The 72,089-nt window shown below is 47.9% G+C and overlaps 1 protein-coding gene across 2 annotated transcripts; it reads right to left on the reverse strand.

Annotated features, from left to right (window-relative positions):
* Positions 1–8,410: 8,410 nt before the first annotated feature.
* On the reverse strand, positions 8,411–30,983 carry PHETA1 (PH domain containing endocytic trafficking adaptor 1). 2 transcript variants are annotated; one of them, XM_086943030.1, is made up of 2 exons: positions 30,796–30,983; positions 8,411–10,567 (listed from the first exon to the last, which is right to left on the reverse strand). In XM_086943030.1, exons 1-2 carry the CDS (start codon positions 30,973–30,975, stop codon positions 9,707–9,709), a joined length of 1,041 nt encoding a protein of 346 aa, XP_086799156.1. In that variant the 5' UTR covers positions 30,976–30,983; the 3' UTR covers positions 8,411–9,706. The 2 variants fall into 2 exon arrangements, with proteins under 2 accessions (XP_086799156.1, XP_086799157.1); XM_086943031.1 differs by having other exon boundaries at positions 30,785–30,931.
* Positions 30,984–72,089: the final 41,106 nt, after the last annotated feature.

Here is a 72,089-nt window from a genome sequence, read left to right on the forward strand (position 1 = left end):
ACATCCCCAGCAAAACAACTACAAATCCCCCCCGTAACCTAGGGTGGGAGGGAGGGAAAAAACTTGTGCCCCAACTGACTGCCCAAACCGGCTGCTCTGTCACTGCACACCAACATGGTGGGCAGTGACACAAAATGTCCGGTGTTATAGACCCCCCCCCCCCCCTCCCCCGGCCCAAAACAAGCCCAAAAATCACCCAACTGCCCTCCCCCAGCCTAACTACCTTTTTCTGTTGCCAGGGGTCCCCCCTTCCCCCTACTGCCTCAAAATACCCCAGGGGGGGCACGTCTCCCGGTGGTCGCCCCCCCCCCAAATCCCCATTGGGACCCACCAATAGGGGGGCAGGGGGGAGGGAGCACTGACCACAGACACAGGAATAGTGTGATAAAGGCTGCTTTATTGGAATCAGGTGCACCCTGCGGATTCCCCACCTTGGCCTGTGCCAAACAAAACTATGGCTCACTAAATAAACGACTGCCTGACAGCCCCCCACCCCCACCCCTAATTGGATCCCCAACTTTGCAACATCATACAACATCCCCTCTGCAACCTACCCCCCTACCCACAAACTGTAATGACCTCAGTGTCCCCCACCACCTACCGAAACAGCCCAGGCCTCCTGCAAATAGCCCCCTTTCTCAACTAGGAAAAGCGCCACTCGAAAGCCGCCTAGCGACTTTCGACCCCACCATAGGACTCCTGCCCCCTGGGATACCTGTGCACCCCCAACACCACATCCAACGCCTCCTTCAACTGCACGATGTACAACTCCATCCCATACCTAGATAGGTGCACCCCATCCTCCTTAAAAAAGTACACCACCCCGTACCTCAGCTCAGGGTGTTCCATCCGACCTATCCCTTCCCTGGCACAGAAATCCCTCATCTCCCTGTTAATCTTCCGCCTTCGACCTGTCAATAGCCCCTGGGCGCTCTGCTCCCCTCCATACCCGCCTGGGGATAAACTCAGACCAAATCACGTAACAGCCTGCCCATTGCCTCCTTATTTCCAACAAGTCCCTCTTCATCTGTTTGACCAGCGCTAGGCCCTTACACTGCACCAGGTCATTTTCGCCCAAATGTATCACCACCACATCCGGGCACACAGCCCCCTGCCCACATTATTCAACAAAGGCATTAACTCATGCCAACGCATGCCCCCTTTGCCCCGCCAATGACAACGAAACAATCCGTCATCCAATTCAAAGTTGAGTTTCCGATGTCTGTCCCACTCAGCCCTTTCTGCCCGTTTGACAAAGGAGTGTCCCACAATGTAAATATCCAAAACTGCTACCTCCGGCTCGCCACAGCACCTGTAAAGACACATGTCAGAAAGCGAACAGCAGAACTCAAAGCACCCCATCTACCCCCGCATCCTGAAGTATGTCCGGTACCAGTCCGACTTCCATCTCCCCAGCCGTTTTAGCTCTTCCTTCCCCCACCCATTCTGCGCTGCCTCAGTCGCCGCCCTGATCCGAAAGGAATGCGTCCCGAAAGCCATTGGGTCCTCACCCATATACCACAGGGCGTGCCGCAGAACCCACAAAGCCTGAGCCGCCGTCACCCTGCCGCTACGTCGCCGACCAAAAACCTCATTCACAGCACACCGACCCGCCGCCAACTGTCGTCCGCACGCTGCGGGACACACCCCCTCCCGACCCAAACACCACCCATGTTCCCACCCCCCGGTGATCCGTCTTGGAGCGTCTCAAGCGCACCGCCACCTCTAGGGTCCGTATCTCCACTTCCTCCCACAGTATCCCCCGCCCCCATTTCGTGCCCGCCAACTCCGACACCCGGAACTCTCCAAAAACCAGCCAAGACATTAGGCTGGAAAACAAAACCGTCTCGCTCCCATCTCTAAACACCGAGGGCAACGCGCACAGTAGCCTCTCGAGTAATGCCACCGTGATTGGTCGGCACTGACGCACTCTCGCACCCCTCTCTCTCGCCCACCCTTCCAGCAATCGAGCCCCAACTCCCCCGCCGGACGGTACCCCCACCACAGCTTCTCCATGAACGCCACAGCGACAGCTTGCCTGCAATTGTCATCCGCAACAGACCTTTATCCATCAACGTCAACATGAACCGCACCACCTGCTCTTCGCGCGGCCACCTATACCCCTGCCTTACCGCGCCACACTGTCGAAATACCTCCCAGGCCTGCGCATACTCCTTCCAGGTAGATTCCGCTACTGACGCCTTCACCAGCTGAACGACAGCCTCTCCCACCGACCAGAGCTCCCTCGGGACCGGTGTCTTGACCTTCTGCGCCGCCGTGGCTAGTCCATAGAACCTCTGCCACTGTGAACGAGACAAAGCATCCGCAATGTCACTGTCCATTCCGGGGACGTGGCGTGCAAGAAACAAAAGGTCATTCTCCAGGCAGCACAGCATAAACACCCTCATCAACTTCAACACCTGCGGATCCTGCGCCGACTGCCAGTTCACCACCTGCACGACGGACATGTTGTCCACCCGGAACAGGACCCTCTTGTGCGCCAGCTCAGCCGCCCACACCGTGACCGCCACCAACGGGAACAACTCCAAGAACGCAATACTACGCCCCCCCCCCCGCCTGCCACTGCGGCGGCCACTGTTCCGCGCACCATCTCCCGCCCCAGTACAGACCGAAACCTCCAACGCCCGCCGCATCAGAATACAGCAGTCCTCCGCCGGCGCCATGGGCACCCCATCGAAGTGTCCCAGGAACGCCCGCCACATGCACAAATCCTCCTTCATCCCTACCGATAGGCCATGGTGACGAGGAAGGGTCAAACCGGACAATGCGAAACCCAACCTTCGACAAAAAGTTCAGCCCGCCCGTACAATGCCAGAAACCGGTCCCCGCTAGCTTGTCTCCTTTCTGGTGAAGAATTGGCTTGGTAGTTTAGTCTGCCCTGTTCCCATGATGCACTGGGCCAGGGACAGACTGATTTGCATATAGCCAGGTTCTGAGCTGGGATGGGGCAGTGAGATAAATAACAGTGATGGATCAAGCCCTGATCTTTGGACTGGGTAAGAGTGGTCTGCTTAATTCAGACACTCTGTTCATCACCACCCCCTTTTCTGTATCGTTTTTGGCCACTATAGGTGTGGCAGGGTATACTCAGACATGAGTCCCTTTCTCACTGCTCCATCAGGATTCAAGCAAGCCGGGCCGAAGACGGCTGAAATGCCAGAAACCGGTCCCCGGTAGCTTGTCTCCTTTCTGGTGAAGAATTGGCTTGGTAGTTTAGTCTGCCCTGTTCCCATGATGCACTGGGCCAGGGACAGACTGATTTGCATATAGCCAGGTTCTGAGCTGGGATGGGGCAGTGAGATAAATAACGGTGATGGATCAAGCCCTGATCTTTGGACTGGGTAAGAGTGGTCTGCTTAATTCAGACACTCTGTTCATCACCACCCCCTTTTCTGTATCGTTTTTGGCCACTATAGGTGTGGCAGGGTATACTCAGACATGAGTCCCTTTCTCACTGCTCCATCAGGATTCAAGCAAGCCGGGCCGAAGACGGCTGAAATGCCAGAAACCGGTCCCCGGTAGCTTGTCTCCTTTCTGGTGAAGAATTGGCTTGGTAGTTTAGTCTGCCCTGTTCCCATGATGCACTGGGCCAGGGACAGACTGATTTGCATATAGCCAGGTTCTGAGCTGGGATGGGGCAGTGAGATAAATAACGGTGATGGATCAAGCCCTGATCTTTGGACTGGGTAAGAGTGGTCTGCTTAATTCAGACACTCTGTTCATCACCACCCCCTTTTCTGTATCGCCCGTACAATGCGACACGCAAAGTTAAGATGCCCTAACAGGACCTGAACTTCCCGTACCATCACTTTTCGTTTTGCCAGCATTACGTCCACCAAGGCCAACATTGCCGACCTCTTGTCCTCCGGCAGGCGTGCTTCCATGGCCGCTGAGTCGAGCTCTATACCGAGAAAGGACAACACCGTACTGGGACCATGCGTCTTCTCTGCTAAACTGTCCAGCTGCTGCTGGCAGTCCGTCGCACCGGGCCGCCCCACCAGGAAAAAGTCATCCAGGTAGTGCGTTACTGTCTCAGAGCCTGTGCGCCTGGAAAAAGCCCACTGCAAGAAAAAACTGAACCGCTCAAACAACGCGCACGATACAGAGCACCCCATAGGCAGTGCCTTGACCACAAAAATGCTACTGTCAAACTGAATCCCCAGCAGCTGATGATCCGCCGGGTGGACTATGAGTAAACGGAATGCCGACTTGATGTCACACTTCGCCAACAGAGCGCACTGCCCAACCCGAGCCACATCCATCGACGAGTAAGACAGAGACGCCCGGTCCGCCAAGATGTAATCATTCATGGACTCCCCCTCAGGCCATGACAGGTGCTGTATCAGCCTGAATTGGGCCGGCTCCTTTTTGGGCACCACCCGGATCGGGGAGATGAAGGAGGGTGGAGATAGCGAGTCAAACCTAACAGCGGCGGCTCCGTGAAGGGCCCCGCCATCCGGCCCTCCCTGACCTCCTTGAACAGCTTCTCTCGCACAATTCAATTCCCTTATGTACATTCACTGACTTCAGACTGTCCGCCCAGCGAGCAATACGCGGGCCTACATAGCCCAGCCGAAAACCCTCCTGAAAACCTCGACGCAACACTGCCGAATCATCCGCCCGCGGACATGCCGCCAGCCAAGGCTCCATCCGCTCCAGTCTAACCGGCGTATGAGCCTTTTCCCAAAGCTCCGGGCCCCCCTGACCTCTCCCCCGTTCTGCGCTACTCCCTGCGCGGGCTGCTGCCCCGGTGGGCCCCCAACCCCCCAGCAGCGCACCACTGGGTGACGCCGCCCGCATTTTGAGCACTCGTGCCGGAAGCGGCACACTGTCCAACCACACGTCCCCTTATTGAAATCCCAGCAAGCCCGACCGTGCCCTGGCTGGAAGACTCACCCTGCCCCCCGCGGGTGGGGCGGTTTGCAAAGGGGGTCGGCACCAGCGGCAAACCGATGGCCGTATAGACGGTGCGCCCAAACTTGGCCCCGCCCATCGTCTGCTGGTACAAGTCAGAATCCAGCTCCCCCCATTTCTCGTCCGGGTCGGCCGCCATGCGCGGCCGGAACTCCTCATCGTAGTGGGACCAAGCGTACCCACCGTAATTCACCTGCGCCCACCGCATCACGTCCATGTACTTAAACAGCGCTATGGATCGATCCGGAAACTTCTCACAATATACGCTGGCGTATATTAGAAAGGCCGCTGACCAATTGTCAAGCGTCAGGGGCACTGTAGGTCGCCTCGCCAGCTCCTGTTCCTCCTCCTTAGACCCTTCTTTGGAGGTCAACTCTCTGTGCAGCAGCTTCAGTATGTCTAAGTACTCCCCTTTCCAGATCTTTTCTTTCGTAGCTAGCGACAGGTGCGCCCCTATCGGCTTCGTCACTCCCATGTACGGGAGCTTGCGCACCGGCACCATACAACTCTCCTTCCCCCCCACCAGTCGCTTCCCCCGCCTTCGCGCTGGCCGCCGCCTCAACACCAGCGCCCGACCCGACGCTACCCGCTGATGCCCCGCCGTCCGTACCCACACCAGTGTCCTTCACGTACTGGCCTTTTACCAGCCGCCTCCCATCGTCACCCCCAGTGTCCGTCCCCACCGACACCTGCGCGCAGCGCCGCTTGCCCGCACCACTCCACACTCCGTCTCCAACCTTACCTGGCGTCAAGGTCGGCGTCCGCACTGGGTCCCGCCGCCTAACCAGTGGAGCTGAGGGGGCCGTTGCTCTGGGAGCGTCCTGCCTCGACCGTACCTTTAACACATTGTCAACAAGGTTACTCACTTCCCCCCCATCCTGAATCTCTCCCTTCTCCGCAGACTCCCCCGCACCAACTTCCCGGCACTACCGGCCGCCCCCTAGGGGCTCCAGCCGGCTCAACCCCGCCTTCTCTCTACACACCTGCATCAAGTCAAACAGATTCACCCTCTCCCACTGCTTCTCCGCTGCACTCGTGCCAAACTCAGAAGTATTTGCGCCCACAAGCATCCCCCGACCCCCGGCGGCCGTCACGACCCTTCGGGGGGGGGCTGGCGGGGACATCTCCCGCCTCCGTCCGCTGTGGTCCCTTGACAAGTCCCTCGCTGAAGCGCGACCGCCTGTACAAGGCAGAGCCGGCCCATCCTCTCGGTGGAGCGGAGCCGCATGCTGCTCACCCGAGCGCCTCGCCAACAGCTCCTGCCAAGTGAAAAAGGTGGAGTCCAGCATGCTGGGGTAAAAAGGCTCCCCCCCCACGCGCTGCCCCTACCCCAACCCCGCTGTGCCCCTGCCCCCAACCCGCTGAGTGTCCTCCTCGCCGGGTGACCCGCGCCCCCCACCCCACTCCCACCACTGTGGACCCACCGCCCCCCCCAACCCGGCCCGCACCCTCACCGCGCCCACCCCAGCCCCCCCCCTTGTCCTCCACCATCTCTCCGCCCCACCCCCCTGGTAATGGCCCCCCCCTCGTGACCCCTCCCGGTGCCCGGCCCAGCGACGGAGACCTGCACGGGCCCACCATGCTCACCTCCTCCTCCGAAGACGACCCCCAGTCCAACTGGCTATCTCCACCCTCCTTACCCCCCCATTCCCCCACCCCCTACTCTTCCAGCTCAGACTCCTCTATAAACAGCGGGGGCCACGCCCCCAGCATCTCTTCCACCCTCTCGTTGCCCCTCCCCCCTTTCTTATGTGGCACCCCCGCATCCCTCACTGTGCTCCCACCACCACTGGCAGCCATGTTCCCTCCCCCCACCCCCAGGTCCAGTCCCCTACCCCCTTCCCAGCTGCCAACACACAGTCCCTGTCTCCCTGCACTCCGGCCCCGTCTACAAATGCCTGCGCCGGTCGGGCCTTCCTCCCCTTACTCCCCCCAGCACCTTCCCGCGCATTCCGACGCTTCGCGTCACCGCCTCGCCTCCCTCCGCCCCTCCGCCCCCCCCTCCCGCCGCATGGAGCCTTCCGCGGCAGAGACCGCGGAGGCTCACAGGTTAACACTGTTGCCGCAGCGTCGCTGGCAGAGCGCCGCAGCGGCCTTACCTGGAGGTCGAGCCGCACCAAGTCCATGCGGCTCGCTTCCCCCAGCAGCCGCAACGCCTCCTGTACACGGGGGTCCCTCAACACCGCCATCACGTTACTCCGGGCCAAAGTAGCGCCACGAATCACCTCACCCGCCGAGCTACCGCACACTCGCCACCAGGATCCCCCGCCGCAACCAGGTACCGGCTGAAACGGTCCGCACACCACCACAAGCCTGCACCGCAACAGTGCCACTGACTCTTGCCAACAAAAAACTTGTGCCCCAACTGCCCAAACCGGCTGCTGTGTCACTGCACACCAAAATGGTGGGCATTGACACAAAATGTCCGGTGTAAAAGACCCCCCGGCCCAAAACAAGCCCAAAAATCACCAACTGCCCTCCCCCAGCCCAACCAGCCCAACTACCTTTTTCTGTTGCCAGTGGTCCCCCCCTTCCCCCTACTGACCCAAAATACCCCAGGGAGGGGGGGGGGGGCATGCCTCACGGTGGTCGGCCACCCCCCACCAAATCCCCATTTTAACCTTGGATAATATTTGCATCGATTAGTCCCAGTGCATAGAAACAGTACAACTAGAATTATCAATATGGGGTAACACCAATGGTTCACAATGTAGGAGGCAAGAATAGACATCAGAATGAAGATTACTCCTACATTATATAGTTGCACCCCTCCGCTGTATTCTTGGTTGGTGGTTCACATATTGTTTTGATCATTAGAGGCTCCCCAAAGAATGTCATAATTACAAATGTAAAATTGAATGCTGATGTTCCTTGCATTGTTTGGCATGAGTTATGTTGCACGTCTAAAACCAGTAAAGGATTAAAAAAACAATTATGTGGCAAGTCACTTTGTCACAAGAGCTATCCAAACAGTGCTTTTGTATTACTGCATGAGCTTCGTCTCTACCCATTTCATTGTGTTTAGGTTAAATCCTACTCGCTGCTTTACCACAAAAAGGTATGCACATTTTTCATTGACAGTACAGTACACTTATTTTTGAAGCCACCCATAGTATTCACTTTCTGACACAAACAATGTAATCATAGGCATTCTAAACGGCAAGCACTTATGACCGGAGGATTGTAATATAAAAACAGAACAGGCAAACTGTTCTTCGCTGAGCTTTGTAATAGGTAAAGAGGAACAAGAGGAAATAAAAATGTTACCCTAAAATATCTATTTCACCCCAGCAACGACGGTGAAAGTGTAAGAACTGGCAACAAATGCCGACACTGTTGCATGCCACAAGTACCAAGAAAAGTGCTCGGGCAATAATCCCCATTAAACCAGTTTCGGAAACTCACAAAAGCAAAAGGGTTGCCTACGTTGGCAAAACAAATGTGCACATATTTAATAAACATTTGAACAAAAATATAGGAGTTAAATACACATTTTATTATTTGGGATCAGACAGACACTTTTTTAGACTTGCTTCTGGATCACTTGTGTAAATGTTATTTTAGAAACCCACAAGTAACATCTGGAATCACCTAGAGCCAACAATATCACAAGCAAAGGCCCAGCCCATAAAACAAGTAAGCCTGGAATGGAAAAATTGCACAAATGAAAAATACACATTTGCTAGCCCGATTAGTGAGACTGTCTGTGCCAGACCTGGCTGGAAGGATTGGGCGAGGTTAAAATCTTCCGAATGAGGGAATTCAGCCTGTATTCAAGGAATACACCCAAGTATGCAAAATCATTTCCAAACATTTTGCAAAAATGATACTTCAGTTTAGGGGATAAGCTATGCTTAGAGTACTTTTGTGACGAGAGACATGCAGTTGCCCGAAGCCCCCAGAGGTGTCAGGAATATTTCAAAAACATAGTGTTGGTTGGTCAGCTACTGCTGCCGGTTTAGTGTTGGAGTGCTTATTCAAATTATACACCTTCAAAATCATTGTATTGCCTTTTCCTAATAGGTTTGCTAATACAGATCTAACGAGAGCAGCTGTTAAGAGTATCATGCCTGAGGGTTAGCTTTTGGGGGGGCACCTGGGGGTAACATGCTACTTGGGCCCCTCCATAAAGACAGCATAAATACAAGGAATAGCGTTGTACCTCCCCCCCCCCCCCTCCGCCCCCCCTCCCCCAATCAAATATTCAGAGTGCAGGACGCACACACATTCACAACACTGCCAGGCCTGTGTTTCAGTTCTTTTGAAATGGAGTGAAAATGTAATACATTAATAAAATGGCATGGTTTAGGTTTAAAAAAAAGACATTAAAAATGTTTTTGTTTTTCAAATTGCAAGTTTTTGGCCACTGTCGACAAAGAAAGTAATAAAAAATAAACAAGTAATGTCAAATTCCGGCACACAACACAATGTCAATTTATAGGTGAATGAGCAGAGATTTTAATACTGTTTGCTGGAGAACAGGTGTGCCAGGCCACTACAAAGAGGAAGCCAGGCAACGGCTTGAGACAGTCATAGGCGTATGTTGTGTTGCTTTTTTGGTGTTGCTCTAAGTACAATGGCAGCGCTGTCATTTGCAGGGTACTGCCATGTCTTCCTCATACGCACACCCTGGAGCACCCTGGCCAAGCTAGTTTATCTTTCTCCTTGGTACCATGAAGTGAAAAAGTCAAATAATAACTGTAAACTCTTTCCTCCATTAGCCATTCCACTAAAGTAAACACACCCTAGTTTCTCCCTTTTGGACTCAATATTATTCAGATTTCTGCTGGTTTTCAAACCACACTTTTCTGAGCTCCACAATTTCTTTGCCAAACCAATCATGCAGTTTAGAAAAAGACAATGTCCTGGGGGGAGCTGGTCCATTATGCTTGATTTCTCCCCTCCCGAAGCTGCGACCACTCTTTTTCCGCCTTCTTGGAGGTAAAGGTGGGGGGTTTGTACTCTCCCCTGGGGTACTAGCAGGTGGCACGTCTGCCTCCCATGAAGCTGTAAGTACTTGACCGCTGGGAGCTGCGCAACTTTCGTTCATATTGTTCCAAACTGCACACCCATTTTCTTTTATTGGGGTGTGAGCTTTGACCATGAGCTCCTGAGGTTCCTGATCAGTGTCTCTCGGTAGGATCTCAGAATTCACAACCGCCTTTTTTCTGTGGCAGGCAATTTTCTGCTGGGCAACTAAGCCTGTAGTAATGGTTTGCTGCAACTCCTCCAGCTGTTTCTGTAGCTCTTTCACGACAAGCCTCATGTAGTCAAAGTTAGCCCGGGAGATTGCCTTAACCCAGGCCTCCATGACAGCCTGGTTGTTAGCGGCCAGAATGTAGGGGCGCGATTGCAAACCTGCAAACTGGATCGCAAAGGCGTACTCTTCAGTAGACTCGCACAGCTCAACGGTGCAGCCCTCCAGGACTATTGCACCCGCAGGCTCTTTGCTTTCCTTGTCATCAAAGTAAAATAACATATTGCCTTTCAAGACGAACCAGCGCTTGTGGTAGGCAGAGTTTCTTTCACTTTTCTTGTAGAGGAAGCCAGCGTTATCCGCAGGAGAGCTGCTCATGGCGTAGTACATCACACACCGCTCATTCAGCTTCATGTCAAAAAGGTTCCACAGCCCCTTCAATCAAACAAAAGACAGAACAGGTTTAAAACATGCATTGTTTAAATAAAGCGACAAGCAGGTTAAATTCTTAGTTCAACCAAGTCCTGGATTTCCATTTTAGTACTAGTGTCCCATATCTAGGGGCTCCAGCATGAATGAGTACCTGATCCCCCAAAGTGTGCGGCCTAATAGGATATTCACACAGGATGATGGGAATAAAGCCCAAATGCAGGATTCCCTTGGCATCCTTGGTGAGCTGGAGGGCTGAGGACCACTAGTCGTGTCAATCATATGATGCATGTTACTCTTGAGTCATTCAAATCAAAGGTCCTGGGAGAACCATGTTGCACTGTATAGTTTCATGATCCACTCCGCAGATTCGTGATGGGCTGCGTGGGACTTTGTCTTTCTTTGCCTACGAAGGAATCTAGGAGGGGGACCCAGAAATGTGCCCTTAACTAAATCGTTTAATTCTTGCATTAAATGAACATATGCTCATGAAATCATTTGCTCTTTTTTTTTTTTTACATAAAATACATGCCAAGGAGAGGGACTATCCTTCCAACATCAGTGCAGGTAGTTACACATGAAAAGCAAGTACATCAACGTCCTGATTCAAATATCTGTTTCAATGGGGCAGGAAGATGCATAGTGAATATAACAAAATTGTATCTGCATTTTTAAAGGCAGCCATTTAAATTTAGGTTTTGAAAAATGGCAGTTTAGGATTTCTAACATAAAATCTCTTGACTTTTAGATAGATCCTATTTTTGTGGCTGAAGCTTGATAATGAGACAAATGTACTTCCAAAGTTGTTTATGAGAGCAAAATGTGGGGTTATGTTAAGCAGGGTTAGTTACAGACATTGGAAAATTATTTCCAGAGATGTCTCGTGTGTCCCACAAATCCCCCCACATTTTCGGTACATGAAGAACTGGGTGTACGCGCCAGACAGAAAAACAAAAAATACTGTGTATCCACAAGCACTCGAATAAATAAACAGAATTTCCATATTGAAATGAATACGTTTCAATAAAAATGACACAATTTAAATTGAATGTTATCATAACAAGTTTCCTTAACTGCATGAGTGCTGCAGCTTTTCCCGCTGTGCGCTGAAAATTTAAAAAAACCCACTTTACATGACAAAGCCAGCTCGTCATGCGCGCAGCGCAGGTAACGCCCATGACGAGCTGGCTTTGTCATGAGCACTGAAGCGGTTAAATTTCCTTTCTTCTGAGATCGCAGCAACGCGAGACGGGTAAGCTAGTTTGACATAAATCAGGTGTTCCTTTAAATCATAATAGCCAATATAAATAGCCAATAATTTGTTTGTTTGTCACACACCATGGAGTATTTTTCTGTGAATTGCCTTGCAGTTCCAGGCAAGCTACAAAAGGTGAAACTTGCAATTTAAGAAACGAACAATACAAGAATCTAAGAAAAAGACTCAGAGGGTCAGTCGCTCATGACAGTGTGGGACATCAGTCAAAACTCACGTCAAGACTGACCTCTCACCATGAAAGCCTTAGAGGCCTTCTCTACACTGAAATCAATTACAAGCACTTTAGAGGGGTATTTTCACATTTATTTCATCACTGTGAGGTGTTTGTAGTAAATTAAACCCTTATCCTAACTGTATCAAAGGAAGGCGTAGCTCAGCAGGGAGTAGAACAGATAGTAATAAACTCATCTTATATTAAAACCCAATTTCTTGAAACAAAGACGTACATTTTATCACTTTACTTACCCTATATGTTGGAAGCCAACAGGGATGTGGAATTCCCATAGCCCTTGTTTGGGGTCAAGGGCAACAAGTTTCCATGTGTATTTTGTCCTTGGGACAAGTAGGCCCAACCCCCTACATCACAAAACCCTTTGGCTGCCACTTTACGGTAACACATTATGGATCAGGGATGAGCAATGTCCGCAGTTAAGGTAATATTTGTGTTCATGTGTTAATGCTGTTCAAACTTGTATTAATGGGTCATTATTGCAAAGCCTTTATTAGGGTGAGCACTCCAAATAAATGGTGTAAGCTCTGACTGCCCTACTGACAGTGGTTCCAGTATAAAAATGTGTACACACGATTTCAGAGTTTAGCAATATGAGGCTATGTGTAATGCTCCCAGAATGCTCTCTGATTAGATGCAAATATTTGCAGAATCTTGAGAGCAAGGTTGATTCTATGCTTTCAAAATAAAATGTTCACAAAAAATGCAAATAGGAATAAAATAATTTCACTAAACTACTGTACCCTTTCTTTGCAGCATCATTTAGTAAAATGTGTTGATGTATGCTAGTATTTCCCAAAAATATTCATAATGGAAAATCAATGTAACCAGTTTCAATAAGATTATGGGAAATGAAAATAAGCAAGCATTGGCTAAACCAGTAAGTCTGAAATTGGTTGTCAGCCTTTTGATTTTGTCAATGTGTGACTTGTTTTTACATGTTTTTTTGTAAAACCGTATTGGTGTTGGAGCTGCCGGGCCCTCACTCTTATAACAAACATTGGCAAAAATAAAAACGGTTTTCGGTCTCAAGCACACATTGCCACAGTAGTTCCTGGCACTGAAAAAAAAAACTTTGTATGTTGATATACACCTTGTGAAAGAGCAAAATGCTGTTATTTACACTGAAGCCAGACAATAAAGACAGAGAGACGTACTTAAGGCTCAATTACTAAAGAAAGCCTCAAAAGTGCACCCATGGTATTTGTGTTTGCATTAAGTGAAGACATATGGCTTTCGTGAATTCACAAGAATTTACAGAAGTAGGCCAGAAGCAGTACTCCTAGAAAATATTTGTGAACAACATTTTGACATGAGCAAATATGCATGTGTAGATTTGCTCACGCGAATATGTGAGTGTTTACAAGTTTACTTTCCCTTCATCCACTTTTTTCCCCCAACTATGGAAGAAGTTTTACATCTGCCATCATCAGGAGTAAATTTCCAAACTTTCTCCGTATGTGAAAAGTTTAGAGAAGAGTTAGTGAAAACCATGAAAACATGCAAGTTAGTATGTTTGTACAGACTCTAAAGGTCATTCCAACCAAGAAACTACTGCTTACCCCTACCTTCAAAGCGATACAAAAGGGGATGACGGAGGGAGCGTTTGAGCAAATCAAACACTCACCCCCAGTCAACTGATCTGAGTTTAATCCATCACCATTTTTTAGCTCACTCCGCCACCCCAGTTCAGACATGGCCGTATGCAAATCAGTCTGACCATGTGTATCATGGGAACAGTCCAGCCCGAACTGCCAAAGCCATGTCTTCCCTGGACCGGAAACAAGCATCCTGGGACCGGTTTCTGCCATTCCAGCCGTCATCAGCCAGGCTAGCTTGAATCCAGTGGCAAAGTGAGCAGGGGACTCACGTCTGAGCATACCCTGCCAACTTAGGGCGAACAAAGCGATACAAAAGGGGATGATGAACGGAGCCTTTGAGCAAATCAAACACTCACCCCCATCCAACTGATCTGGGTTTAATCCATCACCATTCTTTAGCTCACTCCGCCACCCCAGTTCAGACATGGCAATATGCAAATCAGTCTGACCTTGTGCCTCATGGAAACAGTCCTGCCCGAACTGCCAAAGCTATGTCTTCCCTGGACCGGAAACAAGCTTCCTGGGACTGGTTTCTGGCATTTCAGCCGTCATCAGCCAGGCTAGCTTGAATCCAGTGGCAAAGTGAGCAAGGGACTCACGTCTGAGCATACCCTGCCAACTTAGGGCGAACAAAGCGATACAAAAGGGGATGATGGACGGAGCGTTTGAGCAAATCAAACACTCACCCCCAGTCAACTGATCTGGGTTTAATCCATCACCATTCTTTAGCTCACGCCGCCACCCCAGTTCAGACATGGCCATATGCAAATCAGTCTGACCTGTGCCTCATGGGAACAGTCCAGCCTGAACTTCCAAGCCAGGTCTTCCCTGGACCGGAATCAAGCATCCTAGGAACGGTTTCTTGCCATCAGCTGTCTTCAGCCAGGATAGCTTGACTCCAGTTGCGTAGTGAGCACGGGACCCACATCTGGGCATACCCTTCCCACATAGGGTGAACAGCAAAAAACACAAGATGATGGACTGAATGTTGCACAATGGCAAAACATTCACCCCCAGTCACAGATCTGGGTTTAATCCATCGTTATTTTGCTCACCAAGCCACCCCAGTTCAGACAGTTCGGGCTGGACTGTTCCCATAAGGCACAGGGTCAAGACTGATTGCATATGACCATGTCTGAACTGGGGTGGCTGCGTGCGCAAAATAACGATGGATTAATCCCAGATCTGTGACTGGGGGTGAATGTTTGGCCATTGTGCAATGTCCATCGTCTTGTGTGTTTTGCTATTTACCCCTACCTTCAGCCCCAATATGTAGATCCCAAGCGGGTGCAAGCAACCGGAAAACACAGTGCTACCTTGGAAGATGGAAATAAGTGTACTGTTAGGAATGCCAAGAGGTGGAACAAAATAAGTGGAAAAGAAAAGGAATTAAATAAACGTTGCTGAACAGCTGCCACAATTCAGGAGCAACTGTTGTAATTATTTTAATGTGCAATTGTGTGACAAATTATTTTGAATACTAATGATTTCTATCATAAATTCTTGTCATAACTGATGAATTAATACTATTGCACTTGAAAGTTTTTTCTGAATCATGTCGAAGTGCGTTTATTAACATGTTTTAGTTGTGCCACATTTTCCTATTTAGACATCATCTTAGTTAAACACATGTCTCTGATGAACTGTTCAAACTGCTCCTGTTCATTCCCTCTCTCAATCATGGCTCCCTGAATGTCTTCTCAACTACTGTTTGTTGCAGACACTGCAGAATAGAGAGCACTGTAACCGGACTGGTTATTTTCCCTCGAGCTCATGTACTGTGAATGAAACCTTTCTCAGTGTGCGAGTATCTAGTTTAAAGGTCCTTCCGCTGTAGCTTCCTGATGCTGCATAGTTGAAAATGTTACTTCTTTAGTACAAGACACATAATCATAATGTGTAGTGCATCGCTAGACAGCAACAGGAGCCGCTGTGGTCTTGCACATAGAGAGGGGTAAGAGGTTCAAGTATTAGAATTTGCGATATTTCAATTTCCATCTGTAATTGGTTAGTATTGTGATATCTATGATCAGGCCATGCTGAATTTGCAGTTTTCTCTTAGTTATGTGATAATGTGTTTAAAATCCCCTGGTTTTGAAAGTAAGAGGGACTTTATTATTTTGTCCAGGGACTCTGCCCGATTTGTATGAGGTTTTTCTTTGCTGATAGACATGCGTTCTTTGTAATCCTGATAGAAATTGTCTTAGCCCTTTAGTGATTGATTGATTTTTAATTGACTACCTCTTTAAGGATTTAGCGGTGTATTTAGAATTCTTCTGATTTGTATGTGCGCTGCATTTATGCCCTTATGAGAATTAACCATTAATCTGTATCGCTTGATTATTGAGATTTTGTAACAAAATTCTTTGCATTTTCCCTTGCACATAGAACTCAGTTATTGAGTTGTCCCACTTACTATTACTCCACAAAGGTTATTTATTAGACCATATGGTGAAGAGGGTGGTGTCTTTTACCATTACATTAAGGGTGCTGGAGCAGAACCTCTCCGGTAAAATGTGGGTGCTCCACAAATTGGGGAGCAACAGAATACTGGAGTACTGCTCCCACATAACAGTGACATCATCCTTCCACTAAAGCATTATGGTTGAATCATTTAAAACATTCTAGGTTTATAAAATATATTTCATTTTATGCAAAGAAAAAACACGCACGTAACAATTTTGGGTAAGGGAAATGAAGGGGATTCGTTATATTTTGCATGTAACATAGTTAGTGTTTATGTATGTTATGAATAGAACGTGGAATGCAGCTTTTGTAATGTACCGTATTTTCCGGCGTATAAGACGACTTTTTAACCCCTTAAAATGTTCTGGAAAGTCGGGGGTTGTCTTATACGCCGGATGCTATATTTGAAATAATGTTTTCATGCGTTTTTACATAGCGCGGACTACACCAGAAGGTGTCAGACTGCTTCTGCATTATATAAAAATGGGCTGATGTGAGCAACAATAACAATGGACATCTTACAAAAGCAAACATTAAGTTACATGGATCAAAAGTGACAATAGCGAGCAACCAAAATACATGAGGTAACAATCGGTACATTCCTGGAGAAAAAGTGATAAGTGTGCAGGTTACAAAAGCATACAAAGCATACAAAGCAATACAAAGTACGAGCCAAAATAAAATACATTCTCAAAATGGCTCTGCAGGACTGCTTTGGACTGCACTGGAAGTGGGGGTAGTCTTATACGGCGAGTATAGCACGAAACCTACATTTTATTAAGCAAAGTAGGGGGTCGTCTTATACGCCGGGTCGTCTTATACGCCGGAAAATACGGTACATTGTTTAACTATATCCTACGTGGCCATGTCCTCTAAATCAGAAGACCCTAATGGAATGCTGTTGTCCATAGTGTATCGCTGTTTAACCATTCTAAAATGGCCAACACTTTAGTTCTAATTGAACTGCAATGCTGGTACTTTTAAACAATAGATTATTTACAATACCTCTGCAAGACGTACACCTGCTGTTACTTCATTATTGCAAGACTTGATTTTGCATGTGTTTTATTGAGGTTGTGTTAGCAGGTGAAGGCAACAACAAGTTGGTGGGTGGATAAGTGAATGGATGCGGGGTGCAAAGGTAAGTGACAAAGTACATGTATGATGACTTACTGAGTGCCTAAGTCATCAATGGCACAAACTGCACTTTCATTAATACACGTATTGTTATTCCCAATGCTCGTCTGTTATTGTTCTATACTGAACTGAATATTTAGCGCTTACTTCCTCTGAGGAAGCGTAAACCCTTACAGCAGGTAGCACACTACACTATAATCCAGAGATAGTGGTAGGTCTGCCTACTTACATTTCGAAACACATGAGCTTCCACTCACTTTATTATTATTATTATTATTATTTCATTTATTGAGCGCACAGCTACCCGGAGGTTTCCCGGCGCTTGCCTTGGGAACCCGTCCTGGCTTTTCCCTGTGAGATAGCCCCTACAGGGCATCCCCATGGTGAAAGCCAGGCATCCCGCCGCAGGGGGCCGTTGTGGAGATTAAGCAAGCTTAATGCCCAGCCTCAGCTTCCGGGTCTGCCTGCTCTACACCGTGAGCCACACTTCTCCACACCGTGAGCCACACTTCTCCACACCGTGAGCCACACTTCTCCACTCTTTCACTCCACTCTTGTATATCCAAGCCTCGTTTGTCATGTTGTGCATCTTATGAAAGAATCCAACCATGGAGTACAGTGCTTTGCTAAGATTGCAGAAGTTTTAAGTCATTAAGAAAATGCTTCTCATGTGTGCGTGTATCGGTTAATACAGCATGCAAAGGAAATTAGTAGTATTTGAGTAATCGCTGTACACAGCCTTTGAATATGCAAACAATCCATTAGAGATAGATTTGGAAAAGGCCAGCCCTACAGAATAATTAGGTTTTTAAAGATGGCTTTAAACATTTGCGATAAAATCAAAATTAGAGATTTAAACTTATTTGGGTATATCTTCTAATGAGCTGAAATGAAAAGAAAATGGATCAGTGCGGTTTATCACAAGGTCTTCGTAGTACTGTGTGTTATTACAAGTGTTCAACTTTCCCACCTCGCAGGCACCCAATGCCAAGCTCTGATGGGTGACAGGCTCCGTCTGTTCCTAGTCTCATTCAGGCAAGGCATCCACCGCAGGTTCAGTGTCCCATGGAACTAATAAGCAGCCTAGCCAGTAACACCCCTCCCTTTAATACATAGGTGCTTTCAGAGAACTCTTTGTGCCACAATCCTTGCAGTTTGATCACGATTGCGGAAATATTAATTCACTGTTGAAAATGAAGAACTCTTGTTAAAAAATAAAAAAAAATAAGTCTAGCGATATAAAATCTCATTGCAAGAACAGGCGGACATGTCAAGACCAGCACCACCTCTGTTCTCAACCTAGATTCTACATCAGCAGCTCTCCAAAGCTTGCCCCTTTCTATATAGAGCACTCCAAACGTTTCTTCCACTCAGAGGCTCTCCAGATACTAGATCTCCCAGAGACTTATAGAGAAAGGTGTCGATCCGACAGCAGAGCGCACGTAGCCTGGGCCACCCTGCCTCCGGCCTGGGAACAGAAATGTGCAGTGGAGCATAGGCAAAGTGACACTCACTTGTGGCAACCATGAGGAGGCTGCTACACAGGGTCAGAGCCTTGGACAGCATGGGAGCACCAGCCCACATGGACGTTACCAGGCCTGGTACAAGTGGAGGTTAACAGAGAGGTTGCAATGTAGATGGGACTGCAGCATGGATTGCTGCCCCCCAAAGGAACTTGTGGCATGGAATCTCACAAAAAGGACTGTCGATTCCCAGAAAGGATGATGAAGAACGTGGTCCCATGAATCACTATGGGATGTGAAGGCCAGAATGCAGCAACTGTGCAGGAGGACAGTATCACCAACTCATTCTTGCTGGGATTCTGCTGACCCCCTTCCAGAACCGCCAGTGAAGTAAAGCTGTGCCTTGCATATGAATAAATGCTTCACCCTGATACCTTGACTTCTGGTAGCAGTAGTAGACAAAGGCCAGCATAAGGGGAACCTTTTTTTGCTGTGAAGGGGAAAACAAAAAAGTTACAGAAAGGAGCACCCCAATGGGGGGTCTGGGTAAGGAATTCGGCCTCAATTCAGGAGAGAGAACCCTACTGCGGTAGATAAATATATGCTTTGATATGGTGGACAAGACAGTAAACATTAGGAGGACAATGAGGTTTCTAGAAGATAAACTGGAAATTCTGGCTACCAGATCATATTGGAAGGGACCAAGACTCAGAAGGAAAAACAACTGCAAACACTAGAGGCCAAACTGAAAGACATGAGTACAGTGGAGCAAGGTTTTGAGGATTTTAGAACTAGAGTGATAGAGGGAACTACTTTGCAACAGTCTAGTACTAAGAGGCTGGATAACTTTCAGAGGGAAACAAGACTTAGGCTACTAGGCATCCCAGTGCAAATTTTTTAAGATTTGAAGGAGGAGCTCAGTGTCGGTCTTTGTGGGCTACTCAAGATGGAATTGTGGAATGAATTATGCACATTGGTGAGGGACACTTTCAGGCTGCCGCAAAAACCCTTGGGTAAAAATGTGGTCTCAGAAGGTGCAATGATGGTCACCTGAGGAAAAGGATACTACGCAGAGGTATGAAAAGTAGCAGGGTGAAACATATTCCCTTCCTTTTTCCAGGATATAAGCATAGAGATGTTGGCCCACACAAAATATCTCAGGTAGGTAAAGAGTGGATTGGCAGAAAAGGGTGTAATAGAATCAGTCTGATACCCTGTACGGCTGAGCGTGGATAACAACCAGGACGGGATGCTAGAGGAGAGGGTTCTATTGAGTAAATTACTGTTTGGGTGACAGTTGCACTCAGTTCGTGATTTTGTGCTCTTCTCTCCTGGGGTCGGGCTGTACCAGATGAGACTAGTTTTCCATGATAGGTTGGAGGGGCATTTCCCAAACCTGAATAGGAAGACTTTTGGATATTGGCGATTTGCCTATGACGATTGTTAATAGTTACTAGTAAAAAGATTGGAACCTAAAAAAAATACACCACCTTTAGTTCTACTTCTTGTATTCATAGGAATCATCCTCAATATCGGGAAAGTAAGTATAGATTTAATATTTTCAACTCCATTTATAGCAAACATATATGCCTTAGCAATATTGTGGTAGGCAAGTGTCTGGTTACCATCATGTTTTTGAAGGACGTTATTTTTGGACACACCCACAGCCAGAACAGTACTGCGTTGGGAATGATAAACTTCACTCTTATATAAAGTAGTCATTGCAATAGGCTACCTTACCTCCGGCCAGGTCAGCACCTGGGAAAATCATTCTTCTACCTCATCCTTTATTTATCTTTACAAATGTAATGTCCACCTTCACTCCCAACTCCATACTTATTTCCAAAAATCGTCAGCCATTTCCTGTACTCACCCTTCACTTCCTCCTCTAATCTTACATCAACAAGTCTTCTTTCTCTGATTCAATATAACACCCTGGATTCTCACAGTCAGGCCTCTTGCCGCCTCCTCATTTCAAGAACCGTCTAACTTGTTCCATCACCAACTATACCCAACCCTTGGCCCCATTTCTTCATATCGAAAAAATACAGGCAAGTTCTGTAAGCAAAAGGGGCTGGTCATTCAGAATGAAATTGTTGAAAGTAAGCATTAGCCATAACTGGTGACAGTAATGACAGACGCACAAAAAAACTGGGAGTTTCTTCATCAACTGATTAGGTCAAGAAACTTTTAAGAAAACAACAATGGTACTCTAACATTTTTTTTTTTTAAAACACTTTGCAAAACAGGCGTTTCCTTTCAATACCACCTAAAAGATGTAACTTTATACATTCATTGTTACGTCACATTTTGACTTTGACATTTGGTTCATTTCACTTTTTCCATAACCTGAAACAAATAATTTTGTATTTTAGCACAGAGGCAATCGCCCATAACTGGGAATGTTTGAGTTTCAGGGCCCCGTTATGAAGCAGTTTTCGCTTTCAAATATAAAGTTAAAGCATATTATGTTTTGGAATTGTAAGGATTTCCTTTCCGCTAAGTGATCGAATATGGAAATATATTATAAAAGTGACCGAAAAACATCAAAAAAACAGGTCTTTGAGAAGTTGTCTTCTTCTTTACATGTCTAACTGAAATATTCCATGTGCCACGCTTCTTTTATCTCAAGACTAGCTAAATTCTATTAGTTGGTTAAAATTGCCATTAAGATATACACTAAAAGTAAATCCATGTAAATGTGTTGGTGATAAGCACAAGAGAAGGGGAAATCTGACTCAACAGCATTCAGTGCTGACTTCATACAAGGAAACCCTTAGTCAGAGACACTTGGAGGGAAGATGGAAAGACTGGGTTTCTAAAATTAGGACATAGGGTGTCCAGGCATTTTCATGGAGAAAAAAATATTCTCTGTGAAAAGTTCAGCTTGACTTATTTTCATCCAGTTCGAAAGAGCAGGTTGAGGTTTTTCCAGGTGAACCCTGGAGTATAGGTGCTCTGACAACATGGCTCAGACACAAACTAGCGGCAACAATTGGTTTGCCCATTTCGCTCTTGTAACGGTAGCAAAACACCGTAGTGGATTGAAAGAATTTCTGTATTCTTTTTCAAACTTTAACCTCATAGATGCTAGTAAACATCCCTCCCCAGTGCTGCGCTGTCCATTGGAACCAGTGCTGAATGGACGTCCAATGGTCGTGCGCAGCACTGGGGAGGTAGTGCTGCCGTCGGCCAACGCACCGACGCAGCACTTAAGGGGTTAAGAGACAAAATTCATATCCAAGGCTAGACTACAGTGAGCAGAAGACCGGATATCCCAGGACCCCATCCCAGCAACGATCGATCATGGTCTCGAACATGTCTATAGCTGGACCGGCTTGATGGACTGGCCTGATGCCATTGAAGCACGGGTGGAGCCACCTGAAGCCACTGATGCAGAAAAGGAGACCTTGATCCACGAATGAAATTTACTTTCAGATATTGTAAGTGTTAACTTCATTGTAGGGTAACGCCGCATTAGGCGGCAGTAACTAACGTGTTATTTACAAGAGGTTTCTGTGATGTATGTCCTGTCTATTGAAGATCAGTCTATGGCACATCAAAGAATCAAAGCATTGTACATAATTCAGCATGTTCAGCACTGGCAATGATGGACTGGTCTGACCATGTCAAAGAGAATTCAGACCAGGCTGTGGTTAAGAGACCGCAGCCAGAGGAGGTGGAGAGCTCCTTAATTAACACCACTAATGAAGGAGTTTAAAACCTGTGCTAGTGCTCTTTAAATAGAAGTCAGTTTTCAGCAGTAAATTCACAGCAGTAATAAGTTCAATCTCACTGAAGTTGCTCCATGGAAAGATAGACCACATAGAGAAAGCCCTGCAACCCAAGCTCACTACTATACATTACTACAGCTCAGACGAATACTTGACAGACCAGACAAGAAGTTCAACATTTTTGAGAGTGTATCGAAGTTGAAAGTCACTCCACCAGTACATGCTTTGTGGAAATAAACAATGCCTTCTAGAGAGTGAAAATGGGAACAGCGGCTGGTAATGCCAGAGTATCCACACACATATTTCCCAAGTCAAACTTACACATGGGACAAATCACACCATTTTGGAAAGGAGGGTATCCTTTCACAGGCACAGCTTGAACTAGATAGGTACAGACAGTCAGACTGAACATCATATCTGCTAACTCACAATATAATTTCAATGTGTTAGGAGGGAGCGGGCCCGATGCCGAGAGGTATGCAACTGCCCTCCCACCACATTCAAAAAAGAATTTAAAACAAAGGATCACCGAGGCGGTGGCCGATGTCCATTAAAAGGTGTGAAAACACCCCAGAACATTGGCTGCTTACAGCCAATGAAAACGAGCTGAAAAGCCACTATTTACAGTGGTTTTCAGCTCGTATTCCCTGCCACCGTGTGATTTCAGTTCCTCACCAGGTGACGGGCACCGAAATCGTGACACGCGATGGCACTGTGTGAGTGGATAGGTATGAACATGCACTACTCAGATGGGTTACATAGTATTGATATAATACCCGCTCAATCAGAGAAGCAGGTGCTGAGGGGCTGTGACATCTGGTTTCAGTCATTTTAATGCACTTCAAAGAATGAAGATAATGTGTACCTGTGCTTCCTGTTCATACGTGTTGCAAGATGTCAAGAATGTATAAAAACTCGGAATTCCAGAGATGAATTTTAACCAAGAAGGAACTACCTATATGCAATGCAGAAGTATATAGCTGTGCAAGAGCCCATTTGAGTTATTTTGTAAACCACTATATATGTATTCTGTTAATGTTAAAGTCAGGCAAGTGTGACATCCACTTTTATAAAATAGCCCTGAAGTGGCTTCAGGTGGCACCTGGCGCTATAAAAGAAATGCACAAATAGAAACTTTAAGCCGAAGGCATCCTAAAGAGTAGAGCGATTCAGACAGTTAGTGGTCTGGTTAAAAATATTAAGACTTTCATCAGGATCTTTCCGACTCGCATAAAAAGGGAAAACTTGATGTTTGCAGTGCTTTAGAACTTTTAGCAAAGTATGATTAGAAGTCAGAGTTCACCTTCTCCCGAATTACCCAAATGCTGTAAAAAGTAGAAAATGGTGATAAGCTGGCAGTTTTGGGTCTTCTGAACATGACACAGCATTCAAAAAAGGAAGAAGGATGAAAAATCACAACACAGAACAATGAAAGCACACATCATGACCAAAAGGCCAACGGCAAGATAGGGTAGTACGACGGAACAACGCAGGGATGATAGAGGTTGCAAGCCTTAACAACGCATTTTTACCACACATTTTTTTTACAACGTGTATGTTTTTACAATGGATGCCATTACCACATATTGTTTATTCATTTAAAAACAATGTATTTGTGTGGGGGTGTAGCGACAGGGTAATTTTAGTCTATTTTCAGACTGGTGGTGACTATAATTTACTACCATTTCAGTCCTAGTTGCATTTGCGTTTATTTGTAGGGCTTAACTATGTGCTTTGACAGGGTTTCGTGCCTTTTTCCTTTTTCTCGGGCCTACAGGCCCGAAAGCTAGAGAGAAGCCATTTTGTATCTCTGCCTCGGCTGTCAGAGGCGCTTGCAGGGTAAAGGTAATGTTTAGAATTCATCCTGTTGTTCGCTAGAGAGGAACCGGTCAAGACTGGCCCTTATCGAAGAAATGCGTTTGTCCCCCCAGGTCTAGACGCAATACGCAGGTGGCCACTGCGGAGGGCGAAGGGGGCCGGGGACTGGTACAGGAATTCGGTGGGAGTCGGCCTAATGCCGGAATTTTCCATAGAGAAAGTGAGCTCTATATTATCATGGAGCGAGTAGAGTAGAGAGAGAGAGCAACGTGTGGAGAAGACCGAAGAAGTTGGTCTGAAGACTGGTGCATAGAGATTGATACCATCAGCTAATCGAAATCCTGAAGTGAAGAAGGAGAGTGATCGAAAGTCCTGTAGTGACATCATACAAGAGTGGCAGAGACTAAGACCAGAAGAGGGTTCGAGTATTCTGGAACCATGGCAACGTAGACGAGGCATAGCGGTGCAGACATGTATTCGTGAGCCATAGAGGGAGAGCAGAGTCCCAAGCGCATAGAAGAGAGCGAGAGAGAGAGGGATCAGCTCCGCTGCTGAGATGGAAAGACACACTTCTATGGTGAGGCGTTCTGAGCTTAGTGTAGAATGCATTTAACTATTCATCTTTATTCCCCTTTTTAGGTCATAGATATCTACTAACTTAGTTTATTTGTCTTTTGCTCATTTTGTCATATTTGATTGTAGGATAAAGATTTAATGACCAATATCTTTGAATGTTGTTTTCATGAATGAGATTAACCTTTGCTTTTAACCAGGTGCTGACATACAGAAGGATGGGATATACCCTTCTGCAAAGGTAACTGATGATTGAGGGAGAGTGTGAACTTCATTTGGGAAATAACTCTTAAAGGTGAACCCCTATTAGTTATCCCCATTAGTGTAGATCGTCGGGTGACGTAAAAGATATCGTCGGGTGACGTAAAAGATATCGTCGGGTGACGTAAAAGAGACAGTCTTACGGGACTATAAAGATAGATATAAAATGAGGTAAATATAGGATAAGATATGGAATCCATTAGGTGTTAGTGGTATGTTTGACTATACAGGCATGTAAATAGCTTCTTTTCACTTTCTCAGGTGAGTATTCTAGATGTCTTGTAAATAGTGGCCTGGGAAGAGTGTCGTTACATGACGACTGGGTTAGCCACGGTTGGTGAGCTGCCTGTTTTGAGAATCCGGTCGTTACAGGGGGGGCATCCCACCTTACCTTAACCCCTTGACCATGGGGGTAATTCACCCACGGCGCGGGTGTTATGTGTGTGTTTTGTTGGTCTGTGCCACACGAATATTTACAATGCTATTAATGCTTACAAACCAATTTAAAGAATTATTTCGTAGAACTAGAAGTGTACACATTATTTAAGAGAAATATATCACATGTTCCACCATGGTGATGTGTTTGTTTTATAACATAAATATGATGTACGAGTCATTGCATTGACAGACTAATCTTTTCCTTCTCATATAATGTGTATAGGTTTGCAGATCTTACAGGCAAATTACCAAATTGCTACCGTATATATAGATGTTTTTCTTTCATTTCTTTTCATTCATCTCTCAGTGCATCGTACTCTCAATTTTGAGTATTTCGACCAGAGTGGTATAAGGGAGTATTCCTTGGTCCTGAAGAAAAGCCTTGGGATAGGGCTTGAAAGAATATGCCTCCTTACAACGCATGCTTTTTCCCGCAGACCATTACAACGCAGTCATTACAACGACTGTGTTGTAACAACGCATACCATTACCCCACAACTAGTAACAACGACTTGCTCTGGAGGGTGAGCGCTGGATGTTGGAATGGTATAATTTACTATTCCAACTCCAGCATGTGACACAGTAGGAAAGGTGTTGGATTTTAAATCCAACACCTTCTGACCCCTCCGCAAGTGGTTATTCCGACTTGCGGAGTAATGGCATGAATTGTTACATCACAGATGTTAAAACGACTACATTGTAATTGCCTGAGGGTAAAAGGATTTGTGGTAAACTATGTTTACCGGCTCGAAACATGTAGACCATAGAAATTCAGGAACACAAGTCCATGAGATTCATACTCTTTCCCCAGATTTTAATCATACCAGATAGAGGTACGAATTAACATTGGTTTCCCACTATGCAGGTATTTTTAGTTTTCCACTTAAAACCAACCCCACTCCTATTTTGTCACTTCATCCTCTATCGGTCATAGTACACATCTAAAAGTGGTCCCACATAACATGTAGGTCGTTGGACACCCCATTCCGCAGCAGAATGGGAAGAACTCAATGATGAAGCATACCACCAAGGGGCAACCCTGGTGGGTGAGGGTTATTTAAAGAAAATGCCTGTTTTCTATCCATCCTGGAGTGGAAAGATATTCCTACATAAACATATGGCTACACAGAAAGAGGACTCGCAGTACACCACAACATAAAACAATGACAACATACTACCACATGCAAAGATGACGAGGCACACAAGGATATGAAACACCACAAAAACAGATTTAAAATAATATTTTGATACACCTAATTGGAGACTCAAGCAAGTTAAGTTGTTGGTGACATTTGTAAACACGGAGAATGAAAACGAAAAAACTTGCAGAAAACTCTGATGAAAAGTTCATTAGAGTGTTTAGCAAAGACTACTGGTACTACAGAGAAAATTAAATAACATGTTTAAACAGATAAAAGGTATATACCACAATGGAGTGATCAATGGGCACTTCCCAATACAGAGTAATGAATAAGGGGCATCACTATATACAATGCTGAAACACATAACTGTGATCAAAGTCCACAGTGAGCAAAGCAGACTCCATTTGCTTAGCGATCGAAGGCACTCCGCAAAACACTGCCCCCAGGGGTAATGATGGAATCCCGTGATATAGAGTAATCAAAAGAGAATCCACCGAAAATGAGAGCTCAAAGTGTATGTCATAATGAAAAGCAATGTACGGTCACATCACACTGAAAGTGCAAATGCTGAATCACGATATGGACAGCTAAAAGTGCACATCATGATAGTGTGATCACAGGGAATGCCACATTATAGTGTGATCAAAGGGTACAAAGGATAAAGAGGAAACAAAGCAGACACAGCAATAAAGGACTTTCAGTCCTCTTATACAGCCCTGCTCCACAGCTTGTGAAACAACACTGTCCACTGGCAGCAGACAACTAGCCTGATCAACGTATCCGTCCTCCTTGGTAGTCTGTGGTACCCTCAAACATGCCACCACGCGCTCCTCCAGAAAACAATATCTGCTATTAGCCTACCAGTTCCTTCAGATCCGTTCAGAACACTGTTGGGCATCCAACCCAGAAACCGGATGGGACTTGAGAGTGGACGCTAGGTCCCCTGATGTAGCAACTTGGGCCCACACACTGTGGAACATAACAGCAATGGAAATGTTATATGAACAACGGGGTGAACGTTGCAGCTACATGGAAACCGTTGCTAAACTATCTGCAGGACACACCCAATTTGAAATGACCAATAACACAGAGCGCTGAGACGAATTCGACCCCTGAAGAGGCGAACTAGAGGAGAAATTGTTTTTAGTTGGAGGGGAATCCTTATTCTTAGACAATATAACACAGTGGCTTAAATGTGGTGTTCTTGCTCAAGCTTCATGAGAGGGAAGGCACTTTGTAGGGAGAAGGAGGGTAACGTTAAAGGGCACTACTGAAATTGTATTCTGTAATGTGGAATTATGAGAAAAATAAAAAATAAACATTTTTAATCTGCAAAAAAAACTTGCCAACTGTTTAACTATCTTTTTCTGCCGCTCATCAGTAGAATATGAAAAGATGTTAACAAGACAACTTTAAGCAGAACTTAGCCACTACCTCAACAGCCAGCAGTAAGGATTCCGACATTCAATGGGCATGGCAATTGCATCAAGAGGATCTTCTCCCTCCCTCTGAAGAGGACAATAAAAGTGTCCTCCTTCTCCTTGACTTTTACACTATCCCATCTCTAACACTGTAGACCATGCTAACATACCTTGGCCCGCAATAAAACGGGTCCATTCATTTCTCTTTAATCACTGCAAATTATTAGATTATTTGAACCCTTATCAACCAGTGTCTAGCCGCATTTTGACAAGAAATGCCATCTTGTAACTTTTCTTCAACATCTACACCACACATGCCCCTGGCTTATCACCACAAGCAGGACTAGATGAACTTCTAAATGTACACAGGCAACATGTTAACCCACTTTCACTTTGATAAAGTGACAGAAAATCCAAACACCACAATTTCTGACCTAGACAATGTGTTCTACTGGATGGAGGGTCACTACCTTTGCCTGTATGGCACCAAAACGAATATTTTATGTGGAGCATTCCTTATCCCAGGATATCTTTATGTTGTATTATATTTTATTGTTTTAGCGGGGGAATTGAATTTTTATTGTGTATATGTACTCTTTTATGGTGAACAATTTTGCCGAATAAAGATTATAAAGTAAAAAAAGTAAGTAAAAAAATATTTTAACTACCGGAGTCATTGAGCCTAAGTCACTAACATCTGTCCGGTCATACGGTCTTGAGAAACTGTCAACAGTAAGGAACCTAGGGATTCTCTTTGATGCCAAATTTGCTTTCACTCCCCAAGTCAATGCATTGGCCACAGGTGTAATCTTTCCTGTAAAAAAAAATCCTCCAACTGCACCACACCGGCCACAGATCTGGACAGAGGCAAGCCATCATCCTATTATGTATCGACAAGTGCAATATCATAATGGGGGTTGGGAGCACACTGTCTAACAGTCCCAGCACAGTTCGCCCCTTTACATCCTGGTAAATGCAGTACACAGTTCAAACTTACTTCAAAATTAGCTGGAGTTTTTCACCAAAGTTGGTGCAGACATTGCTGTATATCTGGAGACACGTGTTTCTGGGTTTAGCCCGTCGTCAGTAGAGAGCAGCAGTATTAGAGAGCAAGGAAAAATCATCTGGGGTTGCTGGAAATGCTGCCAGGTTTCTCTCAGTACCACTCACAGGCACACAAGTGCATCTCCAAAGCTCGTCAGCTTTTCCAGCATTTCCAGCAACCCCAGATGATTTTTCTTTGCTCTCTTACTAATACTTCAAGCCAACACTAAAGTATCACATATTAACCACCCTTAAAATCATCCACATTTTTCATGCCAATAAACTTACCCTGCTGAAGACATACTCCCCATTATTGTACAACATCGGACCTCAATGAATAAAACCTGTGATTCTCACTACTGTAGAAACATTTTGTCAAATTGTTAACGCCATCCATAAGCAGGTGAATGTCTCCTTTGTGTAGTAACTACGGCCTAATCCTGTCTCCTTTCCCAAAACAGTTGCTTATGAGAAATACTTAGACTGTGCGTGGGCATTTTACTATATATTGACTGAATGGTGGGGATCTATTTACAATCTTTGTGCATAATATAGCATAAATATGTGAACATAAAAATATAAATTATGTCACATCTTTAATGCACCGTCAAATGGAAAACAGGTCTAACACTGAGCACTTTCTTTGCGAGTGGTTAAATAAATATGTTGACAGGTTACATAATTATCAATAATGCTGAGAACTTGCGTCTGCCACAAGGCAATGAGTAAGCAGATGGTGCAGATGTCACACAAGACAAAGGGCAATCTAGCAGAAATGCACCGCTCATTAAGGGACTGAAAGCGCCTATCGGAGTCTATTTTTTGTATCATTTAAAAAGTTGAAGAGGCTTTTTGTGTGTCATAGTCCGTTTAGCTTTATAGTGACTGGCGATTCACTATTCAGAATGCAGCTTATATTGCACGAGGTTCAATGTTTTCAATTTTCTATCATGGTTGTTCTCCGCCTTAATTGGCCATATTTCCACGTACAGACAGGTGGAATATATGTTCGCAAACACAGAAACGTAAAAAAAACTACGGGCAGCGTTCAACGTCTCACTGGGAGATCTACGCAGGAAAGAAAATAGAAATAAAAGAAAGGGAAACAGAAACCAAAAGTGGGAGCTACCTTAGACAAATCCATAAAATATAAATCCTTGTGGAATATTCCAAGAATTAATCCGATAAAACAATCAAAAATTATAATTTTTTACAGGCAAAGAAAGAAAAAAGGTGACAGTAATATATTCTGAATACTGATCTGGTTCAACTGCCGAGCTCAGCAGAAAATGCTCTAAAGTGGACAGGTAAACGGCTCTTTGTTTCGGGGGTGCATGGCATGGATTTGCCACGTGAATACTGTTACGGCCTTGACTCGTCTTTACATATACATGTCAGAGGAGTGTCTGCGCTGCCGCCGGGCACTAGGAGATCTGATCGTGATCTGCCACGGCTGGTGTTCAGGCTGAACACGGAGCAGAGAAACCTGAGGAGGGAGAGGGGTGGACTCCTCCTGGGAGCAGGCGGCCGCTCCCTCCATCCCCCGGGGCAGCGTACGGAGGTACTCTCGGAGCGCCCTCCTTCCCCGTCTGCCCCTGGCGTCCCTTCCCCGGCCCTCACCTGCCGCTTACCAGCTTCCGCTCCTTCCTCCTCTCATCCCGCGCCGGACATGTCATTTGGGATCGACGGGCCGAAGGGGAGGGCGGAGGGAGCAGCTGTAAACTCACAGTGCTTGGGAACCAAGTGTCTGAACTCCGCCCCCTCCGTGGAGGGCATGGTCTGCTCCAGTCTGAGGCCACGCGCCCGCCCATAGGATTAACCCTTGCTGTGTCAGACGCGAGCAGGGATGTCCATTGAGAACAAGTAACAAGGATACAGAGCAGTCGGGGAAAAGTCACGACAACCCCTGCAGACACGCACCGCCCATTGGAGTAAAAGGGCTTTAGCCCCTCCCCTCGAGCTCTGTGCAGTAAGGACGCTGCCGAGATGCAAATCAGTAGTAAAATCCTATATTTCCTGAGGAGCACCAGTGGACATTACATCTTCCTGTCCACTCCAGTAATGTTCGGGCTAACCACCACTCAGTGGAACCAGAACACAAGGTTAAGTACAAACATTCTATGCAAAACACGAGGATGCAAGAACAATGTACAACTCCGTGAGGCCAGCAGGGGAACCGGCAAGATGGAAAGGGCCAGGGCCTGGCAAGATCTTGTGGGGCTAGTGGCAGCTGACACAGACGCTAGCAGCGAAGGAAACGCCTCGAGGGTAGCAATGATAGAGCGCGCAGTTCACACGGGTCACTGGGTTTACCGATTCTCACACGCACTGGGCCCTGGCGTGTTTTTACAAACAACTGACTTGCGATTTTCGTGAGCCGGGTGAATTCTTACACGCTACTATGAGTAATTCGGGGGGGGGGGGGGGGGGTGACTTCACACCACTGCTGATTATGTACCTGACTTAACACAGGCACATTACTCCAGACGGATCAGTAGCTAGCAGGGAATAGGTGACAGGAGTCCTAGAAGAAATACACTTTATAAACCAAAATACATTGTCCACACTGTAATCTGTAAAATAACCACAGACACCTGATGAGTTTAAAAGTTTATCTAAAGATTTCAAAGTGAATATGCCAAGATAAGCAAAATACAAAATAACACATCAAGCATTAAGATCACAACCAAAATGTAGCTATGGATTAGGGCAAGGACCATTTGAGTATATGTGAACACTATGGGTAAAAATGTTAAGAACCAACTAGCCACTGCAAGTTTATACTAGGACATGGGACATGAACGGGACCTAACATATATTTAAACTAGGCTATTTATGCTATTCTTACTAAGTCCACTGCAACCACACTAAAGGAAGGGGAAAATTGGGAACACACTAGTATGTATGACGGTTCAATAATATCCTAAAGGTGGGGAGAGAAGTGGAACAAGTCTAAAAAAACAACAATCGCATATAATTGGCATTTCAAAGTGATAGAGCAATATCTCAGGCAATAGTGCTTTATAAAGGAGATAAGAGAGAGAGAAAGAGAATGAGAGAATTGTAGAACGCAAAACCCACAGATTAATATTTACCTAATTAGGAATGAGGACTAACCCTGGCCACGGGTCAGTGTGGAAAGACGGGGACAAGGACCCTCAAGATTGGAAAACCAGAATTGAGCAGGTACAGCTCAAGGATGGTCAGGACAGGATACCCCTCAGGTTTGGGTCAGGACTGGGCTCCCCAGGGTACGACCAACACCTACAGCTTCGGATGCAACGCCTGCGTTACCCCTCTCTGCAAGTATTCCGCCAGTAACCCCGATTGGGTTTTCGAATTTCCCCAGCAAAGTGCTTCGCCAGCACTTAAGACTATTTCCACCCCTAGGAGTTTGTGGAAAGTATGGACAGAGTGCTCCGCAGCACTCTAGATTGAGCACCTATAGAGTTCGTAGGGTCAGTGACAGGTCTGCTACTCGGACAAGTCGGACAATTTCCCTAAGCTACACTAGGACAGTTATACGATTTTGGGACCCTTAGACCACCCACTAATGTTGCAAGTGACAGTTTCCTACATTATGATTGGTCAGGAGAGGTGATTCGGTCATTGTCACCTCCTAGAATTCAACGTTCCCATCATAAATATTGAAATTTTTGCTTATCCGCCCCTTGGGTTCACGTTCCCATCCATAGGAATACAGTAGAAAATACGAGTGTACAGGGTATAGCAACAATGTCTCTGAGGTTCAAGGTGGAATTTCATCGTCTTGTGCTGGGTTCTCAGGCGCATCGGGCTTCAGGAGCCAGCTGGCTTGTTTCAGCTTCTGCGCAGTAGAGTTTCTCCCAGGTCACATGGCAATACTCAGAGGAGCCTCAATATGGCGTAGCTCATGTATGTCCCAGCCCCCAGAGACGCGATACATGAAAAGTAAGCGAGAACAAATTAGAATCACACATAAAAATGATCACACTGTATACCGTGATAAAATTTTACACACCCCTTACTTTATAACATCTATAGCATTAAAGTTTAGTGCGAAAAGACAGATAGGCTAAAGCAGCAGTTGCAAGCATAGAGCGTGGTGAGAGACAAGAGGCCATGTTTGCAACAGTGCGCATGAGCAACAGATTCCCTCCAGAATGCGAGTGCGTCACATCACATGGGTATGACCGACGCATGCGCAGACTGAATTTCAGCGAAGCGGCCATTTCTTCTAGTGCAAGCATTGTTAGTATGAAAAGACACACAGGCAAGCTTCTTGGGGACACCCGCGTGTTGGGAAAAATGCTAAATACAAGACGAACAGTTGGATTAATATGATTATAATTTGAACGAGGTTCATGAGTAAGAGCAAGTCGCTTTACGTGCGAATCCTTGCTCCATCAATCCCCTCTTTGATGATATTTACTATCATCACTATATAACGGAAACAGATACCAACTCTCATTCTTCCATATCATTCATTTCTATCTCAACGAACTTATTGTTGATTTTTCTTTCGGCTTCTCTATGAGAGTGGTGATTCTTTACCTTTTTGTATATTTCATTCTTCAATTCTTCCAATTCTAATTCATCAATGTTTCTTTTCACCCCTCTCTTATTTACAGTGTACTTCTTTTTGCATTTTTGACATTTACAGCAGATGAAAATTATCAACACAACCACACCTATTCCAATTATTGGCATCAGTATTTTCCACAGAATGTTTCTACCTAAGTTAGAAAACCAACTACCTATAGAGGAGAGACCTCCAGTCAGTCTCGTCCAGGCACTGTCAACCTCTAATGGTTTGAGTTCTTTTTCCAAATTAGTTATGTTCTTTACATATTGCTTCAATTCGATACTTTTGTCAGGTATGTAGGTGCAACAATGTTGCGCCTTCAGCATTCTACAGACTCCGCCCTCTTTTGCCAATAAGGTGTCAAGAGCAAGGCGATTCTGCAAAACCATTGATCTGATCGCAACCATTTCAGTATTGACCAGCAGGAATCCAGCAGCAGTGTCAGTTGATAACCGAGCCACTACTGTAGATAATTTGCAGATTCTGTGAGTGTTCAGAACTACCCCCATTCCAGGTATCAGTGCACTAAAGATATCACCTATAATTTCACCTACACTTTCACGTTTACTACGCACTAAGCCATTAGTTTCTTCATTGCTTCCAGCTGCATTATTCACATGGTATATTTTCGGGAAAACAATGCCAAAATAGCAGCTTCCATACCAGTGATCCGGCAATTTGAAATACGCCTTGTTCCCACATATATAATAAATTCCGGGGAACACAGGTTCTGACCCATTTTTGAAACCCCAACCTCCAATTACCTTATAATTATGCTCACACTCGCTGGAACCAATGAATACATTGTTATAATACTCTGTCTTTTCCCTATGGATACAAAGTTTTCCTTTTCGTTCAAAATCCAGCAACAAAGCAGGATTAGCTTCGCCTTGTGAGGTGTTATCCATGTGCTCAGCCCACCTAGGGACTCTATCCTTTTCGTCACTTGCTTTCTTCTGAAACTTTTCTCTTCTTCTATCTGCCATCTTTATGAACATCTTTTCCTGCTCTTGCAGAGAACAGGTCAGATTAGCTTGTCTTGCTTCATCTAAATCTATGTTACCTATAGTCAGGAAGTATTCTCCCATATAACGAGTTACTTCACTTCTACTATGTACAAGGTTCAGGTGTCCTCTAATAGGAAGTTCAGAAAAGATTACGTCAGCATTTGAATAGTAATACTGTAACGTGCTTCTATAAAACAAGCTAGCTAATATACTACAGGAAATTCCATAGGTTAGGGGTAAGTGGTGGTATGTCACGCCTTCAGCTACAGAAGGGGGTAGCTTCATGCAGACATAACAGTCTTCTATTTCCATAGCCTCTACATAATGCACTAACAAGTTAGCAAAAACATTTAAATGCGTCCGGTTTCTCATCTTGTGAAAGTGTAGTCCATCCTCATCTGATGCTTCTAAATTAGGTCGTGTGTGTCTCAGACTAACTGGGTTGTCACGTTGTTCTAAGTTTTGTGGTGTTTCTACAGTCTGTACAACTCCTACTCCTAATGTTTCTGGTTCAGTCGGGGACAAGTTAGGGTCTTTACTTATCATAAAAGGTATAAAAACTGTAAGTCCTATCCATATCACTATTAACATGGCTACACTACATAAGCATATTTTACAGCAAGTTTTACAACACCCAAATCTGGATCTCCCAGCTACGCTTGAATCAGACATTTTAGCTTACAGGTGGCTTTTGCAACCCCTCTTCTTTTCTTTATACCGAAGGCTCACTCGGGCTTTTCTCACGGAGGATCTTCGTCAGAACTCCGATCAGTGATGGACTCTTCGTCACTTTTGCCACTGTGGTGGGGCTCATCAATTTCTTCCAACACCAAGTATGTCCATTCAGGGCTCCGATACAGCCGGTTCTGCTTCTTTACTCTGTCGCTCTTTCTCAGAGACTTGCCTCGGGCTGCTTTTCTTTCACTTTCAGCCCTTTTTCGGTCTTTTAGTTTTTCTTCGACTGTTTTTATTCGGAGCCTCAGCCTTTTGACGTATCGGGGTGCACCTTTGTCTCTGTGACTCCCAGTGGTCGAGGAAACATGGCCTTCCTCGTGCACTCTTTTGATTTCACTTCGTTGTGGCACCTCTGTATTGTCAGAGTCTATTTCCCTTCCTGTCTGACTAGTTCCAGGTCTTTCATCTATTTCTTCTGCCTGGTCCCTAGGCTGGTCCTGTTCAGGTTTGAATAGCTTTGGCTTTTTATTTTCCGATGACTTTATTTCTTCTTCCTGAACACGTTCGTCTATTTCTATCTGTTCCTGTTCATGCACTTCGATCTCTTGATTTTCTTCCGCATGAACGTCAGCTTTTACCACTATCTGTCCCTTTCCAGACTCCGGAGTTTCAGGAGGAGTCTCGATGTCTTGATCTATCCCTACTTGGCCTACTTCCTGATCAGGTGTGATGGGAGTCTGGTTGACCTGACCTTCGTCCTCTAGTTCTGTCTCACCTGGACTATCCCACTCACTGTCTAGGTAGGAATACTTTCTGGTTTGTATTGGATCATGAACCAGGTCGTCGGCGGGGAACCAATCAACGTCTTGACTTGTGCTCGGCAGTTCGATGTCAGCTAGCTCCGGACTCTCCTCGGGAGCCTCTTCAGCTGAGCTGCCTTCAGCTCCAGTCGCGTTTTCTCCAGTTACCCGCTTCGTGTGACTGGCATGGATCCACTTCGGTACACCAGCACACTTTACAGCAGTTGTAGTGACGAGGATCACTTGTCTTGGCTTTCCCCACTTTGGTCTCAGGCAACTCTTCCGGGTGTGTTTCTTTAACACCACCCAATCTCCTGGTTGCAGTTTATGTGCTGGAGTCTTTGGCCAATCATCAGTCGTCTCTCCAATCTGCTGAGAGAGAGAACGCACTTGGTCACCTAGCTGCTTGCAGTATTCTAGCACCAAATCATCAGAAATGCTTAGCAGTTTGTGTCCAGGTACCCATGCCTGTCGCATCACTCTCCCCATTAACACCTCATGGGGGCTCAGGCCAGTTTTTCTGTTCGGGATACTTCTCAAACTCATCAGCACAAGGGGTAAAGCCTCTGTCCAATTCATTTTTGTGGAATCACACATCTTTGCCAGTCTGGACTTCAGGGTGCCATTTATCTGTTCCACTATTCCAGAAGCCTCTGGACGGTATGCACAATGCAGTCTTTGCTTCATCTTAAAGGCTTTACAGAGTTCTTCTAGGACATCGTTGGCAAAATGCCCACCTTGGTCCGTTTCAATCGTCTCAGGGATTCCATACCTAGGTATCAACTCCCTGAGCAATAGCTTGGCTGTAGTTAGGGCATCATTTTTCTTTGCTGGGTAGGCCTCCACCCACCGGGAGAACAGACAAACTATGACCAGGATATATCTATATCCCTTGCATCTGGGCATTGTTATAAAGTCTGCCTGCATTCTGACAAAGGGACCTACTGCCTTTCCGATGGTACTCTGCTCCACTACAGTCTTCTTTCCTGCATTGAATTGCTGACACACTAGGCACCTCTGGCAAAGCCTTTCCGCTTGGTTCCTGAACTTTGAATTATAGAACACTTTGTCAAACACACGACACATCGCATCCCTTCCCATATGTGTTGGTTCGTGTATCATTCTAATCATGGGGTCTATCAGGCTGTCGGGCAGTACAGGCACCCCAGTCCGGTTTACCACTACACCATCATCTCTTAACTTGCATCCATCCATTGTCCATCTGCCTTTTTCTGTCCTGTCTGTTGCTTGTTGTAAGTCTTTTAATTCTTCCCATGTTGACACATTCTCAAACAACATCAGTTGGCAGCTGTTTCCACCCCACAACCCAATTTGGAGGGACATTTGGTATCGGGCACAAAATTGGGCAATTTGGTCAGCGTATCTATTTCCGGCTGTCACATCATCATTTCCTGATCTGTGAGCTGCACACTTGACCACAGCCAATTCTTTGGGCAATTGAATAGCTTCCAGTAAGTTATGTACCACCTTTCCATTCCTGATAGGGGTACCTGAGGAAGTCATGAATTCTCTTTGTAACCACAATTGGCCGAAGTCATGAACAACCCCGTAACAGTACTGGCTGTCGGTGTAAACAGTTATTCTTTTATTCTTACCCCTCTTACATGCTCTGGTTAACGCGATGAGCTCTGCCACTTGTGCAGATTTCACCTCGCACAGGTAAGATGCTTCCAGAGTGTGCGTCAATGTGACCACAGCATAGGCAGCACACAGTCCTCCACTTTCATGTCTTAAACACGAGCCATCCACAAAGATGGTAAGATCTCCATCAAGTAAAGCTATTTCGCGGATGTCAGGACGGGGCTTAGTACTGAATTCTGTTAAGTCGATGCAATTATGTTCCCCTCCTCTGCAATTTCTACATCCAGAGGAACAGGTAACAGCGTTGCAGGGTTTAGGACGTTGCACCGGGAAATTGTTACATTTTCAGCCCCAATCAAAATCCTCTCATACTTAGTCAGCCGACTAGGTCTGAGGTACTGGGTCTTAGTTCTTGTCAGTAGAATTACAACAGAATGTGGAACATATACGGTGACATGATGTCCCATGACAATATTCTCACTCTGTTCTAGACTGACGCAAGTAGCAGCTACTGCTTTCAGGCATCCGGGTAATCCAGCAGCCACTGGATCTAGGGTGGCCGAAAAATAGGCCACAGGGCGCCGGACCAGTCCATGCTCCTGGGTCAGGACGGAAAGAGCACAATTTTCTCTGGTGTCACAGAACAGTTCAAAAGACTTAGAATAGTCAGGTATACCTAATGCAGGAGCGGTACATAGACAGTTTCGCAACGTTACCCAAGCGTTCATGCTCTCACTGTCCCAACTGACGGGGTCTTCTACTCCTTTCTTGGTCATTTTTATCAGAGGTTTTGCTAGGGCTGCAAATCCTACAATCCACTGTCTGCAGTAACCCACGACTCCCAGAAACATTCTCACTTCTTTCTGAGTTCGGGGTAGTTCCATTGCTTTAATTATTTTGATTCTCTCTGTGGTGACTTTCCTGATTCCTTTTTCTATCTGGTGCCCCAGATACTTCACTGAGTTTTTACAAAACTGTAATTTATCAGGCGACACCATATGTCCTCCTTTTCCTAGGTGATTTAGCAAAGCAATTGTGTCGGTGACACAGTCATTTTGAGTCTTAGATGCCACCAGCAGGTCATCTATGTACTGCACCAAAACAGACTCTCTTGGCAGTACTAGAGATTCAAGGCATTTTTTCAATATCTGGTTGAAAATCGATGGACTTTCAGTGTACCCCTGAGGAACACGATTCCAGACATAGATATGGCTGTCAAATTCAAAACTAAAAAGGAACTTGCTTTCGGGATGCAATGGGATGGAAAAGAATGCATGACACAGGTCAATGACAGTGAACCATTCCGCATTCCAGGGAATCTGATATAGTATCACTGCAGGGTTGGGCACAATAGGACAGCAAGGTACAACAATTTGGTTTACCTTGCGCAAATCCTGCACTACCTGGTACTTTCCACTAGGCTTTTTAATCCCAATGATAGGTGAATTGCAGGGACTGCTCATCACTTCCTCTATGATCTCTGCTTCGAGCAACCTGGTAATTTCAATTGCGACTCCTGCTTTTACTTCTGCGCTCATTTTGTACTGTCTGGTTTTGGGGTATACAGCATTTGTTTTTTATGGCTATTTTAATTGGGTCCACATTTGCCATTAAACCTACATCTTTTCCTGTGAAATCCCATACTTCTGGTACCACTCTTAACTGAAGCTCTTCAGGTAAGTCCTCAACAGACAAGGGTTTAATATCAGAGTCAGGTCTCACTAGCATCAGTTTGTACAAACCATCTTCATCGGGGGTCTGAATTTCGACACCTTTTGGTGTGCAGTAGATGGTGCAATTCATCTTGCACAACAAATCGCGTCCTAACAGGTTCACGGGACTGGAATCACACACCACAAACCTGTGCATTTCTTTAAAATTTCCTATAGAAATTTCTATGGGTTCAGTTACTGGAGTACTTATTATTTGATTGGAGACACCCACTACTTGGATTGCTTCTCCCGAGAGGGGTAGGTTAGGAACATCCACTGTTCTCACAGTGGACCGGGTAGCACCAGTGTCCAACAGAAAGGTGACATCTTTTCCTTCAACCTTTCCTTCAATGTATGGTCCAGTCTGGTCTACCGGTAAGGAGGCGCCAAGCACGCACTCCTGGTCCTCCCCCCTCAGGCCCCGTCAATCTTGATCTTCACAGAGGAAGGAATCATTTAACAAGTACTGTGGAATTACTGCATTTCTTTCATTCTCGACTTCCCATACCTCCGCCCTCTCATTCTGCTGGCCCTGATTCTTATAATTCTGTCTAGGAGCGCGAGGTACTGGAGGTAGCTTTACCTGTTGCTGGTTCTTCCTTGTCCCCTCTTTCTGCACCTGCCGATTTAAACCATTTATAGGGGCATTACCGGCCTGTAGGTGTGGACACTCGTCTCTCCAATGCCCTATCTGGCCGCACCCGTGGCAGGGGAACTTCTTCATAGCTTCTTCCCGACTCATTTTAGCTCGGGGCTTCCCTCCTCCCCCAGCATTGGTATTCTGTGTATTATTATTAGAATTTAATTTACTTAACTGCTTTTCTTGTTGTTCAGCCAATTTCACTTGTGCCCACATCACCTTTTCCTTGAGGGCCTTCTTTTTATTTTCGATCTCATCTTCGCAATATTTTGCGTACTTCAGGACATCATCTATGGGCTTTCCCTGCCAACTTATCTTATTATCTCTAATCCATTGAGATATTTCAGGCCTTAAACCTAGCACGAATCGGTAACTGAAATGGGTCATATCCTTCATGTCCACATTATCAATTCCACTGTAAGTTTTGAATACTTGCAGTAACCTTTCATAAAAGGAATGGACAGTTTCATCGCGTTCTTGGGTGGTCCTATCTATCTTGGTCCAATCAGTTTCCTTTGCGGGCACCTTCTTCTTGAGGTACTGTATGACCTGATTATACTTTCTCATCACTTCAGGTGAAGGAGCTCCTGTTTTGTCATCTCTTGCATATTCCTCATTGGCCCAATCAATTTCAATTTTGCATTCAGTCCACAAATCTACCGGCACTACAATGTCGAAAAACCCATCCAGGTCTTTTAAGAGACATTTCTGGGCTTTTATGAAACGCTCGACCTGTCGGTACCAATCAACTGGTTTCTCTCGTAATTTCGGGAAGTCATTGGTAAATGACACAATATCCTGCCGGGACCAAGGGACATGAACATATTTTCCCCCTGGGACCTCTCTCATGGGGCACAATTTTTCTGCGGGGGTTACTTCTTTTAGCACGTATTCTGAAGCCTGAGATTTTGCCCTGCTGTCTTCCTTTTTCTTTGCCCACCGGGTTCTCCACTTTCCTACATCCCCCCATTTCTGCAGGAGTTTCAGTAATTCTTTTATCTGGATTTGTTTTCCTACCACATTCAAGCTTTCTAAGTCCTTGTCTGAAAAATCTACTCTGTAGGGTTTCTGAAGGATTTTGGAGCGACTGACATCTATTCCCATTTCTCTGGCAGTGTCCATTTTTCTCTCATGGAGCAATCTAGCGTTCCGGGTAAGGTTTTTGCTGATGAACAATAACACTTCTTCGCTGAAGGAGTTTAAGCGGTCTAATCCTACATTTCCAGCCATCATTTCTTCTATTTCTATTCTTAATTTATATATCTCTAATGCTTTGGGTTGGGGAGTGGTCTCTTTTTCCAATTCTTTGGTCCATCTGTCTAATTCTTCTGGGGATACTACTGTGGCACTCCTAACCCCAGACGTGCTTTCAATCAGAACCTCTTTTGCCTTACTCTGACTTCTGGTTTCTGACATGCTAGCTCTAGATTCCCTGATGGGCATATCCATCAGGACCACTGATTCGCACTCACTTTCCTGATCATCATCTATGAGCACTTCTTTTCTTGGGGGTTGAATGCTTGGAGTTGGCATAATTGGAGAGATAACAGGAGGACGAGGACTAGCCAGGCCATCCCTATACAGAGGAATAGCAGGACCAATAGTTACTGGAATGGTCAGGGAATCTGGATGAGGATGTATCTGGGCTATGGTCCGAACCAAATCATCTCGCTGCCTAGCCAGGGCTTCCTTCTCCTGCTCTCGTAAAGCCTTTTCTGCAGAATTGTCATGCAATACTTGGGGTACCAAGGGAGGGTAAATACTTGGGGCAGTTGGAGTAACCAATCGAGGTGGGCCTTCTCCGAACGGCTGATAATTTGGGACCGTGGATTTAGGTCTGCAAAACCCATCCCCTTCACTAGTTTTACTTTCCGTACCTGTTCCATCTGTCTCGCTATCTCTCCTACATCTGGGATATTTAGCAAACGGGTTTGGTGAACTCAAAGGCTCTGACTCTGCTACATAGGGAGGTGGGTTTTTCATCAACAAATCTTCTAGGTGCTCATCTTCTGAGTCCCCTACAGGCATTAGGTGATGGGTCTTTTCTTTACATTTCCCTTTCCCTTGTTCTAATACTCCCATCATTGGAAACAATCCCTCCACCATCATGCTTTGTCTCCAATGTTTCATTTTCTGCTCTTTCGTTTCCCTATGGACCCTCGGATACCATTTGCTCACTCCCTTGTCCATCCGGGGTCTATCTCTTTCCAGTGCCTCAATTTCCCACTCCTCTAGAGCTTCGTACTGGGTTAATCTAGGTCTGGGATGTAATTCATTCATGCGAGTCCTCAAGTTAAACAAGATTCTGCCGTTAAACGTGCCATCAATAGGGAATGCTAGGACTCCATCATCTGCAGTATACTTTGCCCAATTTTCTAACCATACACAGGTATGATACCCTTTTTCAAACATCATGAATGAAGAAGGAGTGTTCGGTGGAGGAATGATCACACCCTCCCTCGTTCTAATGGGTTTGTCCGTTTTGAAAAAAGTCTTTACTTTATCGGCAAATGACATTTTTCTTTTTATTCCGTACATCATGTGCGGTCTACCTCGTATAATCTGTTCCTTATAGAAGCCTGAGTTTTTCGGATTAGGTAAGAACTCAGGGTACCACATACACCTTTCTAGACTCTCTTCTAACTCGGCCTGATTAATTTTGTTTGCCTTTGTGCTTCCAATGCTAGCACGGCTTTTATCGCGTAATAACCAATCAACACTGTGAATACAAAAATCTCTGTCCAATGGGTGCGCGGCCTTTTCGCAAGACGAGGTCTCACGCTTCGGCACTCACCCCTCCTTTACAAATTCGGCTTCACTGCACACCCGCTGTCTTGACCAATACCAGCGCGGCACGGAGTGACGTCAGAGCAGTCTTCCGACCAACTCCCTCCTTCACAAGGTAACGGAAACTTTTTACTCTCCCTAAAGTGCGAGTGCAAATTTTAGTTAACAACACGCAACGTTTGCCACGTCTGAGTGTTCTAAACAGATAAAATAATTTTCTCTCTCTACAAGTAAACCACTTCTGTCTACTTTTCATTCACTCCGGACAGACTTCTTTGCCTATCCTCTCACACTAGTAATATAGAACCTGTTATTCTTCTGACTCATCCACTTCTTTCCGGGATATATACTAAGTCAGAATTTCACCAGCGGACTATTTTACTTACCATTCAAGCCTCGGAGACCCTATTACTCCTCCCGTATGTGACCCTTACTAGGTGATATCACAATGAAAGTTTTATAAAGGACTCGTAGCTATCATTTATTCAGGTGCAAAAAGATCCTAATTAGTGCTTCCAGTTATTCCTAACCCTGCACTAATGACTCTAACAAGTGACCTTAGCAGCTAACCGGATTCTGCTCACCGTTAGCTAAATACTTCCCCGGGGATTCGGACTACACTGAACACGTACAAACAATTCTTTGTTAATATATTACATGTAACATTTATAGCAGCAATGAAATCTCATATAAACAGTCATATAAATCCTTAAAACATTGCAAAATATTTGAAAGAATGCAATAGAAAAATCAGCAGCACATTTTATTTCCACGGTTTGTTTATCAACTATCCTGTCTACCTATTTTAACTAGTCCTAACCATTACCTCTGCTACCAGAAAATTACTGATAGAGCGCGCAGTTCACCCGGGTCACTGGGTTTCCTGATTCTCACACGCACTGGGCCCTGGCGTGTTTTTACAAACAACTGACTTGCGATTTTCGTGAGCCGGGTGAATTCTTACACGCTACTATGAGTAATTCGGGGGGGTGACTTCACACCACTGCTGATTATGTACCTGACTTACCACAGGCACATTACTCCAGACGGATCAGTAGCTAGCAGGGAATAGGTGACAGGAGTCCTAGAAGAAATACACTTTATAAACCAAAATACATTGTCCACACTGTAATCTGTAAAATAACCACAGACACCTGATGAGTTTAAAAGTTTATCTAAAGATTTCAAAGTGAATATGCCAAGATAAGCAAAATACAAAATAACACATCAAGCATTAAGATCACAACCAAAATGTAGCTATGGATTAGGGCAAGGACCATTTGAGTATATGTGAACACTATGGGTAAAAATGTTAAGAACCAACTAGCCACTGCAAGTTTCTACTAGGACATGGGACATGAACGGGACCTAACATATATTTAAACTAGGCTATTTATGCTATTCTTACTAAGTCCACTGCAACCACACTAAAGGAAGGGGAAAATTGGGAACACACTAGTATGTATGACGGTTCAATAATATCCTAAAGGTGGGGAGAGAAGTGGAACAAGTCTAAAAAAACAACAATCGCATATAATTGGCATTTCAAAGTGATAGAGCAATATCTCAGGCAATAGTGCTTTATAAAGGAGATAAGAGAGAGAGAGAGAAAGAGAATGAGAGAATTGTAGAACGCAAAACCCACAGATTAATATTTACCTAATTAGGAATGAGGACTAACCCTGGCCACGGGTCAGTTTGGAAAGACGGGGACAAGGACCCTCAAGATTGGAAAACCAGAATTGAGCAGGTACAGCTCAAGGATGGTCAGGACAGGATACCCCTCAGGTTTGGGTCAGGACTGGGCTCCCTAGGGTACGACCAACACCTACAGCTTCGGATGCAACGCCTGCGTTACCCCTCTCTGCAAGTAATCCGCCAGTAACCCCGATTGGGTTTTCGAATTTCCCCAGCAAAGTGCTTCGCCAGCACTTAAGACTATTTCCACCCCTAGGAGTTTGTGGAAAGTATGGACAGAGTGCTCCGCAGCACTCTAGATTGAGCACCTATAGAGTTCGTAGGGTCAGTGACAGGTCTGCTACTCGGACAAGTTGGACAATTTCCCTAAGCTACACTAGGACAGTTATATGATTTTGGGACCCTTAGACCACCCACTAATGTTGCAAGTGACAGTTTCCTACATTATGATTGGTCAGGAGAGGTGATTCGGTCATTGTCACCTCCTAGAATTCAACGTTCCCATCATAAATATTGAAATTTTTGCTTATCCGCCCCTTGGGTTCACGTTCCCATCCATAGGAATACAGTAGAAAATACGAGTGTACAGGGTATAGCAACAATGTCTCTGAGGTTCAAGGTGGAATTTCATCGTCTTGTGCTGGGTTCTCAGGCGCATCGGGCTTCAGGAGCCAGCTGGCTTGTTTCAGCTTCTGCGCAGTAGAGTTTCTCCCAGGTCACATGGCAATACTCAGAGGAGCCTCAATATGGCGTAGCTCATGTATGTCCCAGCCCCCAGAGACGCGATACATGAAAAGTAAGCGAGAACAAATTAGAATCACACATAAAAAGGATCACACTGTATACCGTGATAAAATTTTACACAACCCTTACTTTATAACATCTATAGCATTAAAGTTTATTGCGAAAAGACAGATAGGCTAAAGCAGCAGTTGCAAGCATAGAGCGTGGTGAGAGACAAGCGGCCATGTTTGCAACAGTGCGCATGAGCAACAGATTCCCTCCAGAATGCGAGTGCGTCACATCACATGGGTATGACCGACGCATGCGCAGACTGAATTTCAGCGAAGCTGCCTTTTCTTCTAGTGCAAGCATTGTTAGTATGAAAAGACACACAGGCAAGCCTCTTGGGGACACCCGCGTGTTGGGAAAAATGCTAAATACAAGACGAACAGTTGGATTAATATGATTATAATTTGAACGAGGTTCATGAGTAAGAGCAAGTCGCTTTACGTGCGAACCCTTGCTCCATCAGCAACACCGGTCCCAGACGACGGGCAAATAGAGCAACTTGGGGCACACCAGTAGGTGAGGGGGGGGGGAGCACTGACACTGACAACCAAAATGTGTGAAAAAGGCCGCTTTTATTTGGAATCAGGTGCACTTAAAACATTTCCCACCTGGCCTGTGCCGAACAAAACTACTTCTCACTAAATAATGTGTAAAATGTGTAAATGTATTGGCATTTATATAGCGCACTACTTACCCGTAGGGTCCCAAGGCGCTTCGACCGCTGCGAAACCCTTCCTGGCTTCCCTGAGAGATGGTCCCTTAATGGGTATCTCCAGGGTGAGACCAGGCATCCCCGGCGGTCTGGTGGGGCCGTTAGTGAAGATGAGGCAAGCTAATGCCCAGAGTTGCCGAGTGTGATCGCTGATCAGAGTGGGCACCGAGGCGAGAGAATTATCGAGTCCGCTGACCCTGGTCCAGAAACCTGCCGCGCCGGGAATCGAACCCTGGTCCCGGGCCGTCCTCTGCTCTCGGGTCTGCCGCCTCTAACCAGTGAGCCACACTACTTCACTTACTTCACTTCACTTACTTCACTACTTCAAATAACAACTTCCTGACAACCCCGCACCCCCACCCCTAAAGTTTACCCCAAAATTAAACTGTAATACCACACGTCCGCTCAGCAACCTACCCCTCTACTGCCTGCCACAGTGACCTCCATGACCTCACCCCCGACTACCATACAGTCCCAGGCCTACCCAAAACCACCCTATCTCCTTAGGAAAGCGCCCTCCGCAGCGCACCTGTTCCAGCGACTACACAACTTTTTAACCTAACCAGTGCACCCTAGACCAACAAAAACACCTCAGGACCAGGACCCCCCACCCCCCTGCACACAATGAGGAACAGCAAATTTAAGGGAGGGAGGGAGGGCCACAAAAAACTGTCGCGACCCTGGCTGCTGTGTCACTGCACCACCAACAGTGTGGAGTGACACAAAATGGCCGTTTATGTACTGTGCCAGCCCAAAAGCAGCCCAAAACCCCCCAACCAGCCCAAACAGCCCAAAAGAACGCCGGCTACGGCGAGACCCGAGGGACATGCTTCCTCCCCCCCCACCCCCCCACCCCCCCAACCCCGGTGCCCCAAACTTCCCCGGGGGGGCGAGCCTCCCGCTGGTCGGCCACCCCCCCAAATCCCCATTGGGGCACACCAGTAGGTGAGGGGGGGGGGGGGGGGAAGCACTGACACTGACAACCAAAATGTGTGAAAAAGGCCACTTTTATTTGGAATCAGGTGCACTTAAAACATTTCCCACCTGGCCTGTGCCGAACAAAACTACTTCCCACTAAATAACAACTTCCTGACAACCCCGCACCCCCACCCCTAAAGTTTACCCCAACATTGCACTGTAATACCACACGTCCGCTCAGCAACCTACCCCTCTACTGCCTGCCACAGTGACCTCCATGACCTCACCCCCGACTACCATACAGTCCCAGGCCTACCCAAAACCACCCTATCTCCTTAGGAAAGCGCCACTCGAAAGTCGCTTACGAGTTTCGACCCCCCCCCCAGGACTCCTGCCTCCTGGGATACCTGAGCACCCCCAACGCCCCATCCAACGCCTCCTTCAGCTGAACTATGTACAATTCCATGCCATACCTGGACAGGTGAACCCCATCCTCCCGGAAAAAATAAATTGCGCCATAGCGCAACTCCGGATGCTCTATTCTCCCCACCCCCTCCCTGGCACAGAAGTCCCGCATCTCCCGATTGATCTTCCTCCGTGCCCTGTCTATGGCTCCTGGGCGCTCCGCCCCCCTCCACACCCGCCTGGGAATAAACTCGGACCAGATAATGTGGCAGCCCGCCCATTGCTTCTTAATTTCCCGCAGCTCCCTCTTCATCTGCTTGAGCAGCGCCAACCCCTTGCACTGCACCAAATCGTTCTGACCCAGATGAATCACCACCACATCCGGGCACACTCCCCCTCGCACCACCGTGTTCAACAAGGGCAATAACTCATGCCAACGCCTACCCCCTTTTCCCCTCCAATGACAACCGCAAACCCCGCGTCCAAACCCAAATTGAGTGTCCGATGCCTGTCCCACTCTGCCTGTTCTGCCCTCTTGATGAATGAATGTCCCACAATATATACATTCAGAACAGCCACCTCCGGCCCCGCCACAGCACCTGTAAAGACACACATATCAGAATCGGGCAACACAGTGATCACTACAACCCCTCAGCCTCCCTCAACCGCACATACGTCCGGTAACAATCCGACTTCCACCGCCCCAGCCTCTGTATCTCCTCCTTACCCCAACCCCTCCGCGCTGCCTCCGTCGCCGCCCCGATCCGAAAGGAATGCGTCCCGAACGCCATCGGGTCCTCACCCATATACCGCAGGGCGTGCCGCAGAACCCCCAACGCCTGGGACGACGTCACTCCGTCCCCCCCACCCCGTCCAAATACCTCCCCCTCTTTCTCGCCACCGCCTGCCATCAACCTCCTACCCCACGCCGCCGGGCACACCCCCTCCCGTCCGCTTGGCCCCAGTACCACCCAGGTCCCGACCCCACGCTGGTCCGTCTTCGAGCATCGCAAACGCACCGCCACCTCCCGAGCTCGCACCTCCATGTCCCCCCACAACACCCCATGCCCCCCCTTCGCACCCAGCAGTTCCGACACTCGAAAGGCCCCAAAGAAAACCAGGACATCAAGGTAGAAAACCTTACCATCTCGCCTTCATCCCTGCACACCCTCGGAAGCGCGCCAATTACTCCTTCCAGCAATTCCACCGTGATCGGACGGCGCCGCCGCACCTTCGCACCCTTTTCTCTCGCCCACCCTTCCAGCAGCCGGGTCCCCAGTTCACCCGCAGACGGGGGATACCCCCACCACATTTTGCCCATGAAAGCCACCGCTGACAACTTGCCCGCAATCGACACCCGTGACAGACCTCTGTCCATGAGCGCCAGCATGAACCTTACCACCTGATCCTCGCGTCGCCACCGGTCCCCCTGCCTCACCGCACCTGACTGCAGAAATTCCTCCCAAGCCAGCTCGTAAGCCTTCCATGTAGACACAGCTACCGACGCCTTCACCAACTGAAGGACCCGGCCTCGCCCACCGACCACAGGTCTTCCGGCACCGGCATCCTGACTTCCTCCACTGTCGTGGCTAGCCCATGGAACCTCTCCCACTGTGAACGAGACAAAGCATCGGCAATGTCATTGTCCACACCCGGGACGTGGCGCCCCTGAAACAGTATGTCATTCTCCAAGCAGCGCAACACAAACACCCTCATCAACTTCAGCACCTGCGGGTCCCGGGACGACTGCCTGTTCACCACCTGTAAGACGGCCATGTTGTCCTCTCGAAATAACATGCGCTTGTGCGCCAACTCCCCTGCCCACACGTGACTGCCACCACCAACGGGAACAACTCCAAGAACGCAATGCTCCTCCCTCCCGCCTGCCAATGCTCCGGCCACTGCTCCGCACACCATTTTCCGTCCCAATACAGACCGAAACCGCCGCCGCCCGCCGCATCCGAGTACATGGTGACATCCCACTCCCAGTCCTCCGCCGGCGCCATAGGTACACCATTGAACCGTTCCAAGAACGCCCGCCACATGCGCAGATCCTCCTTCATTCCCGCGGAAAGGCGCACATGGTGATGGGGCAAAGGCAATCCGGACAACGCCAAACCCAGACGCCGGCAAAACGTCCGGCCCGCCCGCACCACGCAGCAAGCAAAATTTAAATGCCCCAACAACACCTGCACCTCCCGGACCGTCACTTTCCTCCTAGACAACACACCATCCACCAAAACCAGCATCGCAGACCTCTTGTCTTCCGGTAGGCGTGCTTCCATGACGCCCGAGTCGAGCTCTATACCGAGAAAGGACAACACTGTACTGGGACCGCACGTCTTCTCTGGCGCCAAGGGAACCCCAAATTCCCCCATCAACCCAGCCAAACCATCCAGCTGCCGCCGACAGTCCTCCGCACCGGGCCGCCCCACCAGGAAAAAGTCATCCAGATAGTGCGTCACTGACTCCGAGCCTGTGCGCCTGGAAAAGACCCACTGTAGGAATGAGCTGAAACGCTCAAACAGCGCGCATGAAATGGAGCACCCCATCGGCAGCGCCTTATCCACAAAGATGAGACCTTGGAACTGGAGCCCCAGCAACTGGTGATCCGCCGGGTGCACCGGAAGAAGTCGGAAAGCCGACTTGATATCGCATTTTGCAATCAGCGCGCCCCGACCCGCCGCCGCGACCAGCCTCCGCGCCACGTCCACCGACGAGTAGGTCACCGACGCCAGGTCCGCCGCAATGTAGGCATTGACCGACTCCCCCTCCGGCCAGGATAAGTGCTGTATCAGCCGGAACTGCCCCTCCTCCTTCTTGGGCACCACCCCGATGGGGGAAATGATTAAGCCCGGCAAAGGCGGCGCCGGGAAAGGGCCCGCCATCCTACCTTCTCTGACCTCTTTGAAAAGCTTCTCGCGCACAATGCCCTTGTGCGCGTTCACCGGCTTCAGATTGTCCGCCCAGCGAGCAATCCGAGGGCCCTCGTACCCCAGCCTGAACCCCTCCCGGAAACCCCGACGCAACACTGCAGCATCTTCCGCCCGCGGATACGCCGCCAGCCAGGGCTCCATCCGCTCGATCCTAACCGGCGTACAAGCCTTTTCCCATGGCCCCGGCTCCCCCCCTCTGCCCCCACCCCTTCTCCAGCCCGGACCCCCTCTGGCCGGGGCCCCTCCCTGCGCGGACTGCTGCCCCGGCGGGCCCCCGGGCCCCCAGCAGCGCAGCACTGGATGCTTCCATCCGCACAACGAGCACTCGTGCCGGAAACGGCATGTCGCCCTCCCGCAGGCTCCTCTATTGAAGTCCCAGCAGGCCCCGACCACCGCCTGGCTACCAGTGTCTCCCTGTCCCACCCCCCCGCAGGTGGGACGGGCCGCAAAGGGGGGGCGACACCAGTGGCAAACGGCTCGCCGTGTAAATGGTGCGGCCAAACTTGGCCGCTCCCATCGTCTGCTGGTACAGGTCCGAATCCAGCTCCCCCCATTGCGCTTCCGGGTCCGCCGCCATGCGCGTCCGGAATTCCTCATCGTAGTGAGACCACGCGTACCCGCCGTAGGTCTCCTGTGCCCTCCGTACCACATCCATGTATTTGAACAGCGCGACGCACCGGTCTGGGAACTTCTCACAATACACGCTCGCATATATGAGGAACGCCGCTGACCAATTGTCTAGCGTCAAGGGAACCTTAGGGCACCTAGCTAACTCTTGTTCTTCTTCCTTGGACCCTTCCTTGGACGTCAACTCCCTGTGCAAAAGCTTTAAGATGTCAACGTACTCCCCTTTCCAGATCTTTTCTTTCGTCGCCGCCGAAAGGTGAGACCCCAGCGGCTTGGTCAGCCCCATGTACGGTAGTTACCGCACCCACACAACTCTCCTTCTCCCCCCCCGCCGTCTCCTTCTCGCCCGCCGCCGTTGCCCCGACGCCTGCGCTCGACCCCTCCCCGCCCGGCGTCGCGCCGTCCGTGCCCACGCCCGCGTCCTGCACGTACCGACCCCGCACCAGCCGCCACCCATCCTCCCCCTCAGCCCCCGTCCCCACTGACACCTGCACACAACGCCGCTTGCCACTCCCCGCGCCATCATCTGTCTTACCTGGCGTCAAGGTCGGCGTCCTTGCTGGATCCCGCCGCCTAACCAGTGGAGCTGAGGGGGCCGTCACCCTGGGCGCATCTTGCCTTGCTGGCACCTGCAATACACTGTCAACAACATTACAAGCCCCCCGTCCTCCCGAAGCTCTCCTTCCTCCTCCGACTCCATAGCCGGCTCCACACCACTCCGGCCCCCCACTTGGGGTTCCAGCCGGCTCAAACCCGCTCTCTCCTGACACACTCGCATCAAATCCATCAAGTCCACACTCGCCCTGCCATCCTCCGCACTCGCATTCAGATCAGAGATATTCATATCCATCCTCACTCCCCCACCCCCGGCGGCAGTAAAGACCCTTCGGGGAGGGGCCGGCGGGGACGCATCCCGCCTCCATTCGCCGAGTTTGTGATGTAGGTCCCTCGCTGGAGTACGGCCGCCCGCACCAGACAGAGCCGGCCCATCCACTCGGTGGGTGGGAGCCGCATGCTGCTCCCCCGAGCGCCTCGCAAACAGCTCCTGGCAAGGAAAAAAGGTGGAGTCCAGCATACCAGGGTAAAAACCACTCCCTCCCCCCCCCACGCGCCGCCCCCTCCCCCAATCCCTCACCCCATCGCCGCTCCCCTCCCCCAACCTGCCGAATGACCACCGCGCCGCGAGGGGACCCCCCGCCCCCCATGTCTCAAACCCCCTCCCCGCTCCAGCCCCCCGGCCCACCCCATCCCCCGTAACCCCAACTCGGCCCCACCCCTCCCCCGCGTCCACAACCCCATGCCCCCCCATGCCGTGCCCCCACTCCCCACCCCCTCACCGAAACCTGCCCACTGCCCGCCACTGCTCCCCGCCCCTTCGCCACCCCCCACCACGCCTCCACTACCCCCACCGCCTCCCCTTCCAACCCCCGACCCACCCCTCCCACCCGTCGCACCGCCACCTCCCCGCACTACCCCCACCGCCTCCGCTCCACCACGCCCCTCCGCCTGGCCCCTCCCACCACCCCTCCCCCCGCCCCTGAGACTCCAAACTGCCCGGCCCCCCACGCGCCCCCCCTCCTCCGCTGAAGACGAGCTCCAGTCCAGCTCTGTGTCCGCCCCCCCTCCACCCTCCCCCAACTCTTCCTCCACATCGGTCTCCTCTATCAGTAGAGGGGACACCGCCCCTCTGACCCCCCCTTCCGGCCCCCCCCCCCGAGCTCCGCGCGCCTCGGTCCCCCTCCACCCCCTGCACCTCCTTCGCCCCTACCCCCTCCTTCCCCCGTTGCCTCTGCAGGTGCCCCTCCACCAACCCCCCCACCCCCTGCTCCAATGCTGCCTCGCGGGCCGCCCCCCCCTCCCCCTCCTCCACAAACTCCTGTTCCAAAGCTGCCTCGTGGGCCGCCCCCCACCCTCCCTCCCCACCACCTCCACAAATGCTAGGGGCTGTTTCTTCCCCTTCCGCCCCGCCCGCTTTGTGCTCCCTTTCTTTCTACCCCGCGTTGCCGCCTCTGTGAGCCGCTCCCCGCCCTTCGCGCCCCCATCCCCCTCCCTCCTCGCGAAGCCGCCACAGCCGCAGCGGCGCCGTCAGCAGCGCGCCGCTGCGGCCTTACCTTGAGGCCGGGCCGCAGTATGTCCATGCGGCCCGCCTCACGCAACAGCCGCAGTGCCTCCGCCATGCGCGGGTCATCTCCCTCCGCCATTACGCCACAGATACCGCAGGGACAAGCACACGACACGCTCGCCGCCGCACTTCCCTCCGCACTACAGCAACCGCCTCTGCGTCCAAAGCTCGCCGAAGGCCGCAAACCGCCACGTAATCCACCTACCAGCACCACAAGAGACCCACAACAAACTGTCGCGACCCTGGCTGCTGTGTCACTGCACCACCAACAGTGTGCAGTGACACAAAATGGCCGTTTATGTACTGTGCCAGCCCAAAAGCAGCCCAAAAACCCCCAACCAGCCCAAACAGCCCAAAAGAACGCCGGCTACGGCGAGACCCGAGGGACATGCTTCCTTCCCCCCCCACCCCCCCTACCCCGGTGCCCCAAACTTCCTCGGGGGGGCGAGCCTCCCGCTGGTCGGCCACCCCCCCAAATCCCCATTGCCCCCCACACCTACAGGGCCTTATTTCGGCTTAGCTCCTTGTACATATTATCCGGACTCCACCTATTAGCAGGCAACTTAAGTGGAGAGGGGGGATAGTTACAGAACAGTTCTGGGGGAAAATATACCACGATTGAACCAGCACAAATGTACATGCATATGTATGTGTTGCCATAGCACAAAAGGCAATAAAATATGGTTAAAAAAAACCTAGTTATCGTAAAATGCATATGTCACCCACCCGACCTCTCTGCGATTGGTAAGGTGTGTCAGGGGTGCTCTTTAAGCTTTCAATAAAAGAAGCCTGATAACATGCGCCCAGCATAAACAAAGTCTACATGCTTGAAGAAACACTGAAGTATCTGCTGTCAAAGGTGCGATAACCTCCTGTTATCTCACTGGCTTTGTCTTATAATACATATACACGCACATTACCATTTAGTAACACCTGACAGGGGCGTAAAACAAGGTATTTTTCATTTGCATGGATCGGCATACAGATCGTTAAGAGGGGGACGAATCAACAGTGAAATCGACACCATTTTTGACAAAAAGAATGTCTCTTTCACAAATAGAAAAGACCGTCAAGCCTACTTACCAAACCGCCTCCAAGCAGTTTAGCCTCGCCTTGTTTGTGTTTTGAGCAAAACAAGTGTCAGCCCCACTTCGTGACTTTTGCACGTCCTATGTTTAGCACGTCCTATGTTTAAAACCTATAATCCTCAATGTTTAACAATGTTTTTATTAATAAGCTCCACCAAAGCCACCTGAACGCAATTGCCACTTGTCATTGTTTTGACCTTTCGCACAGCCCCATCTCCTCTTTCCAGTTGCTTATTATCAACTTTTTAAAGTTTACAAAGTATTCTTTCCAGATTTAATTTGTTCCAAGCAGTGCTCAGCTGCCACAAAGAAGCATCACTGTTTCATTCCTTTTTATTAGGGAATAGATAAACTTTCTTTTGTTTACAACAGGGTATCTTGCCATTCGACAACCATGCTGCTGTTTACGCATGTTCCTGGCATGTGAAGTGCGCTCTCGCTTCCCATCCTCCCTGCTGAAGAGCCGGTTCCCCGCACTCCCTGGCTAGCTCTGCTGTTTTCATAGCACCTGTGCATGCTTGCTTTCCATACTTACTTCCGCTTAGGAAACCCAGGGGCAGATTTACAATAACTGGCGCATCCCTGCATATCAGCAGGGATGCGCCACTTATTTTGCATTACAGCCGAAACCCCTTGCGCCACCATGGATGCTCCGCATTTACAATGCGACGCACCATGGCGCAAGAATAGACAGATGCGTGACGCATCTGATGCCGTAAAAATGACGCAGTGCTGGATTTGTGTCGCAAGTGCGACGCTACTCCAGCACTGCTCGGGGGCGGCCTATACTTGCTGTGCTGCGTCACTCCTTACGCCTGCTGCATGCAGGCGCTAGGTTTTGACGCAGCGGGGACGTAAAAGTGACTCAGTGAAATCTTGTAGATTTCATGCGTCACTTTTACGGGGCCTCCTTGCGACTGAACGCCCACCCTGCATACATTATACCTGACGCAGGTATAATGTAGTGCAGGGCTTTACAACGTGACGCATTTCACTAGATGTGTCACGTTGTAAATATGTTGCTTTGTGGCGTATTGTTAACGCCGCGGCTGCATCACAAAAGTGACGCAACGACGGGGTAAAAGTGCAGCAAGGGGCTTGTAAATCTGACCCTCAGTTTTCAGGAACCTCCCTTGTAAGTTAGGCTGTGCTGGTGATGACGGCACGCGAGTGCAGAATAATGAACACTAATAATCGGCACAATAACTGCCTGACATACGGCGATAGCCATACAGGTAGCGTTAGAAACCATTCATCACATATGCGTGCCTCTCCCCAAAACATGAATGTAAATATGCAAATTTTAAGTCCCGCCCCTTACATAAATCTTTTACTACGGAGCAGATAAATACATGCTACAGTGACATGGGCTTTTAATCAGAGTAAGCAAATAGCTACTTAAGTATCGGGTCTGGGAGGAAGCATGGCTGTTAAAGTTGCAACGAGAGCCTTCTTAACTGGAAATGCTGGTTGACCATAAACTCTTAACATAGCATGTACTGTGCTGTAATTAATTTCAGTAGCATAAGTAAAAGAAATATATCCACCAAGCAAGGAAAGGGTGCAGTACCATAGGCTATTACTAAGTGTCCCTGAGTAGTTGTAAAGTTACCTCTATTGGCCACATTAGGTACTGCACCTTTTCCTTGCTTCATGGAATTTCTTGTAATGCTTATGTACTGATGGGATATATATATATTTTTTTATATTTCTTTTTATTTTCAAATATAAAACAAATTAAAACAAAGACATATCTGGGACATCACATTCAGTTACAATAATAAGCAAACATTTTCAGATATCAGGATTTCTGTAAAAAAAACAGTGGGCGGGGTCATTGAAACATCGACGCATAGATCGTTGAATAATGGTTGACTGCACACAATTAAGCTACATTTGATGCGCTACGGTACTCAGTCCCGACCACCCAACAGAACAGGATAAAGAAAGGCGTGGTGCCCCCAGATACGAAAAAACTAAATCAGGATAAATGACAAAAATATTCACGCCACAGCCTAAACTAACTACACTAACACCCATCCCCCCACCCTGCACCCCTGCATATGGCTTTCGCCGAACCCCAACTAGCAGTGTGCCTGTTGCCCCATCTAACTAAATACTAAAAATAGAAAATGGAGGAGGGCACCTTTGTACGTGCCCCCGGTCCCTCCTCCCTTCCGCCAGAACCAAGAATCCCCCAGAGTAAATCCACATATCTATTAAAAAGCTAATGCAGTACGCAACAGGGAAAACTGTAAACACCGCCCAACCTCCCGCAAGCATCATGGTAGCAAATCCCACATCCATCAAGACCACGATGTCAAAACTAGTCAATCAGTCTCATCCTTGACCCTTCCGATTGGACGTGCAAACCCCTTCCGGACGAACTGCCGCCTCCACAGGATAGTCAAAATACGAGAAAAGTGCAGCAAAGTTCAAACTGAGATCAAGCAAAGATGTTAAGTCACTGAGAACTCCATCAGGTCCAAAGACTCTCCTCACCGTCATGAACTCCCAACGTTGTTTCCTCCGCCATCGTAATGGAACTGGCAGATAGGGGAGAGACGCGGTTTTAAGCCCAAAACAGTTCTCATCAAAAGTCTCCGGAAAGGGAGCACCGATTAGTCCTTCTACAGTCAGCGTTGATAGTAGGCTTGACGATCCATTTGAAGCACCGATCTCGCTCCTATCGGCCATCACACCGGCCGGAGGCTCCGACACCTCTCGTTGCACAGGGCCCGCTTCCTCTATCAAAATGGCCATTGTGGGTATCTCGAGCTGCTTCATTCCTTGTAGTGGAGCAGGGTCCAGTTCAATCCACCCAATTTCAAACGAACGCGCTATCATTTTATGAATAAGGGCTTCCACGTTAGTATGAAGAGCCCCATGGCCACCAGCACAGTTCGCAACAACGGTTCATTCTCAGTCAGCTCCACTGCTCCTCTCTCGATATCGATCATTTTTACGTCCCCCATAGAGCCCGGTCTCCCCGGGGGAACAGTCAAAAGTGGAACAGACAACAGCAGAGGGGGACTCAATGTTAACAGCGGCATCGATCTGCGTTTCGCCACTGTAAACGAAGATCCCAACCCAGCGAATGCCGGCGGGTGGCTAACCGGGCCACCGGGTCAGGGACCTCCGCCCACAGCCCCAGTCATGCATCGTCACCCCCTCCTTCGATGTTTACCAACTCAGCAGACAGCCATCAAAATTGGGCCAAGAAAACCTCCACAGCAATAGACCGGACCCTGCCACACGCTCACGGCCGATGTTGTTCAACTGGAACCCAGCTGGGCCAGTACTCAAGACCCCGGCTTCCAAGCTGGGCTAGGCCGCAAACTTTAACACAATATAACTCTGTCTACCAAACTGGTAGAAATCTCGGGATCGCACCATCGAGCTGTAGTCTGGTTCATACACACGGAGGCAGGGCATAAAGACAGGATATATGACAGGATCATCTGGCAGGAGACGGAGGTCGGCGGAGCCGGGAGCCTAAGCAGCCATCTTGTTTGCTAGCGTAGCGCCTCCCGATGGGATATTTTTTAACCAAAAAATAATGATTTAAGAAACATTAGCATTTGCAATGTCAATAGTTCAAAGTTGTACTAATGCGAGACCTATTGCATTTCAAACGCTTGTTTTATTTCTGGTGCGATTCAGAGCACCCCCTGCCCAACTCCTTGACTCCAGAGAGAACAATGACATAGGGTGTTGAGGTAGGTGGTAAATTAATGCATGGCAAGGGTAGATTCTGTTCTGGGCTCTTGCTAGGACCAGCCCCCCCCCCCACCCGAGATATTATTTCTTGCTCTGAACGCATGTTGGGCACTGGTGGAATGGTAGAATTTCTCTTAGTTGTATTAATGGTAGGCAAAGTGACTTGATTCCCAGCATTACTAACGATAAGGCCATTCAATATTGGTGGGGGATCATCCTTGGTTAACTGGGTGCATCTGTTCCTCTTGTGTTCTGCCCTTTGTTGCTACCCCATGTGTTTCCCCACAGTTACCAACATAGGCCTCAAGCATCACGCCCAACTTTTCTACCCTTTCAGATAACTGTTTAAGCTTGCCTTTTACAATATTCCTGACTTGTATGTGCAAGTCCACCACTAAATTTGTAATCCAAATTGGTTGGTCAGGGGCCGAAGCTTCGAGACTTAAGGTGCCGTCTACTCCCCTGTCTGGGTATTTTGTGACTTCATCCGTTCCCTTCTTATGTTTTGACCCGGCTTTTACTGTAGCTTTGGGCTTTGCCCTTTTACCTTGGCGTGTTAACCCGGCCCCCCTAGGCGGCTCATCATTGGGAGAGTCATCTACAGTTAACTGTGGCAAAGATGTTTATGAGACCAAAATTCCTGAAGGCTGCGTCGCATTCAAGTCTATCAGGGGAAAATCCATGTTTGGGGTTAACGATAACCGTCTCTCAGTCAGTTCGATTTTGTTTGACACTTCACCCTATTGCTCTTTGTAACTTTCTGTCAATCGAGGTAGGTTGGGCATTAGGCATCGATTTTGGGGGTACAATTTGTTTCTTGTCCACACAATTGCCCTTCCCCATGGTTCAACAGATGTGTTTAGCCACCAAAGGGAAGGATGTAGAGAGGGTCACTGTTGGAGATGAGCGAAGGGAGGAGGATTCAATCACTAACCTTCCACCAGCAGTGTCCTGGTACTCGACCCTCTGCCCCCTGGAAAAAGGAACTCAAAGGGGGTCGCCCTGCCCAACCTCTTCCTGGCACTGACGGGCAAGGATGGGCCCGCCCTTAGTTCGGGCTTCACCCGAGTGCGGCCCGCGCTGCGGGAGACTGGTGTGGTTTTTATGGCACCTCCGGGCTCATAGTGCAGCGTCAGCAGCAGGCGCCAAAGCCTGCTGGGTAGAGTAGTTCAAGCTGTTCCCCTCACAGCATGTGGGTTGGTCAGCCAACCCGTTCCCCTCACACTGTCACGGGCAGAGTAGCGGCAGGCCATTCCTCTCACGGCAATGCTCCTGCTGGTTGCAGCATCGGTATGTATTAATTTTATTTATTTGATGCAGTTTTATTTAGCGCAAACTTTACCCAAAGGTGTCACAGCGCTTCACAAAAGAAGCAGGTAGGTAACATAAGGTACACAAGATGCACTAAACACGCTAACAAGTTACATATATACAGTTACAAATGTACACAACGAAAGACTGAGCACGCTAACAAGTTACATATATTCAGTTTCAATTCAGTATACAGGATTCTTTGCTCAGACATGTACGCATGGGCTACAGTAGTTCGCAGGCGGTCCAAACACCTTTGAAAAGTGCAGGAGGTGTTTTTTTTTATCCTTCTTGTGCTCCCTGTGTCGACTTCTCTACAACCCATTTGCAAAGTGTCAAAGATTTGGTGGGGACAGAGGAAAGGCCTTATTGGCATATCTCTCTGCTCTCCCCATTGACAAACACACTACAGCAGTTACTTGTCACAACTTAACTTCTAAAAAGAGGAAATAACATGCATACCTTTCTTTTAACCCCTTCCATGCTGATGCCGAACCCCAGCCGTCATGCACTACGGTGCTCGTGTGCTGATGACGCCTGGAGTTCGTCACGGCCCGCCCCTGTTCGTGCTGTTTACAGCACACCAGGGAAATCGCGGCCGCATGGAAAGGGTTAAAATGTATACGAGCAGGGCAAGTATATTGTGTTATATTTTAATTTTTATATCCCATTCCCAATGCTTGTGAGGCCCAAGATGCTAATACATCAGAAAACAAATAAATAAATTAAGAGGTCAGGAAAAGGTAAAAACAAAGCCTTAACATAAGCAAAGGCAAATACTCATTTCCAGGTTGATTTGTACAAAGTGAAACGAGAAAACCTGGATAAATCACAGCTTCATCTGTTAATCTGTGTGATTTTAGGAAAATAATGTAATTCACCCAAAATCTTTTTTTCTCATTTTTTTTTTTAAATTTGTTTTTATTGTTGCATTCTGAGAAAATAATGTACACTGTTATATCATCGTCGGTGCCGCATCAACATTCGGCTGCATCCGATCCTTATCGCAACTTTTTCTTTTTTTTATTACATAACTTTCAACTTTAAGGTCATAGATTGGCAATTAGGTAGCATTCTGTATACAGAGTACTGCATCCCATTGTGTCAGTGTATCGATTAAGGCCTATTGTTCCATAGATGTTACATTCATCATCCATGTCAGGAGGGCAAGGGATTTTCTATACCCTCCCGCCGCGCTTGTGGCCCCCACCCACTTTCCACACCTATCCCAAATCCCCTTCCTCGTCCGAACTATCCATATCTTCCTCCTCTGGCAATGGTTCACAAAGTTCCCCTCGATATGTGTTCCATGGCATCCATATCTTGTTCCATTTACGTGGGTTGACTCTCTGCTGGTATACCGCCCGCTCCGTCACCATGAGCATGTCCATGTTTCTGCACCATTGCGCTAAGGTCGGTGCCTCTGAGGCCCCCCACTTCTGCGCTATGTCACGTTTTGCTAGCATCAGTCCGATGACCACCCAGTGTCGCCCCTGTGGAGTCAGGTTGTTCGGGCCCCAGACATTCAGCAGACAGATTCTAGGGTCAGGTGTGAAGGGGAGCTGCAGAGTCTGGGCAATAGTACGTGTTACCCGCCTCCAGTATTCAACCATGCTGGGACATGTCCATAGGGTGTGAAACAGTGTGCCCTCTTCCCCACAATTTCTCAGACAGTATGGGTGATTTGCCCTCTGGATTTTATGTAGGGTGGTGCGTGTGTAGTACACCCGGTGTAGTATTTTGAATTGCACTAAGCGGAATCTCATCGAGATACCGGCTTCCTTAGGCGACGCTAGCGCCGCATTCCAGTTTGTCTCGTCTAAGTCCCCGAGCTCCTCCTCCCATTTGTCCTTCAGTTTCTGTAATGGGTCAGGCAAGTTGTTAACCAGCTTGCGATATGTGAGGGAGGTGGCGCTGGATTCCATGTAATCCGTAAGGAGTCGGTCTTCTAAAGGAGCCGATTCTGGGACCTTAGTGCCCGGGGCAATGGCAGCCATTAGAGCATGCCTGGTCTGTATGTACCGGTATGTTTCAGTGGTGCCCAGCTCGTATGGCTCTCTCAGGGTCGTGAATGGGATCACTCCATCTCTCAACCACATGTCACCCACTGTGGAGATCCCGATGTTGTCCCATTGGGTAAAGCCCTTGCTGTGTCGTAGATTGCCCAGGGATTTGGAGTCCCACAAGGGTGTAAGCCGTGTGATCACACCCTCCCAGTGTAGACGTCTTTGGGCGTTGTGCCATAGCGTGACAGTGTGCTTAGTTGGGCCTATCAATTTCGCCATTAACCCTTTGTTGTAGAGCGGGGCCAAAAGGCTGTTAGTGCCTAGCTGCCGCCTGTCAGCAAGGTATGCCGGGTCAGTCTGTGGTGCATGTACCCATTGGTTAATCACCTTGAGATGTGCCGCCCAATAATACAGTTCTAGATTCGGGAGTGCAATACCTCCACTGTACCAGTCTCAGTTCATTTTCGCTTGAGCGACCCTAGCCGGCCGGTCTCCCCATAGTAGGCCTGACAACTGCCCTGATACCTGTCTGAAAAAGGATGGCGGGACCATCGTGGGTGTATTTTCCAAGACGTAAAGGAAACGGGGCAGCGCCATCATTTTGAAGAGCGCTGCCCTGCCCAATAATGTTAACGGGAAGGTCTTCCAGTGCCGGACATCCGCTTTTAGTCTGTCAAGCAGTGGCTTCAAGTTCCGTTCCCGAAAGGCCACATGGTCCTGAGTGATTTGGATCCCTAAGTACCTGAAGGAGATGGCCTCCAGTAACAGTGGACAGTCTCCGTGCAAGTGTGGCGGAGTCCCATGCAGCATGTAGAGCACTGATTTTGCCCAGTTGATTTTATATCCTGAGACTATACCATGTCGTTCACACAGTGCCAACAATATCGGAATTCCCTCTGCCGGGTCAGTTAGGTATACCAACATATCATCAGCGTATAGTGACACTCTATCCTCTTAGTCGCCACCCCAATCAATTCCTCGCAATAGCCGGGTGGTTCGAATGACCGTGGCTAACGGCTCCAGCACCAAGGCAAACAGTAGCGGTGAGAGCGGGCAGCCTTGTCTCGTGCCCCTTGCTATCGGAATGTCTCTTGAGATGTGGCCATTTGCCGTCACTCGCGCCACAGGGTCGCTGTACAATAGCTTGATCCACGCTACGAATTTTGGGCCAAAGCCCATATGTTGTAGGACCGCAAAGAGATACCGCCATTCTACCAAATCAAACGCCATTTTGGCGTCCAGCAAGAGGATTGCTGTAGGTTCAGTCAATAATGGGGCTCTTGCCAGCACTCCATGCAGGCGTCGGAGATTCATTGCCGTACTTCTATGAGGCATGAACCCCGACTGGTCCGGATGTATTAAATGTGTGAGGTGCGGCAGCAACCGGGTGGCCAGTAGTTTCGCCAGTATTTTACTCTCGGCGTTGAGGAGGGAAATCGGTCGATAGGAACCGCAATCCTCAGGTGGCTTGCCAGGCTTTGGGATAGCCACGATGGTCGCCATGCGCTGGTCAGGCGGCAGCTGTCCCTTCTCCAAACTTTCCACGAACATGTGAAGCATGGGTGGAGCTAATGTCTCCGACATGGCTTTATACCATTCGATCGGTATTCCATTTGGGCCTAAGGCTTTCCCTGAGTGCAGCGCTGCGATGGCCAACTGCAGTTCTTCAGTAGTGAGGTCTGCCTCTAGCTCCTCCATCCTGTCCTGAGACAGTGCACGGGTGGGTACTCCCGCCAGAGCCGTCTCCGTCATTTCCCGCGTCACTTCTAATTCCCCCTTGCGGGTCTCTCAGTCGCAGAATCGACCTTTGCCCCTCCCGTTTCCTTTCCAGCCACGCTAGGAGTTTGCTGGCCTTATCCCCTATATCGTATATCCTGTGTGCCGTGGCCGCCATATTTTCTACCACCCTCTGGCGTATAAAATCAGTATGGCGTCGCTGACACAACTGAAGTGTGTGCAGCGTGGCACTTGTCGGGGTAGCCATGTGGTCATCGTTAGCCTTGGTAAGTTCGTCTTCTAGGTGTATCAGTTCTTGTTTCTGAGTGCGCTTATGTCTCGTTATGGCGGAAACAGCTTGTCCCCGGAGAACCGTTTTGTAGGCCTCCCACAGGACTGAAGGAGAGGAGACAGAGCCTTCGTTCTCCGTGAGGTAACATCTGGTAGTTGTCTTAAGTGTTTTGGTCACCTGGGGCACCTTAAGATATCCCGGGTATATCGGGTAAATGCGTTTTAGGGACCGTTCCGGGTTAGAAAGAGTCAGCGTCAACGGGGAATGATCCGAGATACCTCTCGGTCCAATCCGTACGTCCTCGACCGCGAGGAGTCCGTGGCCTAGCGCCAGGAAATAGTCGATCCTTGAGAGACTATGATGGACCACTGAGTGGTAAGTGTATTGTTGGGCCGTCGGGTGGAAGCTCCTCCAAAGGTCTATCAGACCCTGTGCTTCGAGGAAGTCAGTCAGTCGGGACGCCCGGGAGCCTGAGCTCGTACCGGGAATCTATCCAATGTATTGTGTGCCACTGTGTTAAAATCCCCTCCCACTATGAGATCCCCCTCCGGGAGGTCCAGCAGAAAGTTCCCCAGTTCTGGGAGTGCGACTGCATGCAGAGCCGGCGGTATATAAACCGAGACCACATTTAGTGGCCTCCCCTCCCATTGTCCAAGAGCGGCCGCAAAGCGCCCCTGCGTGTCTATTCTCGTGGATTGAACTATGTATCTGGAGGATCGGTGCATTAGGATCCCTGTACCACGAGACCCCCTAGTAAACTCTGAGTGAACAATCATACGGTAACCTTTCCTGTCGAGGGCTCGTGTGGCAGTGTCTGCTAGGTGTGTTTCTTGTAGCAGAACCAGGCCCGGGTTAAGTCTCTTTATGCTTTGCAACACTAGGCCTCGCTTGATCTTATCCCCCAGGCCCCTCACATTCCATGACAAAAGTTGTAAAGGTGCCACTGGTCCCGACCCCGGGTCCGCCCCCCCTACGTCATTCCGAGTAGTGTGTGGCATAGCTTCTGCGGTGAAGAGTATCTATGTGTCATCGTGAACATAGTGTGGGAAAGTGCCTGGAGCTCGCCATGCTGTGTACGTGTGTTTTGCCAATCCAATTCTGACCTGTAAAACATCCCAAAGAACATACAACCCCCCCTACCCCCAACTCCCCCCTCCCTGCCCCCCTGCTACACGGACTCAGAACTGCCCGCCCCCTAAACTCAGCAGAGTGCCTAACCCGAACCCAAAACACAGTACTTGCTCGTTGGGGTGAAGGACTCTCCGGAGTCTGCGGTCTTCCATCACGTCCACGGAGGCCCTCCGCCCAGTGTCCTTGGCTGCCCGCCCAAGCAAAGTTTTAGTTAGTCTGCCATTGTAGACCTGGGAAGTCATTGTTCTTCGTTGTCCTCATGTTCTTGAACCTCGCTCAGGGATGAATGCTGTGTCAAGTCTCCCTCAGACGCCTGGGAACTCGGTCGCATACCATTATTGCGGTGTTTGTTCGGTCTATTGGAGCGGCGAGGCAGGCCCGTTGGTCTCCAACCCTCCAGCCAATCGTGTGCCGCCTCCGGGGTATCGAAGAACCACGTTTTATTGTCCGCCACTACCCTCAGTTTGGCCGGGAAGAGCATTGCGTAGGGAAGTTCTCTCGCTCTAAGTTCTTTTTTCACTTCAAAGAATGTCTTCCTGCGCGCGACTTCAGCCGTGTAATCCGGAAAGAACGCTAGTGTGGAGTTTTGGACTTTAATTGGGGGTGAGTTTCTTGCCGTTTGTAGAATCGCGTCCCTGTCCCTAAAATTGAAGAGGCGGGCGATGATCGGTCGTGGGGCTGCTCCCGTTTTCGGGCGTCCCCCTGGGACTCGGTGTGCTCTTTCTACTGAAAAAAAGGCGGAGAGACCCTTGGGCTTAAGTTCTTGCTGGATCAGCTCCTCCACATATAGGTCCATCGCCCCAGTATCCTCCGATTCTGGAACCCCTATTATGTGGATGTTGTTCCGTCTCGAGCGCCCTTCTTGCTCGTCCAACTTTTCACGCAAGTCCCTGTTTTCCTTCGAGATCCGCTCCATACTGATTTGTAGCTCTGAGACATCCTCCACTAACGACTTGGTCACAACCTCCATCGAGTTCACTTTTTCGGACATTTTGTGGAAGTCCGCTCTTATCAGTGTGATTTCTGTTGAGATTGACCCCACCGTCATCTGTACCTGTGCCAGTGCTCGCATCACGTCCTCCAGGGTCGCTTTCTTCCCACCTGCCGAGTCGACTGTTTTGCTCGCCTGCATCTTCGCGTCTGTCGGGGAGGATGCCGTCTTATCGTATGCAAATTTCTCAAGTTTTGACTGCGTGCTGCCACCCTTCGGTCCTTTCCCTGCCATTCCGGCTTTTGCCACAGCGGTGGTACACAGGTGAGTGGCGGCTGCGCACGGTGCGTCCAAGGAGCCGAGTCCAGCTGAGAGTGTTCCCAGCGTGTGCCCGCTGTTTCCAATATGGTAAGGATGTCAGCACTCCATCCACCTGGCCGGAGTCCGACAGGCGTCAGTTATGGTACCTGCCGCTTACCATGCGCAGACCGTCGGTGGGTCTCACGGTCCTGGCCGTGTCACAGTGTGGCCCTCCCGGGACACACCCCTTCTCTGTCGACCTGGCGCAGTGCACTCCGATCCGGTGTCTCTGGCCGCACCTCCCCTCAAACTGCTCTCTTACCGCGTTCTCACTCCGCGACTGATGTTCGGTGCAGCCCCCGGTAGATCCTGTCCTCAGCTGGGTCCACTGTTGGCCGCTCTATGAAGGTGTCCACTATCCGGTATCGTAATCGGGAGAGCAGTGCCCCTCAGCAGTCTTGCTCGGCGGTAACTCCACCAGTGATGTGGCTCATTCTCCCACTGGGCTAGGAATAGGCGCTGTGTGTAATCTGTGGGGTGTGGGGTCTCGGACCCTGGGGTCTGCGCCGGGGCTCAGTTTCTAGATCACGGCGATTGGGCCGGTGGCGTGCCTCGGCGCAGTAAAGAATGTCCCTGCGCCACTGTTTTAAGGTGCAGCGCACCCTCGCTCCAGGCGTCCCGTGGTCCGGGCAAGGACCCCAGTCTGCCCCTACGCTGTCTGCAGGGTGCTGCGCCGGGGTAGGTGTCTCACTCGCAGCTCCGCGCCCCGGGTGTATGGGTGCCTGGGTCTAAGATGGCAGGCCTGCTTCCCGACGTGGTTGGGCCGTCTGCCTCCGTACCGTGGTCTGGGAAGGTCCCTGGTGTGTGCCGGGTCGCAACGGATATCAGCCAGCCTCCCGGCCACAGGTACCTGGGTCTCAGCGCCTTCGGACACTTCCAGCCTTCGGAGCCCCACCACCAGCGGTCGCTTCCGGTGCCTTTGTGCCCAGTCCTCAGCACTTCCTGTCGGGTCCCGGATCACACAACCTCCCTGCTTCTGATCCGCTCCGTGGCATGAGCGGGTCGAACGGTGATCTTCGCTTCCCTCAGACGGATTCTCTCCGTTGTTTTTGCCGGGTGTGCCGCCCGGTCCTGGGCTTCGGTACCTTCCCGCTGGGAATCTGTAGTCAACGGATTATTGATCGGATTTGCGAGGAAGCCGCTCTAACCTCGGAGCTCTCCCTCTATGCTGCCGCCATCTCCGGCTGCTAGCCACGCCCCCTTTTTCTAATTTTTTAATAAATACTTCTCAGTGCTGTGCTATAATGTGACATATTAATGTCAAAGCTTCACATGTTTAAGAAATGCACTTTTTTGAATCTTGAACAACTTTATCATATTCTTCTGTGATGTTTGTTGTGTGATTTATTTACATAGTAAGTATTTTTAGAACTCGGCTCATGCATGGGCTCTAAGATCCTAGTCAGGCCATTGGCTTGGCTCTTGCTCTGCTTTTCCTGTATGTTTATTGGCTTATCCACCTCTAGCGACAACACATGGTAAGAGCACTTTCTGAACATCATGCAGAAAATATGCAGAACCTTTATGGGTCAACAACAAGTAGCGTCTCCTGGTTAGGAGACGTCCTCCTGAGCACAGCGTAGAACGCTCAACATGGGTATTTAAATTGCTAGATGAAGCAAGTAAACAATAACTTTGATCCTCAATAAAACGATGGGTGTACATTGCATTTATCTATTGTATGATATTGTTGTCTTCATATCAAAGCATCACAGGTAACTTTGACAGCATCAATCAAAATGTTTTACATCTTTCTCCCAATGCATTTCGGCTATTGCAGCCCTTCGTCAGGGGACAAATTATGAGGCTGGTTCGTTTCGTGTTTCAAATGATATTGAATATCATTCGATATGCAAAACGAACGGCCTCATAATATGTCCCCTGACGAAGGGCTGCATAAGCCCGAAATACACCGGGAGAAAGATGTAAAACGGGCGATCGGGAAGGAGGAGATAATCCGAGGCCAACATACGAGTGCGTTGGAGATCGACAATTGCAGTGTGGAAGGTGGAACGCGCCCATTTGGTGTGGGATCCTTTACTGAAGTGAATTGCAGGTACAAGGGACAACAGCAACCACTCAATTTGGTGTGATAAAGGAATGCGGTGAAGACTGGCTTCCCCGACAGCCCTGACAAAGCTGCCTAAAAAGTTTGGCAACGAAACATGTTGGCCTTTCGTGGGTAAAAGTGTTGATACTTGCCTTTCTTTTAACCTGAGGATGCTCACAGCACTCAATAAACTTTGTTTTGCATTTGAGTGGTACCCCATTTTAATTGTGAGAATAATTTTTCTCTTTTCACGGTTGAGGACCAGTGGGCACTGAGTGAGTCATACATTCTAAGTGTTGTTTGTCACATTTTTGTGATTCATTTCTTGTTTGATTTCTCACCTCGGAGGAAGTCTAAGCACACACACCCTTTTTTCTTTTTGGCCATGAAAGCAACCGATGATGATAGTGTGGGCATACTGGTGAGTACCTTCCAGCGGCTCCTTGGGTTTGTATGTTAGGTGCTTTCTGGCCTTTTTTCACACTTTTTTCTTCTTTTATGTTGCACACATTTATGTGATGGTTTGAAACCACATCGTTGTGTGTATGTGATGTGGTTATTGGCGTCTTTCTTAACTAGAACAATAAGGACTAGCAAGTCACCGGCAATTGGTTGGACCTTTGGGGGAAGTTGAAAGTTTCAGTGAAAACTCCCTGTGGGTTCCAAAAATATAAGGTTCTCTGTTCGATAGAGGTTGGATCTGGTAGGGTTTACAATTGATTGAGTGGGAGGCGGTCTGACTTCTTAATCCCCCTTTGCTCCCATTGTGTACGTGGTATGAAAGAAGTCATCCATATACTCCGAATTCTTTGCACTATTCAGATTCTTCCTAACAGGAACTTATGAAAAAACGAAATCATTATTATTGGAACTGTTTCTTGCCATAGAACAAACTTGTTAGTACAATACATGAAATTCCATAAGTTAAAGGAAGATGTGATAGGTCAACCCTTCTGATACAGATGAGGGTAATTGCATGTACACATAACAATCTCTTGCGTCCATAGTATCAAAATACTCATACACAAGCTTAGTAAAAACATTTAATGAAAAATCATTCATGGATTTATCTTGGTGTAAGTCATTCCTTGTAAGTTTTTTAATATTTATTTCTTGATCTTCTTTAAAGACTCTTGCTACTTCCGTTATTTTATTTACATATTCATTAGTAGGACTGACAGAAAACATGAAAAAAGGCACAATCATTACTAACACCAACCAGACGAACAGTACTATAAAAACACATATAAAGCAAGCATTTAGACATTTTCGCCTATTTAAGCTTTGATTTTGATTACCAGTCCCAGTTCTATCCATTTAAAAGCTTCAGGTCATGACCTTATTTTCAAATCTCCTCTCTTTTTTTTCATTCTTCTCTGCACCTCTTTTCTCATGCACAGTTCATTTAGGGTGGCTCATATGATGAGCTGCTTTTTTAACAAAATGCAATAAACTCTTTCTCCCAATCGCTTGTACTTGCACTTGCAGTAGCCAAATATGTCCATTAAGGTGTTTTGTATCTTCGACTTGGAACACATGCTCTTTTTGTTCTGCATACTGTGCTTTCTTCTCCATCTGTATCACTTTGTTCAGATTGGCTAGAGACTTCAACTATAGTCTTGGCTGTTTTAGGAAGCCCTGTCCACTAGTACCCATTTCTCTAAGCACCAAGAGATCCCCCTTGGGATGATTCGTTGCGCTATACAAATGAGTAAAAAGTAAAAAAAGTAAATATTCTCTGGAATCTTTTCATTCAAAGTATATTTTAACTGTTTAGCTCCTCTAGGCCATTTGTCACCCTTTTCTTGCTCGTTTTCCAGAAACACGGTCTATATCACTTGATTCAAGACTCCGCTTAGCTGATTCCCTTTTTTCTTTTTCTCCGTCTTTTTGCAGGGACCAACTTTCTTTCAGTTTCAACAGCGACAATGTTGTGAGACCCAATAGCTTGCGCCCACTCTACTTGATTCTGTTCAGGCTCTTTTTGTTCCCTTTGTTCATTTTCACTGGCTCTGTACTTTCAAGTGGACATGGGACTCTACGAGTGTGTGCAATGTAAATCCAGTTAGGCAAACCCTCACATTTAACTGCTGTTGTTGTCACAAGAATCACTTGATATGGACCATGCCAGCAAGGTTCCAAACAAGACTTCAAAATTAATCAAGTGGAGACGCACACCTTGTTTTAAAGTTGAACCCCTTTTTTTTTTACCTTTTTTTTAGCGTGTTGCAGTGGGTGGCACGTTTGTCTCGACCGTGCCCTTTCACTGAACAACCTAACACAAGTCACTAAGACCTCACCCCTCTGCACTGTCGCTTAAGGCAATTACCAACTACCTTAAAACACAATTGAAAACAACACTGTGTTCACATATAAATCATGACTGAAGAATTCAAAACTTAATTTCCATATCTTTCACTGACTGCCCAATGCATTTCGGGCTTGGTGAGCCCTTCTTCGGGGGCCTTTGAATCCACAAAAATGCAGGTAAAGAAGGTTTTAGAAACCATAAACCATCTATTTTATAAACATTTATAGTCACTCCATGGAAGAATCATTCTGTTCATGGGATATACGTTCATTGTTTTTTTAAGACATTATAATGTTCTAAGTGTCACATGGTCAAAAGAGAGATGTGCGTGGAAAATGATAATAAAATCAACATAATCAGTGTTATTCTGTGACCCTTTCACCATCAAGTGAACATATCCCAAAAATAAACTGCACCTACAACACTCAATCTTTACTTACTAGGAACGCTGCGATGGTTCTCTTTCCCACATCTAAAGTCAAAAGGTAAAATAACGAAAAGCTCAATTTTTTTGTAAAAAACCCCTACAGGACTTTTTCTAATCCTCGCCATCAAAACATCATGTGCCTTCACCAACTTTCAAATCTGCGCTAAAGTCCGGTAGCCTTTAACGATTCTGAAATAAAAGAGTGATACAATGTATAAACAGGGGTTACCCTAACCTTCAACCCATTTCTCTGTTCAACACCGGCCGATATTCTCACTTTAACGAAGACGCCTCGGGGTTACGGATCTTTCTTCATGGCAACTGCCTGATACTTCATCGCGGTGCCCCTCTGAATGCACCACTCCTCTTTTTAAACTCACATTAACTCGAGAACCCGGCACCAGACTCCCGCACTGCTGGATGTAAAAAGAGACGATAGACACCGGCTACTCCAGACATAAGGCCGCCATCCTTGAATGGCTATTCAATGCCACCAATATCTTAATCCAACCTCTGGGGAACTCACTGAAGTTCATAAGTAACCCAGTGAAGAAATTGTAAACACCTCATTCTTCAACACAAATCCACAATGAGCGTCAAAGCGCTTTTCAATTCTGAACCTCGCTACTCAATGCTTGCAACAGACACTAGTGCGTCCTGGTTAAAACGTACACTGAACTAGTACTAAAAGTGCTCAACATAAAACTTAAAATAGAAAATCAAAATTATGAGTGAAAAGTCATAGTGTAAACCATGGTCACTTTTGGTTACATGAATACCTAGAGAATGCAATACCACAGTAAATGTACAGTTAGAAAAATATAAACATTACGAGTTACAGAAAACACGAATAATCAACTTTTTTGTTCATACCCCTCAGTTCCTGAGTATCAAGTCTCCTAATCCAGTAAGTCTCTCTTTGGATCAGGGTGGGATCTAGTTAGATCCATGCCCGGGTATTGTTCTACTCTCCGCGAAGAAGTATCAGGCAGTTGCCGTGAAGAAAGATCCGTAACCCCTAGGCGTCTTTGTTAAGAATCGTTAAAGGTTACCGGACTTTAGCGCAGATTTGAAAGTTGGTGAAGATTTGGGAAAGAGAAGTATCGCAGCGTTCCTAATTCAAAGTCCCCTGAAGAAGGGCTCAGCAAGCCCTAAATGCATTGGGCAGCTGGGCAGCCAGTGAAAGATATGGGAATGAAGTTTTGAATTCTTCAGTCTGAAAAAAATAACTGTATGTATTTTATGTGTGAACACCCATTATAATTTTCCATGAAGAGAAATTGATGGAAAAGTGATTGAGTTTACATTTGTTTTCATTAATCAAATGTACGTTTAAGCTTCATGATTTATATGTGAACACAGTGTTGTTTTCAGTAGTGTTTAAAGGTAGATGGCAATTGCCTTAAGCAACAGTGCACAGGGGTCAGGTCTTAGTGACTTGTGTTAGGTTGTACAAACAAGATGTCCTCACAAGTTTCATGACGAGCAACCAGTCTCTTGGGCTCGAATAATGTGCCTGTTCTTGTTGTGACTTCTTCAACCTGGGGAGACACAGAACACACTACGTCAGCCAATCCTTTCAAAT

The sequence above is a fragment of the Lissotriton vulgaris genome, chromosome 11 (assembly GCF_964263255.1).
Source record: "Lissotriton vulgaris chromosome 11, aLisVul1.2, whole genome shotgun sequence".
In the NCBI taxonomy this organism is placed as follows: domain Eukaryota; kingdom Metazoa; phylum Chordata; class Amphibia; order Caudata; family Salamandridae; genus Lissotriton; species Lissotriton vulgaris.

Excerpts from the sequence above, each read along its gene's own strand:
- PHETA1 (XM_086943030.1), bottom strand. The coding sequence starts at position 30,975 with ATGGGCGGGCGCGTGGCCTCAGACTGGAGCAGACCATGCCCTCCACGG. Across the intron at positions 10,568-30,795 it reads GGAGGAAGGAGCGGAAGCTG|GGGCTGTGGAACCTTTTTGA; the intron begins GTAAGCGGCAGG and ends GTTTGATTGAAG.